Source organism: Rattus norvegicus, chromosome 20, assembly GCF_021556685.1.
Source record: "Rattus norvegicus strain SHRSP/BbbUtx chromosome 20, alternate assembly SHRSP_T2T, whole genome shotgun sequence".
Taxonomy (NCBI): Eukaryota; Metazoa; Chordata; class Mammalia; order Rodentia; family Muridae; genus Rattus; species Rattus norvegicus.
In genome coordinates, this window is record NC_141553.1 from 373016 (window position 1) to 445104 (window position 72089).

Consider the following 72089-nt stretch of genomic DNA (forward strand, 5'->3'; position numbering starts at 1 on the left):
AAACACAGTTTGAAAAATGTAAGGATTTATTCCACAAGTGAAAAATTTTTAGAAAATGGATGAATGTTTATTCTTCAGTTTTCATGACAATTAGCTTCAAACAACATAATTGTACTATAAACTAAACGATTGTTTTAGCACTTAATAAAGTAGCTATTTCTAATGTACCAAAACAATGCATTTTAACTTTTTTCTAAGCAGAGTATCCATATTGTTTAATAGTATCCAAGATTAACCAGTGTCTAGCATGATTAGAAGAAACACAAGGAAAGAGACATGACTTATAAGAACATGTAAAAATAAAAAGAAAGATGAGTTTTGTACAGGGAATGAGTTGTAGAAAAAGTCTCTAATTTGTATATTATTTTATAAAACGTCCAAAAGTATTCACTTTGACATAAAAATATTCCTGAATAGATTACCTAATGCTCCCTTTACATCCTTGTTCCTCAGAGTATAGATGAAGGGGTTCAGTGTAGGAGTTACTACTCCATACAAGAGAGCCATGAACTTGGGTTGGTCTTTTGTAATAGAGGAGGGAGGCTGAAGATACATGCTAATGGCTGGGCCATAGAACAAGAGAACTACAATGAGATGAGAGGAACATGTCCCAAAGGCCTTTTTCCTTCCCTCTGAAGATTTGATTTTAAAGACAGCATGCCCAATACTAGCATAGGAGGCAAGAATTAAACACAGAGGAACAGCTATAAGAAAAATGGATACCACAGACAGAGCAAGCTCATTTGTTTCTTTTTCACCACAAGCAATTTTTATGAGAACTGGAATCTCACACACCAAGTGATCCAGTTTATTGTGGCCACATAGAGGCAATTGCAGAGTCACAGTGGCCACTGTGATAGCAAAGGAAATTCCAGTCAGCCACACAATGGACACTAACAGGAGACAGGTACGCTGATTCATTATGAGGGTATAGTGTAGAGGTTTGCAGATGGCTACATATCGGTCAAAGGACATAAGAGCCAGGAGGACACACTCTGCAACCCCCATTGTGTGGTAGAAATAAAGCTGAATTGCACACCTCATGTAGCTGATGGTCTTTGTGGAGCTCCCAAGGTTAGTTAGCATCTGAGGCACAATGCTTGTGGTGTAGCACATGTCCAGAAAGGAGAGGTTGGTGAGGAAGAAATACATGGGGCTGTGGAGACAGGGGTCTAATGTGGACACCAGAATGATGGCAATGTTTCCAATCAAGGCTGTGGGGTATGTTACCAAAAGAATAATAAAGAGAGGAAGTTCCAGCCAAGGACGGTCTGCAAAACCAAGTAGAATAAACTCTTCTGGGTGACTTGTATTGATCAGTTTCATTCTCTGCAATCAATTCTCTCACTCTTCTGTAGGAACGAAGTATTAAGAGTTAGTTAGAAAAGCCTCCCAATTCATTGGTTAGGACTATGGAACACAGGATTGGCATTCCACATTCGAAATGTCATGGTGATGGTTAGGAAACAACTCAGTCCATATTGAAGACCTTCGTTTTACCTTCAGTAATCTGGTAAAAATGTGGCAAGGGATACACATTTGTAGAATCCAAACTCTAGTTAAAAAATAAAGTGTTATTTTTCTGGAGTTGGCTAAACAGCTTGCAAATCTGAACTGATAAACACCAAGTTTACTTATAGGCACATTCTCCAAACATAAAGTAGAAATAAAATATTGAAAAATTTGACATAGTGTCTGGATTTTAGAATACATACACAGAACAGAAACATGAATGCACAACCATTCACATGCAAATATATTCCTACATGCACACAAATTATTGTAACAGCTCAGGATTAACTACTATTTCTGATACAACATTTGAAAGGTTGTTTTGAATTATTTGAATATACATGTGACATAAAGGCGAGGAGCTAATTTTAAGAGCAGTGATAAACACATTACTGAAACATCATAGAAATATTTCCAGGAATCAGAGAAGTTAGATTAAGAGGTCTGAGATCTTAGTATGGAAAATTAGCTGGTCCATTTCAATATTCTGGTCCAAATTGTCAAAACTTCTGCATGTGAAATGAATATATTTGAGATATATACAAACCTCCTTTATATACTTAGATTGAGCAAGAACTTTTAACACTATTAACCTTTTTTCTTCATATTTTTATAGTTGTCAAAATTCCCCATTTATAATCCAAATGAGTTAAGCCACTGTTGCAGTGTTATTCTTTTGAGTCATATATGTGCTTTATTGTATAAATATTTAGTGGAAGTTTTGACATTAGATAATTTGTGATAAATTATTATTAACTCATTCTTCTTCTAGATGTATTTATTTACCAACTGAATTCAATGTTCTCTTTCATTGTAAAAATTGGAGCAACAATCTGGGACACTTGGACTTTTTTTTTATTCACATTGAAATTTTAAATATATTTTAACTCCAAGAGTCTTTTGTCAGTAGTTATCTTAATTCAGACAGAGTGACATTCAAATCCCAGCAATTTTGTATTTCCTGGATGTATCCCAGTACTTCCTAGCTATAGGAAAGGCTGATACAATAAAATCAAGGGAGAGAAAACAAACAATGTTTTGAAGACTATAACAGTTTATGTACACATTTTATTTATAAGTGTTTCATACATATATAGTTAAAAGCAGTTCTCAAGATTTTCTTCATTGAAACCTCAGGTCCATCCTGTGAGGGCCCAAAGAAAACACTCAGACCAAGATTTAAATCATGTTCTATGACTACACATTAGGTCAGATGCACAAATAAAAAAAAAAACCAGAGACCAAAAAACATTGAATGTTAGAAAATGTTAGAAAATTAATAATTCCTACAACTTAATTTCAACACAATTTTAAAAATTATCTACTGCTATGGGTGTTTTGCTTCTATATATACCTGTGCACCACATGTGTGTCTGTTGCCCACAAAGGCCAAAAATGCCAAAGGATACCTGGAACTAAAATTAATGATTGTGATCTCTCTGTGAATACTTGGGATAGAACCCAGTTCCCGTAGAAGAACAATCAATGTTATTACCTGCTTAGACATCTATCCAATCCCTCAAACAACTTCTTAATGAGTATTTTATTTTGTGATAAGCACTGGAACAAGCCTATCCCACTTGTAATATCCTTTAGCATTAATTCCCTCATAGGAGAACCTTATTTCTCTATTCTAAGATGTATAACCAACTTTTCCTCCCCTCCTCTGAATTACACACACATACACACACACACACACACACACACACACACACACACACACATTCTTCTCTTCCCCCATATCCTCTGCTCCTATTTCCTTTCAGAAAGGAGTAAGCCTCCAAGTGTTATCAATGAGCACTGAGAACAATATGCAGTAAGACTAGACACATTCCCTTACATCAGTCCTGGATGAGCCCACCCAGTAGGAGAAAAAGAGTCCCACAGGGAGCAAAATTGACTGAGACACCTCACTCTTATTAATCAGAGTCCATAAAAAGTGGATGGAGGTAGAAAAAAAATCACCCCAAGTAATGCAACCCAGACTCAAAAAGACAAGCATGATATGAACTCAGTTATAAGTGGATATTAACTATTAAGTAAAGGATAATAACACAGTACACAGGTCCAGAGAAGTTAGATAGAGAGGAGTAGTCTACAGGGAATGCATGAATCTCCCTCAGAAGGGAAATAGAATAGGTTTTGTGGGTGGTCTGGAATAGGAGAAAGGTCAGAGGCTTTAATTTTCTTATTCAGAAATGTGACACAATTTCAACTCACAGGGAACCAGTATTTAAATCACTGATCAAAGGCAGGCTATTGGTCTTGGCATGCTGCTTGCATTTTCTTACCAGCATATTATATTCACACTCAGTTCCATAAGACACGCCATTTTTTTATATTAAAGAAATTTGGCTTTGTAGATTGTAAAAAGCTGTCTTTATTTTTAAACACCCTTCATTAAATAGTATTTTTATCAGAGACTAAAGCTTTAGATGAAACTCATGAACAAGATTAATCTTATTTAAAACATGATTTTATGATATCAACTGATTAAACATCAATACTTCACTCACATAATCAACATCTGAGAAATATACGGCTTATAGGAACTTACCTAAGTTGTTCCTAAGGCCCCTGAAATAGATACAGACAAAGCTTGTGAGTAGTTTTTTGAAATGAAGCTGACTTTCTATGTAGTAATTAGATACTGCAGCCCCCACTTTCTACCTTTCCTAGGATTGCATCTCATTCAATACAGATGTCTCTTCACTTAATCTTATTTTGATAAATCCCCTTATTTGATTAAAAATAAATATAAGGGAAAGATATTTCAGTTTTTCATTTCCACAGGCAGAGAGATCCTAGTATGAAGAGGAGAGTTTAATATTTGCATTAGAACTCTCAGGTACTGAGTTCATACAAAGAAGTAAGGAGGAGGGAAAGCTCAAGTTAGGAAAATATTAATAGAGAATATCAAGAAGGCTTTTATGTTGTGTATCTTTGCTATTCCCAAGACTCCTGTGCATTGTGTTTACAGACATCTCATTTAACCTTTTCCTCTGTGAATAGACACAGTTCCCTGGGAAAGAGTTCTCTGAGGACATGCTTCTCCTGCACATTAGCTACTTGGTCTGCTGAGGATAGAAGACAATCTTTTTTGCAGTGGGAAGCATTTGAAATAAATTGATTGCATTTCCCCACACTCTGAACACCCACTAAAAAGCACACAGTTAAAGATGAGCTTCTTTGAATCAGTTATCTTGAGAAATTTAAATGAGAATGATATTGTACATTATATTAACTAACGGTATCATATAAGATTTTAAGATTTAATTTTCTCTATTATATAAAGAAGGGCAATTCAAACCATAAAAATAATAAAAATAATAGACACTGAATTTACCCACTGTAAATAATCTACCAATACCAAGAAAAATTCTATTTGGTATTTTATCACAATTTAAATCCAAATCTTGCTTTTCCAGTGCTTGGATCTCCTGTATATTTTTGGTGGGAGAACTGCGCTCTGATGGCACCCAGTAGTCTTGGTTTCTGTTGCTTAGGTTCCTGTGCTTGTCTCTCACCATCAGGTTCTCTCTGGTGTTAGCCGGTCTAGCTGTGTCTGACAGTGGCTTGACTCTGCTATAAGCCTGTGAGTCACAACTACTGGGAGAGTAGCCCTCTCCCAGTGGGGTCTGGGTACAGAGAGCTGTGGCACAGGGTCAGCTCAAGGCTTGGAGAGAAACCAGAAAGTTCCTGTCCCAGACTGCTCCTTGGTGCCTGTGTCCTGAGGAGACCAGGGGATTTCCTTTTGGGCCAGATATGTGAGCATAAGTGGTGGTCTCACCTGTGCTCTCAGGTGAGAGTGTCAGCTTGGGAGACCAGCTCTCTCTCAGCAGGATCTATGTACAGAGTGCTGTGACACAGGGTCAAGTCTGGGTACAGGCAGAAACAGGGAGGATCGGGTGCCAGATTGCTCCTCAATTCCTGTGTCCTGAGGGCTTTGTGGGGGTTCATCTTGGGCCAGCAATGTGAACAGACATGGTGGTTTCACTTGTGCTCTCAAGTGTTTCAGCATTTCTAGGAGACCAGCTCTCTCCACAGAGGATCTGGGTACAGGGAGCTGTGGCTTCTCACCCTTTTCTACAGTGTAATAACTCCAACTCACTCTCATTTATACACTAAAGAACAAAGAGAAAAAGGAGCAGTGAGAAGACTGTAGTAGAGGGCTAAGAGATCCCAGGGATAACTACAGATGCTGGCACATGGGTTTCCTTTTCCTGACTTGAAGAGACTGAACAATCTCAGCTCAAAATCTTCGAGGTAGGTCTCCCCAAAGTAAAGAATAGTTATTTTGTTTGAGGGAAGATGTTAGCTTCGTTTTTCAGTTATTGATTAGACCCCTGCTTTCTTCAATATGCTGATTGAGGAAAAATTTGGTAGTTAAATTGCCAGGAGTCATGTAGTTAAAGCTAAAGATTAGGTGACCTTCCTGAGATGCTTCTGCCATGGACTGTAAAGCTGACAGATTTGCTTCTTTAGGCATGGATGAGGAGATGACAATTGAGGAAAGATTACTAGAAAATATGCTTTTCCCATCATTATTAAATATGTAATAATCACTAGCTATTGACCCACACTTTTGAACAGAATTCTGCAGACGTGTGGAGATATTCTATCTTGGAGTGAGGCCATGTGGACAAATACATAATGATTCTATAGAATTCCTAATTCGATCTAATACTTTTATGACGAAACTTTTAGAGATGGTCTTAGTTGCTAGAAAGATGGCATAAAGTTAGAATCAAGAATAGAATGAGCCCACTCTCATAATAGTAAATAAAGGCTGCATAATAAAAAATACAATGTGTAGGATGATGTCCCAGGTGAGGCAGGTACAGGATAGAAGGAGGCCTGTCATTGGAGGAGAAGGAAGGATGAGCGGGAGATGTATGTGTATAGGTATACATATATTTGAAAGGATGCATAAATATTTGTGGAGTTAATTGTGACAGATAGTCTGGGTCTGGCCAGAGTGTGTGTATATGAATGTATTTGTGTCTGTGCATATTTGCCTGTATAAAGCATCTCAAATGTTTTTCTTCTCTTCTTCTCTGGTTCACAGAGAATTAACCACCGTAGGCAAAGAAACTTTTGGCTGACTCACAAGTAAAAGTAAAAGGAGCACTAGCAATTATCCTTTTATTTAATTCCTTGATGTTTAACAGCATATTTCAATTGCCAGATACTAGTGTTTATTAAAGTACAAGTAATAAAGAGTTGTATTTCTCTAGTTCTTAATGAAGCACAGAAAAGTATTAAAGTATTAAGTTTTCAGCATCTAATGAAACAAAGAACTTTAAGAAACAGATAAGAATTTTAACTCAGAACCTAAAGAAGAGTTGTTTCCCAAGCATGCATTAAAGCACAAAGAGTTAAATACAGAAAGTTAATGTTTAATAAAGCAAAGAGTTAAAAAGAAAGGAGCCAGTAGTTTTTTTTTTCTTTTTTTCGTAGCTGGGGACCGAACCCAGGGCCTTGCGCTCTACCACTAAGCTAAATCCCCAACCCAGGAGCCAGTAGTTTTAAAGAAGCAGAAAGAAGGTTTTTAGGATTTTTTAGAAGGTATCAGTAAGCATTTAGTATACAGAGCTCGATGTCCAAAAACCATCAGTCCTTAAAAGTATGTCTAGCCCAGGAGCGGCAGGACCCCTGCCTGAGACACCGCCGGAACCTGAAGGAAACAGACGGGATAAACAGTTCTCTGCACCCAAATCCCGTGGGAGGGAGAGCTAAACCTTCAGAGAGGCAGACAAGCCTGGGAAACCAGAAGAGACTGCTCTCTGCACACACATCTCCGATGCCAGAGGAAAACACCAAAGGCCATCTGGAACCCTGGTGCACTGAAGCTCCCGGAAGGGGCGGCGCTTATCTTCCTGGTTGCTGCCGCTGCAGAGAGCCCGTGGGCAGCACCCCACGAGCGAACTTGAGCCTCGGGACCACAGGTAAGACCAACTTTTCTGCTGCAAGAAAGCTGCCTGGTGAGCTCAGGACACAGGGAGGCAGAATTCCTCTAGGACTGGGCACGTCCTGTGTTTACCGGAAGTCCCACACCCGCGGATCCCGGCCTGCAGCAGCTCTCTGCTCCCAGACCCCATGAGAGAGAGACCCAACCGCCTGGTCCGGTGGGCACTCCTGAGGCTGCAGAGCGGAAGAGACCACCAACACTGCCCACCCCTGCCCACATCCCTGGCCCAAGAGGCAACTGTATAAGGCCTCTGGGCTCCCGTGGGGGAGGGCCCAGGAGCGGCAGGACCCCTGCCTGAGACACCGCCGGAACCTGAAGGAAACAGACCGGATAAACAGTTCTCTGCACCCAAATCCCGTGGGAGGGAGAGCTAAACCTTCAGAGAGGCAGACAAGCCTGGGAAACCAGAAGAGACTGCTCTCTGCACATACATCTCGGAAGCCAGAGGAAAACACCAAAGGCCATCTGGAACCCTGATGCACTGAAGCTCCCGGAAAGGGCGGCACAGATTTTCCTGGTTGCTGCCGCCACAGAGAGCCGGAGGGCAGCACCCCACGAGTGAACTTGAGCCTCAGAAACACAGGTAAGACCAACTTTTCTGCTGCAAGTGACCTGCCTGGTGAACTCAAGACACAGGCCCACAGGAACAGCTGAAGACCTGTAGAGAGGAAAAACTACACGCCTGAAAGCAGAACACTCTGTCCCCATAACTGACTGAAAGAGAGGAAAACAGGTCTACAGCACTCCTGACACACAGGCTTATAGGACAGTCTAGCCACTGTCAGAAATAGCAGAACAAAGTAACACTAGAGATAATCTGATGGCGAGAGGCAAGCACAGGAACTCAAGCAACAGAAACCAAGACTACATGGCACCATCGGAGCCCAATTCTCCCATCAAAACAAACATGGAATATCCAAACACACCAGAAAAGCAAGATCTAGTTTCAAAATAATTTTTGATCATGATGCTGGAGGACTTCAAGAAAGACGTGAAGAACTCCCTTAGAGAACAAGTAGAAGCCTACAGAGAGGAATCGAAAAAAATGCCTGAAAGAATTCCAGGAAATGCCCCACATGTGGCCCATACATATACAGCCACCCAATTAGACAAGATGGATGAAGCAAAGAAGTGCAGACCGACAGGAGCTGGATGTAGATCGCTCCTGAGAGACACAGCCAGAATACAGCAAATACAGAGGCGAATGCCAGCAGCAAACCACTGAACTGAGAATAGGTCCCCCGTTGAAGGAATCAGAGAAAGAACTGGAAGAGCTTGAAGGGGCTCGAGACCCCAAAAGTACAACAATGTCAAGCAACCAGAGCTTCCAGGGACTAAGCCACTACCTAAATACTATACATGGACTGACCCTGGACTCTGACCCCATAGGTAGCAATGAATATCCTAGTAAGAGCACCAGTGGAAGGGGAAGCCCTGGGTCCTGCTAAGACTGAACCCCCAGTGAACTAGACTATGGGGGGAGGGCGGCAATGGGGGGAGGGTTGGGAGGGGAACACCCATAAGGAAGGGGAGGGGGGAGGGGGTTGTTTGCTCGGAAACCGGGAAAGGGAATAACACTTGAAATGTATATAAGAAATACTCAAGTTAATAAAAAAAAAAGAAAAAAAAGAATTCCAGGAAAACATAAATAAACAAGTAGAAGCCCATAGAGAGGAGACACAAAAATCCCTGAAAGAATTCCAGGAAAACATAAATAAACAAGTAGAAGCCCATAGAGAGGAGACACAAAAATCCCTGAAAGAATTCCAGGAAAAGACAATCAAACAGTTGAAGGAATTAAAAATGGAAATAGAAGCAATCAAGAAAGAACACATGGAAACAACCCTGGATATAGAAAACCAAAAGAAGTGACAAGGAGCTGTAGATACAAGCTTCACCAACAGAATACAAGAGATGGAAGAGAGAATCTCAGGAGCAGAAGATTCCATAGAAATCATTGACTCAACTGTCAAAGATAATGTAAAGCGGAAAAAGCTACTGGTCCAAAACATACAGGAAATCCAGGACTCAATGAGAAGATCAAACCTAAGGATAATAGGTATAGAAGAGAGTGAAGACTCCCAGCTCAAAGGACCAGTAATATCTTCAACAAAATCATAGAAGAAAACTTCCCTAACCTAAAAAAAGAGATACCCATAAAAGTATGTCTAACGATGCGTCCCACTCCAACTCATTCCAGCCTGGATAGGCTGGTGGCATTAAATTCGTTTAATAGTCATTTTCTTGAGAAGTATAATACAATTTATTTGTGAGAAAGAACCACAATACTAACAAAATGAAATATCAAAACCTACTTTAATAATTTTATTTAAATGTTTCTAGACTCCCTTCTAGCCTACCACCCACAAGAGGTAGTGAAAAGGAAAGATTCATAGGGCAATGGAAGATATGCACCTGATAGGAAATAGTTCTTCAAGGCAAATCCAATACATGTAGTCAGGATCTCAGCAGTTTAGTTCACATGACTCATCAGCAGTAGCTCGATCCACTTACAAACACCATTCACAAATCGACATTAGCACTTTGATCCAGAAGATACCATGAACCTCTGCCAATTGTCCAGAGTCCACAGAAGAGTCAAGAAGCCACCAGAATACCACCATAAGTTTTCTGGTCCTTTTTTGTTAACAAAGTCATGACACACAATGATCAGAAAAGAGTTGGAAGGAAAACCAGTATCACACAGAATTCTCAGTAAAAGAAACACAGCATCAGCAAAGCCCACTGAAGACCTGCAAAGACTGGCAAGGAAAACCAATAGCACATAGTATTGTCCACTATAGGACAATAGTGGACAATAGGCTGTTAAATTTATACCATTTCCAAACATGACATGTTCTCTGAAGTATCCTCTCTAGCAAAAGATCACATGTCCCCTTTTCAGGCAGCTTCCAGAAAAATACCACATGTCTGTTCTCAGGAAACAATCCACCCATGTGTCTGCATCAGCAAAAGCATCCTCTAATAAGACAATTTCCAGAAAAACACATGGCACAACTGATTCTGCGAAGAAATCAAAAGTTTCCACTTCAGTAATTTTTCTTACATTTTCACTGTACTGATTTACTTAAGACTGTCATGAGAGTTGAAACATGAGCATCCTGCAAATTAAATGACTAAAAACTAAACTCAAATCCTTGGAAGTATAGGAAGCACTCTTAATCAGCAATACAACTCGTCAGTTTCTTATTTTTACTTGAAGACATCTCAAACTGAAAACGATCCTACCAAAGACTCATGCAGACCCATGCAGGCTCCATGATTGCCACTTCAGTCTTTGTGAGCCTATAAGAGCCCTGCTTTAGGTCATTCTGTGGGCTGTGGTGTTGTGGTGTTCTTGATCCCTCTGGAAGCTCCAATCCTTCCCGCCCCTCTTCTGAAGGGTTTAGTTTGTCTGTGGGTCTCTGCATCTGCTCCCATTAGGTGTCAGAAAGAAACCTGGCCTAGTTACTAATCTATGCATGTAGCAGAAATCAGAATATAATTAGAAATGATTTTTTTCTTGGTCACTTGTGTTGGGCTCAATGCTGGGTCTATGGGCCTTCTCACTTCTATCTCCTGGAAAAACAGACATTGTTAGGAATGGGCGACCTCAAATGACTGAGGCATCAATTTAGAACTGCAACTGATTGGCCATTCGCACAAGATCTGGACCACCTGGCATTCTGAGATCATCATCAGCTTTCCCAGCAATCACATCACATATGCCTCCTAATCGTGTGGAAAAAAGTAATACAAGATAAGGGGGTGTCCTATAGAATTGATAGCTCTAAGGCATTTTAAAAAAGTCATGATTTCATGTGGGCTGCACTAGCCTTCTCTAAAATAAATTCTAAGTAACTGGGCTACTCAAAATAGAATTATTCCCCATGGCTGGAAGGAATTGATACTATATGCTAGTTTACCTTTGCAATGGATAATATGTTGGAGGGAAGCAGGTACATATATTGAATAGTAAAGTATATTGAAGGGAATGAATATAAGAAAGACTAGTTGCTAAGTGAATGTTAGCACTATGATATATAAGAACTGATTCAATATGTAGATGCTAGTATAGAATAATATCACTTTGTGACTTAAGAGCTTTGGGAAAAGGTAAGGAACCCAGGAAAACAGTTCCTCTCATTTACAAAGATTATATAAGGCTCTAGAGTAAACTGCTTTACCAAAATTGTACAAAGATTAGTCTCAGCTGTGAACAAAGACAAATCAGATCTTCACACTAAGCAAGTGTTCATAGAGACCTTGGTGTTTGAAAATTCAAATACTGAATGTAAAAAGTTGTCAGATCATTAAAGCTGCAGGTATCACCAATAGATGAGTGAATAAGGGATATGACCAATACTGGTTCTAACAGGTACCATGCTAATATAATAGATTAAAATTTGTGGGATTCCCTACTCTTGGAGTTCGGTAGATAAACTCCATGAGGGCAGTGTTAGCAGAGATTGTCAAACAGGAGGTTCAGAAGCCCTGTAATATATACAGTTAATGACCACCCCAAGACAGCTTTGTCAGTACTCAGATCAATTTTACTTAGGCTCATTAAAGACTTATCAACTCTTAGGGAACTGAAGACAGGGATATCCAGGATGGGCAAAAGTCATTTTTGGGGGGTTTAGGTTTTGTGGCATACATCATTAGCATGGGGAAGCAAATTTCTGGAATCTCAGGTACTGGTTGAATAAGTTTTTACAGGAGGAAGAAAATTGATCCTATAAACTAGTTGAGGCTATGACATTCCTAAGGTAGAGGTGAGTGTGGGGAATTAGAAAATCCCAGATGAGTTGAGAGAAGGAGAAACTCTGTCAACAAAGAGAATACTCCATCATGTGCAGAGTCCCAGAATGCTATCCAGGCAATATTAGGCTTTGACGTACAGTAATTAGTAATTTTCCCACAAAGTCATGGTTAAAGGTATCTGATATCAAAATGTTCAGTGCTTTAATTGCAGGAAATACGGTTACTTTCAAAGGGACTGTGAACAAACCACCAAAGGTCTCAGACCTCAAAATGCCTGATTATTGGCAACAAAATCATGAACAAGGCATTTGTACAAACAATGTTTTTTTCTTAATAAATACCAGAACGAAGCGTAAGCATCCAGGGTTGTGCACATTATGTGGCAAGGTTGCCTGCCAGAGGGAAAATGACTATAGGTCCAAAAGAGACATGTAAAGTACACTCTTCTCATCAGGAAATGGCCTTGGGAGTCAGACTCAGGGCTCTGGAGCAAAAGTTATGAACTATTGCAGCCAAAAAGCCTTAACATGGCATTGGAGATTTAATGCACACTACTGCAATCAGCAGAGCCCTTGAATTGGCCACTGGTAAACACCTCATCAATTGTTAAAAATTCAAAGTAATAAAATAGCTCTCATTGTTTATGATCCTCTGTCCTCAGGTGAATGATCTTGGAGGGAGTGGATTGACCTTGCAAGGATGCACTGTGCACCCAGGAATTATACGTGAATATTTCAAGGGAGAATTAAAATTATAGCTTATGTACAAAGAGAACTGCAATTTAATGCAGATATGTTTTTTCAGTTTCTAGTGTTTCCTTACATCAATGATGAAACCACTCATGTAGAAAGAATAGGGGGCTTGGAAGTACTAGAAGTTGTGTGCTGACAAACTATTTTTAGTGTTCAGCAGCCAAAATTAAAAATTGCAATTATTGCAAAGGTATTGAAACAGAAAATGTGGTGGTTATGGGAGCTGGTGTAAGTATCATATCACAAAACATTTAGAATGACCAGTTTACAAGGTTTGTATACAGATTCTAGGTATTGAGAAGTTATCTTAGATAAATCATGAGATGAGTTATATATATGGGAATGGAAGGTCAAACAGAAATGTTAATGCTTTATGTGGTTGACATAATCATATATTTTTGAAGAAGTGAACTTTTAAAACAGTGGTTTACTCAGATTAATATTCCTACAATCTCAGATGCAGCCCATGATGAAATGAAGGGTAATATTGTAGATTTTCCTGAGAAGTTATTGACAGATGTCATCAAAACTGTGTGCAAATGGTCCAAAAAAGGATATAAAAGACATTGAGTTTCAATTTTTATAAGGAGGAGGGGCACTGGTTAAATATCAGTGGTTCTACCCTTAAAATGGTTTACTGACAAGTTTGTGTAGACAGATCAATGGCCCATAACAAAGAAAAAGTTACAGGAGGAAGGAGGTTGGGAGGACCTTCTAGAATGTACCAGAGACCTAGGAGGTGAACGACTCTTGGGACTCAAAGGCAGGAATCTTAAATGAAATGCCCTTCAGTGGCGAGAGGGAACTTGTGGAGCCCTCCCCTAGGAGAAAGACAGGGCATCAAGTGAGGGATGGGATTGCCATTCCACAGTCAAAAACCCTGACCCAGAATTGTTCCTGTCGGAAAGAACTGCAGGGACAAAAATGGAGAACAGTCTGAGGAAAAGGAGGTCTAGCAACAGGCCCGAATTCGGATCCAGCTTAAGGGAGGCCCCAAAGCCTGAGGTTATTACTGAGGCTATGGTGTGCTCACAAGAAGGGGCCCATCATGACTGCCCTTCGAATGAGGCAACAAGCAGCCAAAAGAGTTGGAAGCAGATATTTACACACAAGCAATGGACAGTGGCTGACCCCTGTGGTTGAATTAGGGAAAAGCTGGAAGAAGCTGAGGACGACTCCCCTGTAGAACGACCAGCAGTCTCAACTAATCTGGACCCTGAGATCTCTCAGACACTGGGCCATCAAGCAGGCAGCATACATCAGCTGATATAAGGCTCCCAACACTTATACAGCAGGGTCTGGTTTCAGTCAGAGAAGCTGCACCTAACCCTCAAGAGACTGGATGCCCCAGGGAGTGAGGAAATCTGCTGGGGTGCAGGGTCAGGCGGTTAGGGACATCCTTGTAAAGATGGGGGAGAAGGATATGGAATGTGGAACAGTCAAAGGGTGTACCAGGAAGGTTAGAATAACTGGTCTGTAAAAAAAGATAAAATATATCGATAAAGAGTTATTTATTTAAAAATGTTTTAACTCATCAGGGAATAAATGAAAAGCTGATATTTTCACACGATTGAGACAGGAGAATCTCTGAATAAGGACTACACCCAGATATATATGAGAATGAAATTAGCATTTTAATTGTTACACAGTGCACAATGACGTTATGCCTACACCTATGAACGTTACCACACATCTTCCATTTTTCACTCATATTTATCTCTTTATTATGAACGATATTTAATTATTCATAAACTAATCCAAAATTACAAAGTTTCATAAGCTATCAATTTATTATAGTGATTTAGTGATAAAGGTTAAATTCTCAATGTTGGTCCTGGAACTGTCCTAGATTTTTCAAATGATGTTGATGTATATTTTGAACATCATTATGTGAAATGTATATATTTATAACAACTCATATTGTAGAAATAAATAAGTTCTCTTTCAATCCAAATAGCAAATTACTAACTCTCATGGTTTAAAATGCATTCTATATAGCTACAAGTACATGCATACATATGTTTACAGGCTGTCATTATTTTTTTTTGCTATTTACTTGATCAAGATATTTAATATAAATATTTTAAAAAAATAATGTTTTCATCTTTTACCATACAATTGTTGGTATTTGATGATATGTTCCTCAATTCCTCATACAGATTACATGCATATTTATGTTTAAGAGAACTTTAGAGGGTATTTTTAAAAATATGCCCATAAATAAAGTCTATAAACTACCAAAATAGTTTATTAAAAGCAGTCCCTACTTAACAGTGAATTAGAAAACACAAGATTAGAAAAATGCAAGGATTTATTCCACAAGTGAAAAATTTTAAAAACGGATGAACGTTTATTCTTTAGTTTTCATGAGAATTAGCTTGAAACAACATAATTGCACTATAAACTAAGTGATTGTTTTAGCACTCAATGAAGAAACTATTTCTAAATATACCAAAACAATGAATTTTAACTTTTTTCTAAGCAGAGTATGCATATTGTTTAATGCTATTGAAGATTAACCATTGTCTAGCATGATTAGAAGAAACACAAGGAAAGAGACATGACTTACAAGAACATGTAAAAATAAAAAGAAAGATGAGTTTTGTACAGGGAATGAGTTGTAGAAAAAGTCTCTAATTTGTATATTATTTTATAAAACATCCAAAAGAATTCACTTTGACATAAAAATATTCCTGAATAGATTACCTAATGCCCCCTTTACATCCTTGTTCCTCAGAGTATAGATGAAGGGGTTCAGTGTAGGAGTTACTACTCCATAGAAGAGAGCCATGAACTTGGGTTGGTCTTTTGTTATAGAGGAGGGAGGCTGAAGATACATGCTAATGGCTGGCCCATAGAACAAGAGAACTACAATGAGGTGAGAGGAACATGTCCCAAAGGCCTTTTTCCTTCCCTCTGAAGATTTGATTTTAAAGACAGCATGTCCAATACTAGCATAGGAAGCAAGAATTAGACACAGAGGAACAGCTAAAAGAAAAATGCATACCACAGACAGAGCAAGCTCATTTGTGTCTTTTTCACCACAAGCAATTTTTATGAGAACTGGAATCTCACACACCAAGTGATCCATTTTGTTGTGGCCACATAGAGGCAATTGCAGAGTCATAGTGGCCTCTGTGACAGCATAGGAAATTCCAATCAGCCACACAATGGACACTAACAGGAAACAGTTACGCTGATTCATTATGAGGGTATAGTGTAGAGGTTTGCAGATGGCTACATATCGGTCAAAGGACATAAGAGCCAGGAGAACACACTCTGTAATTCCCATTGTGTGGTAGAAATAAAGCTGAACTGCACACCTCATGTAGCTGATGGTCTTTGTGGAGCTCCGAAGGTTAGTTAGCATCTGAGGCACAATGCTTGTGGTGTAGCATATGTCCAGAAAGGAGAGGTTGGTGAGGAAGAAATACATGGGGCTGTGGAGAGAGGGATCAATTGTGGACACCAGAATGATGGCAATGTTTCCAATCACGGCTGTGGGGTATGTTACCAGAAGAATAATAAAGAGAGAAAGTTCCAGCCAGGGACGGTCTGCAAAACCAAGTAGAATAAACTCTTCTGGGTGACTTGTATTGATCAGTGTCATTCTCTGCAATCTCACTCTTCTGTAGTAAAGAAGTATCAAGAAAGTTAGTATTGTAAGAGCAGAAAAGCCTCACAATTCATTGGTTATGACTATGGAACACAGGATTGGCATTCCACATTCAAAATGTCATGGTGATTGTTAGGAAACAAATCAGTCCACATTGAAGACCTTTGATTTATCTTCAGTAATTAGGTAAAAATGTGACAAGGGATACACATTTCTATAATCCTTCTCTAGTTAAAAAATAAAGTGTTATTTTTCTGGAGTTGGCTGAACAGCTTGCAAATCTGAACTGATGAACACCAAGTTTACTTATAGGCACATTCTCCAAACATAAAGTACAAATCAAATATAGAAAATTTTGACATAGTGTCTGGATTTTAGATGCACAACACTTAAACAGAAGAGAAACATGAATACACAACCATTCATATACAAATATATTCCTACATGCACACAAATTATTGTAACAGCTCAGGATTAACTTCTATTTCTGTTACAACATTTGAAAGGTTGTTTTGAATTATCTGACTATACATGTGACATAAAGGTGAGGAGCTAATTTTAAGAGCAGTGATAAATGCATTACTGAAACATCATAGAAATATTTCCAGGAATCAGTCAGGGAAGTTAGATTAAAAAAAAACTCTGAGATCTTAGTATGGAAAATTGGCTGGTCCATTTCTATCTTCTTGTCTAAATTGTCAAAACTTCCTCATGTGAAATGAATATATTTAAGATATATACAAACCTCCTTTATGTACTTGAGATTGAGCAAGGACTTTTAACACTATTCACATTTTTTCTCCATATTTGTACAATTGTCAAAATTCCCCATTTATAAACCAAATGAGTTAAGCCACTGTTGCAGTGTTATTCTTTTGTGCCATATATGTGCTTTATTGTATAAATATTTAGTGGAAGTTTTGACATTAGATAATTTGTGATAAATTATTATTAACTCATTCATCTTCTAGATGTATTTATTTACCAACTGAGTTCAATGTTTTCTTTTATTGTAAAAATTGTGCCAACAATCTGGGACACATTGATTTTTTTTCTTATTTACACTGATATTGTAAATATATTTTAACTCCAAGAGTCTTTTGTCAGTAGTTATCTTAATTCGGACAGAGTGACATTCAAATCCCAGTAATTTTGTATTTCCTGGATGTATCCCAGTACTTCCTAGCTACATTAAATGATGATACAATAAAATCACGGGTGAGAATTAAGCAATAATGGTTCATGTACACATTTTATTTATGAGTGTTTCATATAAACTCATATCTGACATAAAATGAATATTCAAATATTATGTTATGATAACATTCGATTGACCAAATCTGAGTTATTTCTCTACCAACTCACATCTTCAAGGTGAACCATTTTTTTATATTTAAAGGGAGTTCTCAATCTTTCCTTCATTGAAACCTCAGGGCCATCCTGTGAGGGCCCAAATAAAACACTGAGATCAAGATATAAATCATGTTCTATGACTACACATTAGGTAAGATGCACAAATTGAAAAAAAAACAGAAACCAAATAACCTTGTATGTTAGAAAATTAATAATTCCCACAACTTAATTTTAACACAATTTAAAAAATTATCTGCTCCTATAGGTGTTTTGCTTCCATATATACCTGTGCACCACATGTGTGTCTGTTGCCCACAAAGGTCAAAAAATGCCAAAGGATACCTGGAACTAAAATTAATGATTGTGATCTCTATACGAATACTTGGGATAGAACCCCGTTCCCGTAGAAGAGCAATCAATGTTATTACCTGCTTAGGCATCTATCCAATCCCTCAAACAACTTCTTAATGCGTTTTTCATTTTGTGATAAGTACTGGAACAAGCCTTTCCCACACTTAAAATCCTTTACCATTAATTCCCTCATAGGATAACCTTTTTCCTGTATTTTAAGATATATAACGATGTTTTCCTCCCCTCCTCTGAATTACAAACACACACACACACACACACACACACACACACACACACACACACACACACACTTCCTCTCTTCCCCCATATCCTTTGTTCCTATTTCATTTCAGAAAGGAGTAAACCTTCAAGTGATATCAATGAGCACTGAGGAGAAGATGCAGTAAGACTAGGCACAAGCCATTACATCAATGCTGCCTGAGCTCACCCAGTAGGAGAAAAAGAGTCCCACAGGCAGCAAAGTTGACAGAGACACCTCACTCTTATTAATCAGAGTCCATAAAAAGTGGATGGAGGTAGAAAAAAATCACCCCAAGTAATGCAACCCAGACTCAAAAAGACAAGCATGATATGAACTGAGTTATAAGTGGATATTAACTTTTAAGTAAAGGATTATTCAGAAATGTGACACAATTTCAACTCACAGGGAATCAGTGTTTAAAATCACTGATCAAAGGCAGGCTATTGGTCTTAGCATGCTGCTTGCATTTTCATACCAGCATATTATATTCACATTCATTTCGATAAGACATGCCATTTTTTTTTATGTTATAGTAATTTGGCTTTGTAGATTGTAATGATTTGTAGATTTGTAAAAAGCTGTCTTTATTTTTAAACACACTTCATTAAATAGTATTTTTATCAGAGACTAAAGCTTTAGATGAAACTCATGAACAAGATTAATCTCATTTTAAACATGATTTTATTATATAAACTGATTAAACATCAATACTTTGCTCACATAATCAACATCTGAAAAATATACGGCTTATAGAAACTTACCTAAGTTGTTCCTAAGGCCACTGAAATAGATACACACAAAGCTTATGAGTGGCTTTTTGAAATGAAGCTGTCTTTCTATGTAGTAATTAGATACTGCAGCCCACACTTTCCACCTTTCCTAGGATTGCACCTCATTTAATACAGATGTCTCTTCACTCATCTTATTTTGATAAATCCCCCTTTTTTGATTAAAGATAAATTTAATGGAAAGATATTTCAGTTTTTCCTTTTCACAGGCAGAGAGATTCTAGTATGAAGAGGAGAGTTTAAGATTTGCTTTAGAACTCTCAGGTACTGAGTTCATACAAAGAAGCAAGAAGGAGGGAAAGCTCAAGTTAGGAAAACATTAATAGAGAATATCAAGAAGGCTTTTATGTTATGTTTCTTTGCTATTCCCGAGAGTCCTGTGCATTGTGTTTACAGACATCTCATTTAATTTTTTCCTCTGTGAATAGACAAAGTTCCCTGGGAAAGAGTTCTCTGAGGACATGCTTCTCCTGCACAATTAGTTACCTGGTGTGCTGAAGATAGAAGACAATATTTTTTGCAGCGGGAAGCATTGAAATAAATTGATTTCACTTCTACACACTCTAAACACCCACTAAAAAGCATACAGTTAAAGATGAGCTTGTTTGAATCAGTTATTCTGAGAAATATAAATGAGAATGATATTGTACATTACATTAACTAATGGTATCATATAAGATTTTAAGATTTAATTTTCTCTATTATATAAAGAAGGGCAATTCAAACCATAAGAATAATAAAAATAATAGACACTGAATTTACCCACTGTAAATAATCTACCAATACCAAGAAAAATTCTATTTGGTATTTTATCGCAATTTAAATCCAAATCTTTTTTTTCCAGTGTTTGCATCTCCTGTATATTTTTGGTGGGAGAACTGCGCTCTGATGGCACCCAGTAGTCTTGGTTTCTGTTGCTTAGGTTCCTGTGCTTGTCTCTCACCATCAGGTTCTCTCTGGTGTTAGCCGGTCTAGCTGTGTCTGACAGTGGCTTGACCCTGCTATAAGCCTGTGAGTCACAACTACTGGGAGAACAGCTCTCCTCCAGTGGGGTCTGGGTACAGAGAGCTGTGGCACAGGGTCAGCTCAAGGCTTGGAGAGAAACCGGAAAGTTCCTGTCCCAGACTGCTCCTTGGTGCCTGTGTCCTGAGGAGACCAGGGGATTTCCTTTTGGGCCAGATATGTGAGCATAAGTGGTGGTCTCACCTGTGCTCTCAGGTGAGAGTGTCAGCACGCTTGGGAGACCAGCTCTCTCTCAGCAGGATCTATGTACAGAGTGCTGTGGCACAGGGTCAACTCTGCGTAGAGGCAGAAACGGGGAGGATCAGGTGCCAGATTGATCCTCGATTCCTGTGTCCTGAGGGCTTTGCGAGGGTTCATCTTGAGCCAGAAATGTGAGTAGACACGGTGGTCTCCCTTGTGCTCTCAGGTGTCATTATTTCTAGGAGACCAGCTCTCTCACCAGAGGATCTGGGTACAGGGAACTGTGGCTTCTCACCCTTTTCTACAGTGTAATAACTCCAACTCCCTCTCATTTATACACTAGAGAACAGAGAGATAAAGGAGTAATGAGAAGATTGGGGTAGAGGGCTCAGAGACCCCACGGATAACTACAAATGCTGGCACATGGGTTTCTCTTTCCTGACTTGAAGAATCTGAACAATCTTAACTCAAAAACCTTGAGGTAGGTCTCCCCAAAGTCAAGAATAGCTTCATTTTTGTTTGAGTCAAGATGTTAGCTCCTTTTTTAGTTATTGATTAGACCCCTGATTTCTTCAATGTTCTGATTGAGGAACAATCTGGTAGTTAAATTGCCAGGAGTCATGTAGTTAAAGCTAAAGATTAGCAGGTGACCTTCCTGAGATGCTTCTGCCATGGACTGTAAAGCTGACAGATTTGCTCCTTTAGGCATGGCTGAGGAGATGCAATTGAGGTAAGATTTGTGGAAAATATGCTTTTCCCATAATTATTAAATATATAATAATCACAATGTGTTGACCCATCCTTTCGCACAGAATTCTGCAGACGTGTGGAGATATTCTATCTTGGCATGTGGCCATATGCACAAACACATAATGATCCTATAGAATTCCTAATTCGATCTAATACTTTTATGACAAAAGCTTTTAGAGATGGTCTCAGTTGCTAGAAAGATGTCATAAAGTTAGAATCAAGAATCAAATGAGCCCACTCTCATAATAGTAAGTAAAGTCTGCATAATAAAAAAATAAAATGAGCTGTCATAATTACTCTAAAAAGTGAAATAGACTTGGGGCAAATTTGTGTTCAAGGTAAAATATTTAAGTCCAAGGATAAAATCATGTGTGTGCACTATTATAAGGCAAGGCTATGAAAGAACTATTACTTTGAGCTTATAACAAGTACATAAAGCAAAATGCTCCTTTGAATTTAATATCAACATCTTTCTATAACTCCCACTCTACATAACATTTGATCTCAGTGGTAATTTTCTGAAGAACTTTTGGTCAAAGAAGGTATAAAATGATCTGGGAATAGAAAAAAAAAGTTTTGGTTCAATAGTTTGCCTTGGGCAGCTCTGTCCCATCCATGCAGCCCTCCATTCCGCCTTTCTTCCATCCATCCATCCATCCATCCATCCATTCACACAAAGTTATGTTTCTTTGTCTATATGTATGTGTATAGGTATACATATATTTGTAAGGATGCATAAATATTTGTGGAGTTAATTGTGACAGTCTGGGTCTGGCCAGAGTGTGTGTATATGAATGTATTTGTGTCTGTGCATATTTGCCTGTATAAAGTATCTCAAATGTTTTTCTTCTCTTCTTCTCTGGTTCACAGAGAATTAACCACCGTAGCCAAAGAAACTTTTGGCTGACTCACAAGTAAAAGGAGCACTAGCAATTATCCTTTTATTTAATTCCTTGATGCTTAACAGCATATTTCAATTGCCAAATACTAGTGTTTATTAAAGTACAAGTAATAAAGAGTTGTATTTCTCTAGTTCTTAATGAAGCACAGAAAAGTATTAAAGTATTAAGTTTTCAGCATCTAATGAAACAAAGAACTTTAAGAATTAGTTAAGAATTTTAGCTCAGAACCTTAAGAAGTGTTGTTTCGCAAGCATGCATTAAAGCACAAAGAGTTAAATAAAGCACAGAAAGTTAATGTTTAATAAAGCAAAGAGTTAAAAAGAAAGGAGCCAGTAGTTTTAAAGAAGCAGAAAGAAGGTTTTTAGGATTTTTTAAGAAGGTATCAGTAAGCATTTAGTATACAGAGCTCGATGTCCAAAGACCATCAGTCTTTAAAAGTATGTCTAATGATGGGACCCACTCTAACTCATTCCAGCCTGGACAGGCTGGTGGCATTAAATTCATTTAATAGTCATTTTCTTGAGAAGTATAATACAATTTATTTGTGAGAAAGAACCACAATACTAACAAAATAAAACATCAAAACCTACTTTAATAATTTTATTTAAATGTTTCTAGACTCCCTTCTAGCCTACCACCCACAAGAGACAGTGAAAAGGAAAGATTAGTAGGCCAATGGAAGATATGCACCTGATAGGAACTAGTTCTTCAAGGCAAATCCAATACATGTAGTCAGGATCTCAGCAGTTTAGTTCACATGACTCATCAGCAGTAGCTCGATCCACTTACAAACACCATTCACAAATCGACAATAGCACTTTGATCCAGAAGATACCATGAACCTCTGCCAATTGTCCAGAGTTCACAGAAGTGTCAAGAAGCCACCAGAATACCACCATAAGTTTTTTGGTCCTTTTCTGTTAACAAAGTCATGACACACAATGATCAGAAAGGAGTCGCAAGGAAAACCAGTATCACACAGTATTCTCAGTAAAGAAACACAGCATCAGCAAAGCCCAATGAAGACTTGCAAAGACTGGCAAGGAAAACCAATACCACATAGCGTTGTCCACTATAGGACAATGGTGGACAATAGGCTGTTATATTTATACCCTTTCCAAACATGACATGTTCTCTCAAGTATCCTCTCTAGCAAAAGATCACCTGTCCCCTTTTCAGGCAGCTTCCAGAAAAATACCACATGTCTGTTGTCAGGAAACCATCCACCCATGTGTCTGCATCAGCAAAAACATCCTCTAATAAGACCATTTCCAGAAAAACACATGGCACAACTGATTTTCAAAGGAAACCAAAAGTTTTCACTTCAGCAATTTTTCTTACATTTTCACTGTACTGATTTACTTCAGATTGTACTGAGAGTTGAAACATGAACATCCTGCAAATTAAATGACTTTTGAACTTCACCACAGGCCTCTTTTATTTACTATGAAACTTTATTTATTTTTATTTGTGTGGATGCATCTGTTTGAGTGTGTTCCACATGTGCACAGGTGACTGCAGTTGCTCGAAGATAGTGTTGGATTCCCAGAGGCTGGAATTACAGAATAACGTGGTTGCTAAAAACTAAACTCAAATCCTTGGAAGAATAGGAAGCTCTCTTAATCAGCAATACAACTCATCAATTTCTTATTTTTACTTGAGACATCTCCAACTGAAAAAGATCCTAGCAAAGACTCATGCAGACCCATGCAGGCTCCATGATTGCTGCTTCAGTCTTTGTGAGCCTATACGAGCCCTGCTTTAGGTCATTCTGTGGGCTGTTATGTTGTGGTGTATTTGATGCCTCTGGAAGCTACAATCCTTCTCGCCCCTCTTCTGAAGGGTTTAGATTGTCTGTGGGTCTCTGCATCTGCTCCCATTAGTTGCTAGAGAAAACCCGGCCTAGTTACCTATGTATGCGTGTAGCAGAAATCGGAATATAATTAGAAATGATTTTTTTTTCTTGGTCAATTGTGTTTGGTTCTGTGCTGGGTCTATGGGCCATCACACTTCGGTCTCCTCGAAAAACAGGCATTGTTAAGAATGGGCTACCTCACATGATTGAGGCATCAAGTTAAAACAGTCATTGATTGGCCATTCCCACATGATCTTCACCACCTGGTGTTGTGAGATCATCATTAGCTTTTCCAGCAGTCACATCACATATGTCTCCTAATGGTGTGGAAAAAAGTTATGACAAGATAAGGGGGTATTCTATAGAATTGATAGCTCTAAGGCTGTTTAAAGAGGCTATGATTTCATGTGGGCTGCATTAGCCTTCTCTGAAATAAATTCAAAGTAACCGGGCTACTCAAAATAGAATTATACCCCATGACTGGAAGGCATTGATACTATATGATGGTTCCCCATTGCAATGGATAACATGTTGGAGGGAAGCAGGTACATATATTGAACAGTAAAGTAGATTGAAGGGAATGAATATAAGAAAGACCAGTTGCTAATTCAATGCTAGCACTATGATATATAAGAACAGATTCAATATGTAGATGCTAGTACGGAATAATATCACTTTGTGACTTAAGAGCTTGGGGAAAAGTTGAGGAACCCAGGAAAACAGTTCCTCTCATTTACAAAGATTATATAAGGCTCTAGAGTAAACTGCTTTACCAAAATTGTACAAAGATTAGTCTCAGCTGTGAACAAAGGCAAATCAGATCGTCACACTAAGCAAGTGTTCATAGAGACCTTGGTGTTTGAAAATTCAAATACTGAATGTAAGAAGTTATAAGATCATTAAAGCTGCAGGTATCGCCAATGGATGAGTGAAGAAGGGATACGACCAATAATGGTTCTAACAGGTACCATGCTATTATAATAGATTAAACTTTGTGGGTTTCCCTGCTCTTGGAGTTCGATAAATAAACTCCATGAGGGCAGTGGTAGCAGAGATTGTCAAACAGGAGGTTCAGAAACCCTTTAATATATACAGTGAATGACCACCCCAAGACAGCTTTGTCAGTACTCAGATCAATTTTACTTAGGCTCATTAAAGACTTATCAACTCTTAGGGAACTGAAGACAGGGACATCCAGGATGGGCAAAAGTCATTAGTTTGGAGTTTAGGTTTTGTGGCATATCTTCTTAGCCAGGGGAAGCAAATTTCTGGAATCTCAGGTACTGGTTGAATAAGTTTTTACAGGAGGAAGAAAATTGATCCTATAAACTAGTTGAGGCTATGACATTCCTAAGGTAGAGGTGAGTGTGGGCAATTAGAACATCCCAGAAGAGGGGAGAGAAGGAGAAACTCTGTCAACAAAGAGAATACTCCATCATGTGCAGAGTCCCAGAATGCTATCCAGGCAATATTAGGCTTTGACCTACAGTAATTAGTAATTTTCCCACAAAGCCATTGTTAAAGGTATCTGATATCAATATGTCCAGTGCTTTAATTGCAGGAAATACGGTTACTTGCAAAGGGACTGTGAACAAACCACCAAAGATCTCAGACCTCAAAATTCCTGGTGCATTATTTGTGGTAAATGTGATTATTGGCAACAAAATCATGAACAAGGCATTTGTAAGAACAATGTTTTTTCTTAATAAAAATCAGAAAGAAGCCTAAGCATCCAGGGTTGTGCACATTATGTGGCAACGTTGCCTTTCAGTGGGAAAATGACTATAGGTTCAAAAGAGGCATGGAAAGTACACTCTTTCCATCAGGAAATGTCCTTGGGATTTAGACTCAGGGCTCTGCAGCAAAATTATGAGGTATTGCAGCCAAGGAGAAACATGCACATCAAAAAGCCTTAACATGGCATTGGAGATTTAATTCACACTACTGCAATCAGCAAGCTCTTGACTTGGCCACTGGTAAATACCTCATCAATTGCTTAAAATCCAAAATTTAAAATAGCTCTTACTGTTTATGATCTTTTGTCCTCAGGTATTGTACCAATGTTCTTGGAAGGAATGGATTGGCCTGGCAAGGATACATTGCATACCCAAGAATTATATGTGAAGATTTCAAGGGAGAAATAAAATTACAGCTCATGTACAAAGAGAACAGCAATTTAATGGAGATGATATGGTTTTTCAGTTGTTACTGTTTTCTAATATCAATGATAAAACCATTCATGTAGAAAGAATTGGGGACTTGGAAGTACTAGAAACTGTGTGCTGACAAACTGTTGATAGTGTTCAAAAGTTAAAATTAAAAATTGCAATTATTGCAATGGTATTGAAATAGAAAATTTGGTGGATATGGGAGCTGATGTAATTATCATATCAGAAAACATATAGAATTTAGAATGGCCAGTTTACAAGGTTTGTATACAGATTCTAGATATTGAAAAATTATCTTAGATAAATCATGAGATGAGTTAAATGTATGGGAATGGAATGTCAAACAGGAACGTTAATGCCTTGTTTAGCTGACATACTCATACATTTTTGAAGAAGTGGTCTTAAAAGTGTAATTTACTTAGACTAATTCCTGCAATCTAAGAGGAATGACATGATGAAATGAAGGGTGAAATGGTTGATGTTTCTGGGGAAGGTATTGATAAATGTCATCATAACTATCCCAGGGTGTGCAAATGGTCCAAACATGGGATATAAAAGACATTGAGTTTCAATTTTTATAAGGAGGAGGGCACTGGTTAAATATCAGTGGTTCTACCCTTAAAATAGTTTACTGACAAGTTTGTCTAGACAGATCAATGGTCCATAACAAAGAAAAAAATTCAGGAGGAAGGAGGTTGGGAAGACCTTCTAGAATGTACCAGAGACCTAGGAGGTGAACGACTCTTGGGACTCAAAGGCAGGAATCTTAAATGAAATGCCCTTCAGTGGGGAGAGGGAACTTGTAGAGCCCACCCCTGGGAGAAAGACAGGTCATCAAGTGAGGGATGGGATTGACATTCCACAGTCAAAAACCCGGACCCAGAATTGTTCCTGTCGGAAAGAACTGCAGGGACAAAAATGGAGAAGAGTCTGAGGAAAAGGAGGTCTAGCAACAGGCCCGAATTCGGATCCAGATCAAGGGGAGGCCCAAAAACTGGGCTTATGACTGAGGCTATGGTGTGCTCACAAGAAGGGGCCCATCATGACTGCTCTTCGAATGAGGCAACAAGCAGCCATAAGAGTTGGAAGCAGATATTTACACACAAGCAATGGACAGAAGCTGCTGACCCCTGTGGTTGAAATAAGGAAAAGGTGGAAGAAGCTGAGGATGACTCCCCTGTAGGAGGACCAGCAGTATCAAATAATCTGGACCCTGAGATCTCTCAGACACTGGGCCAACAACCAGGCAGTGTACACCAGCTGATATAAAACCCCAACACTTATACAGCAGGGTTTGGTCTCAGTCAGAGAAGATGCACCTAACCCTCAAGAGAGTGGATGCCCCAGGGAGTGAGGAAGGCTGCTGGTGTGAGGGGTGAGGTGGGTAGAGACATCCTTGTGAAGATGGGGGAGAAGGATGTGGAATGTGGATAGTCAGAGGGTGGACCAGGAGGGGGAGAAAATCAGGTCTGTAAAAAAAGATTAAATATATAAATAAAGGGTTATTTATTTAAAAAAATTTAACTCATCAGGGAACAAATGAAAAGCTGATATTTACACAAGATTGAGACAGGAGAATCTCTGAATAAGGACTGCAACCTGATATATATGAGAATGAAATTAGCATTTTAATTGTCACACAGTGCAGAATTACCTCATGCCTACACCTATAAACGTTAGCAGATAAAGTGTAAACTTTAGTAGGAGGAGACTGCAAGATGTATTTGTGGAACACATACCTCCCAAACTTGGTTGTATTTTGGTTATTTTGCTTTAAACTCAGTCTCTTATTGGCAAGAAATATAATATTATGGAATTGATTTTCTTTGCCCAAAAATAAAAAATCAAAGAATTACATAGAAAATAGTTTCTGACTTCATCATAAAAGTTAGAATACAACTACACTAATTGTTAGAAACAGATCTAGCAGACAGATACTAATTATAGTAGCTTATCCTAACATGATGCCATTATTGGCAATCCATGAAGATTGGTAAAAAAAAACATTCATGTCAAGAAACCTGACTCATCTTACATTTTTTACTCATATTTATCTCTTTACTATGAACTTCATTTAATTATTCATAAATTAATGTAATATCACAAAGTTCCTAAGCCATCAATTTATTATAATGATTAAGTGATAAATAAAAGTAAAATTCTCAGTGTTGTTCCGGGAACTGTCCTAGATTTCTCAACTGATGTTGATGTACATTTGGAACATCCATATGTGAAATTCATATATTTATAAAAACTCATATTGTAGAAATAATTAATTTCTCTTTCAATCCAAATTACAAATTACTAACTCTCATGCTTTAAAATGCATTCTATATAGCTACAAGTATGTGCATACAAATGTTTCCATGCTGTCATTACATATTTTTTTTGCTATTTAACTGTTTAAGATATTTAAAATAAATATTTTAAGAAAATAATATATTCATCTTTTGCCATACACTTGTTGGTATTTAATGGTATGTTCCTCAAATCCTCATATAGATTACATGCATAATTATGTTTAAGAAAACATTACAGGGTATTTTTAAAAATATGCACATTAATAAAGTCTATAAACTACCAGAATAGTTTATTAAAAGCACTCCCTACTTAACAGTGAATTAGAAAATGCAACATTCCTCAATGTAAGGATTTATTCCACAAGTGAAAAATTTTTAAAAATGGATGAATGTTTATTCTTTAGTTTTCATGACAATTAGCTTCAAACAACATATTTGTACTATAAAGTAAATGACTGTTTTAGCACTCAATGAAGTAACTATTTCACAATGTACCAAAACAATGAATTTTACCTTTTTTCTAAGCAGAGTATCCATATTGTTTAATAGTATCCAAGATTAACCATTGTCTAGCATGATTACAAGAAACACAAGTAAAGAGACATCACTTATAAGAACATGTAAAAATAAAAAGAAAGATGAGTTTTGTACAGGGAATGAGTTGTAGAAAAAGCCTCTAATTTGTATATTACTTTATATAACGTCCACAAGTATTCACTTTGACATAAAAATATTCCTGAACAGATTAGCTAATGCCCTCTTTACATCCTTATTCCTCAGAGTATAGATGAAGGGGTTCAGTGTAGGAGTTACTACTCCATACAAGAGAGCCATGAACTTGGGTTGGTCTTTTGTAATAGAAGAGGGAGGCTGAAGATACATGCTAATGGCTGGGCCATAGAACAAGAGAACTACAATGAGATGAGAGGAACATGTCCCAAAGGCCTTTTTCCTTCCCTCTGAAGATTTGATTTTAAAGACAGCATGCCCAATACTAGCATAGGAGGCAAGAATTAAACACAGAGGAACAGCTGAAAGAAAAATGGATACCACAGTCAGAGCAAGCTCATTTGTTTCTTTTTCACCACAAGCAATTTTTATGAGAACTGGAATCTCACACACCAGGTGATCCATTTTATTGTGGCCACATAGAGGCAATTGCAGAGTCACAGTGGCCTCTGTGATAGCAAAGGAAATTCCAGTCAGCCACACAATGGAGACTAAGAGGAGACAGTTACATTGATTCATTATGAGGGTGTAGTGTAGAGGTTTGCAGATGGCTACATATCGGTCAAAGGACATAAGAGCCAGGAGAACACACTCTGCAACCTCCATAGTGTGGTAGAAATAAAGCTGAACTGCACACCTCATGTAGCTGATGGCCTTTGTGGAGCCTCCAAGGTTAGTTAGCATCTGAGGCACAAGGCTTGTGGTGTAGCATATGTCCAGAAAGGAGAGGTTGGTGAGGAAGAAATACATGGGGCTGTGGAGACAGGGGTCTAATATGGAAGCCAGAATGATGGCAATGTTTCCAATCACGGCTGTGGGGTATGTTACCAGAAGAAAAATAAAGAGAGGAAGTTCCAGCCAAGGACGGTCTGCAAAACTAAGTAGAATAAACTCTTCTGGGTGACTTGTATTGATCAGTGTCATTCTCTGCAATCTCACCTTCTGTAGTAAAGAAGTATCAAGAAAGTTAGCATTGTAGGAGTAGAAAAGCCTCACAATTTATTGGTTATGACTATGGAACACAGGATTGGCGTTCAACATTTGAAATGTCATGGTGATGGTTAGGAAACTACTCAGTCCATATTGAAGACCTTCGATTTATCTTCAGTAATTAGGTAAAAATGTGACATTTCTGGAATCCAAACTCTAGTTAAAAAATAAAGTGTTATTTTTCTGCGGTTGGCTGAGCAGCTTTCAAATCTGAAGTAATGAAGGCCAAGTTTGTTATAGACACAGTCTCCAAATATAAAGTAGAAATTAAATATAGAAAAATTTGACATAGTCTCTGGATTTTAGATGTACAACACATACACAGAACAGAAACATGAATGCACAACCATTCATACGCAAATACATTCCAACATGCACACAGATTATTGTAACAGCTCAGGATTATCTTCTATTTCTGATACAAAATTTGAAAGGTTGTTTTGAATTATTTGACTATACATGTGACATAAAGGTGAGGAGCTAATTTTAAGAGCAGTGATAAACGCATTACTGAAACATCATAGAAATATTTCCAGGAATCAGTCAGAGAAGTTAGATAAAGAGCTCTGAGATCTTAGTATTGAAAATTGGCTGGTCCATTTCAATATTCTTGTCCAAATTGTCAAAACTTCTGCATGTGAAATGAATATATTTGAGATATATACAAACCTGCTTTACGTACTTAGATTGAGCAAGAACTTTTTTTTTTTTTGGTTCTTTTTTTTTTGGAGCTGGGGACCGAACCCAGGGCCTTGCGCTTCCTAGGTAAGCGCTCTACCACTGAGCTAAATCCCCAGCCCCTGAGCAAGAACTTTTAACACTATTAACGTTTTTTCTTCATATTTGTATAGTTGTCAAAATTCCCCATTTATAAGTCAAATGAGTTAAGCCACTGTTGCAGTGTTATTTTTTTTGAGTCATATATGTGCTTTATTGTATAAATATTTAGTGGAAGTTTTGACATTAGATAATTTGTGATAAATTATTATTAACTCATTCTTCTTCTAGATGTATTTATTTACCAACTGAATTCAATGTTCTCTTTCATTGTAAAAATTGGAGCAACAATCTGGGACACATGGATTTTTTTCTTATTCACATTGATATTGTAAATATATTTTAACTCCAAGAGTCTTTTGTCAGTAGATATCTTAATTCAGACAGAGTGACATTCAAATCCCAGTAATTTTGTATTTCCTGGATGTATCCCAGTACTTCCTAGGTATAGTAAAGGCTGATACAATAAAATCAAGGGACAGAATAAAACAGTGTTTTGAAAGCTATGAATGTACACAATTTATTTATGAGTGTTTCATATAAACTCATAGCTGATATAAATATTCAAATATTATGTTATGATAACATTCTATTGACCAAATCTGAGTTATTTCTCTAGCCAAATAACATCCTCTAGGTGAATCATTTTTTTATATTTAAAAGGAGTTCTGAAGCTTTCCTTCATTGAAACCTCAGGGCCATCCTATGAGGGCCCAAAGAATACACTCAGACCAAGATATAAATCATGTTCTATGACTACACATTAGGTAAGATGCACAAATTAAAAAAAAACAAACCAGAAACCAAATAACCTTGTATGTTAGAAAATTAATAATTCCCACAACTTAATTTTAACACAATTTTAAAAATTATCTGCTCTTATACGTGTTTTGCCTCCATATATACCTGTGCACCACATGTGTGTCTGTTGCCTACAAATGCCAAAAATGCCAAAGGATACCTGGAACTAAAATTAATGATTGTGATCTCTATGTGAATACTTGGGATAGAACCCAGTTCCCGAGAAGAGCGATCAATGCTATTAACTGCTTAGGCATCTATCAAATCCCTCAAACAACTTTCTAATGAGTTTTGTACTTTGTGATAAGCACTGGAACAAGCCTGTCCCACACTTAAAATCCTTTACCATTAATTCCCTCATAGCATAACATTTTTCCTCTATTTTAAGATATATAACCACCTTTTCCTCCCCTCCTCTGAATTACACACACACACACACACACACACACACACACACACACACTTCCTCTTCCCTGCAACATCCTCTGCTCCTATTTCCTTTCAGAAAGGAGTAAGCCTCCGAGTGATATCAATGAGCACTAAGAACAATATGCAGTAAGACTAGGCACAAACCCTTACATCAGTCCTCGAGCAGCACACCCAGTAGGAGAAAAAGCGTCCCACAGGCAGCAAAATTGACAGAGACACCTCAAACTTATTAATCAGAGTCCATAAAACGTGGATGGAAATAGAAAAAAATATCATCCCAAGTAATGCAACCCAGACCCAAAAACACAAACATGATATGTACTCAGGTATAAGTGGATATTAACTATTAAGTAAAGGATAATAACACAGTACACAGGTTCCGAGAGGTTAGGTGAAGAGGAGTGGTCTACAGGGGGTGCATGAATCCCCCTGGGAAGGGGAAATAGTATCGGTTTCGTGGGTGGTCTGGAATATGAGAAATGTCAGAGGCTTTTAATTTTCTTATTCAGATATGTGACACAATTTCAACTCACAGATAATCAGTGTTTAAAATCACTGATCAAAGACAGGCTATTGGTCTTGGCATGCTGCTTGCATTTTTATACCAGCGTATTATATTCACATTCAGGTCAATAAGACATGCCATTTTGTTTATACTACAATAATTTGGCTTTGTAGATTGTCTTTATTTTAAACGCCCTTCATTAAATAGTATTTTTATCATAGACTAAAGCTTTAGATGAAACTCATGAACAATATTAATCTCATTTTAAACATGATTTTATTATATAAACTGATTAAACATCAATACTTCGCTCACATAATCAACATCTGAGAAATATACGGGTTATAGAAACTTACCTAAGTTGTTCCTAAGGCCACTGAAATAGATACACACAAAGCTTATGAGTGGCTTTTTGAAATGAAGCTGTCTTTCCTATGCAGTAATTAGATACTGCACTCCACACTTTCTACCTTTCCTAGGATTGCACCTCATTCAATACAGATGTCTCTTCACTTATCTTATATTGATAAACCCCCTTTATTTGATGAAAAATGAATTTAAGGGAACGATATTTCAATTTTCCTTTTCACAGGCAGAGAGATTCTAGTATGAGGAGGAGAGTTTAAGATTTGCTTTAGAACTCTCAGGTACTGAGTTCATACAAAGAAGCAAGAAGGAGGGAAAGCTCAAGTTAGGAAAACATTAATAGAGAATATCAAGAAGGTTTTTATGTTGTGTATCTTTGCTATTCCCAAGACTCCTGTGCATTGTTTTTACAGACATCTCATTTAACCTTTTCCTCTGTGAATAGACAAAGTTACCCGGGAAAGAGTTCTCTGAGGACATGCTTCTCCTGCACAGTTAGTTACCTGGTGTGCTGAGGATAGAAGACAATCTTCTTTGCAGTGGGAAGCATTTGAAATAAATTGATAGCATTTCCCCACACTCTGAACACCCACTAAAAAGCACACAGTTAAAGATGAGCTTCTTTGAATCAGTTATTCTGAGAAATATAAATGAGAATGATATTGTACATTACATTAACTAATGGTATCATATAAGATTTTAAGATTTAATTTTCTCTATTATATAAAGAAGGGCAATTCAAACCATAAGAATAATAAAAATAATAGACACTGAATTTACCCACTGTAAATAATCTATCAATACCAAGAAAAATTCTATTTGGTATTTTATTGCAATTTAAATCCAAACCTTGCTTTTCCAGTGTTTGCATCTCCTGTATATTTTTGGTGGGAGAATTGCACTCTGATGGCACCCAGTAGTGTTGGTTTCTGTTGCTTAGGTTCCTGTGCTTGTCTCTCACCATCAGGTTCTCTCTGGTGTTAGCCGGTCTAGCTGTGCCTGACAGTGGCTTGACCCTGCTATAAGCCTGTGAGTCACAACTACTGGGAGAGCAGCCCTCTCCCAGTGGGGTCTGGGTACAGAGAGCTGTGGCACAGGGTCAGCTCAAGGCTTGGAGAGAAACCAAAAAGTTCCTGTCCCAGACTGCTCCTTGGTGCCTGTGTCCTGAGGAGACCAGGGGATTTCCTTTTGGGCCAGATATGTGAGCATAAGTGGTGGTCTCACCTGTGCTCTCAGGTGAGAGTGTCAGCTTGGGAGACCAGCTCTCTCTCAGCAGGATCTATGTACAGAGTGCTGTGACACAGGGTCAAGTCTGGGTACAGGCAGAAACAGGGAGGATCGGGTGCCAGATTGCTCCTCGATTCCTGTGTCCTGAGGGCTTTGTGGGGGTTCATCTTGGGCCAGCAATATGAACAGACATGGTGGTTTCACTTGTGCTCTCAAGTGTTTCAGATTTCTAGGAGACCAGCTCTCTCCACAGAGGATCTGGGTACAGGGGGCTGTGGCTTCTCACCCTTTTCTACAGTGTAATAACTCCAACTCACTCTCATTTATACACTAAAGAACAAAGAGAAAAAGGAGCAGTGAGAAGACTGTAGTAGAGGGTTTCGAGATCCCAGGGATAACTACAGATGCTGGCACATGGGTTTCCTTTTCCTGACTTGAAGAGACTGAACAATCTTAGCTCAAAATCTTCGAGGTAGGTCTCCCCAAAGTAAAGAATAGTTATTTTGTTTGAGGGAAGATGTTAGCTTCGTTTTTCAGTTATTGATTAGACCCCTGCTTTCTTCAATATGCTGATTGAGGAAAAATTTGGTAGTTAAATTGCCAGGAGTCATATAGTTAAAGCTAAAGATTAGGTGACCTTCCTGAGATGCTTCTGCCATGGACTGTAAAGCTGACAGATTTGCTTCTTTAGGCATGGATGAGGAGATGACAATTGAGGAAAGATTACTAGAAAATATACTTTTCCCATCATTATTAAATATGTAATAATCACTAGCTATTGACCCACACTTTTGAACAGAATTCTGCAGACATGTGGAGATATTCTATCTTGGAGTGAGGCCATGTGGACAAATACATAATGATTCTATAGAATTCCTAATTCGATCTAATACTTTTATGACAAAAGCTTTTAGAGATGGTCTCAGTTGCTAGAAAGATGTCATAAAGTTAGAATCAAGAATCAAATGAGCCCACTCTCATAATAGTAAGTAAAGGCTGCATGATAAAAAAAAATACAATGAGTTGTCATAATTACTCTAAAAAGTGAAATAGACTTGAGGCAAATTTGTGTTCAAGGTAAAATATTTAAGTCCAAGGATAAAATCATGTGTGTGCACTATTATAAGGCAAGGCTATGAAAGAACTATTACTTTGAGCTTATAACAAGTACATAAAGCAAAATGCTCCTTTGAATTTAATATCAACATCTTTCTATAACTCCCACTCTACATAACATTTGATCTCAGTGGTAATTTTCTGAAGAACTTTTGGTCAAAGAAGGTATAAAATGATCTGGGAATAGAAAAAAAAGTTTTGGTTCAATAGTTTGCCTTGGGCAGCTCTGTCCCATCCATGCAGCCCTCCATTCCTCCTTTCTTCCCTCCCTCCATCCATCCATCCATCCATCCATCCATCCATCCATCCATTCACACAAAGTTTTGTTTCTTTGTCTATATGTATGTGTATAGGTATACATATATTTGTAAGGATGCATAAATATTTGTGGAGTTAATTGTGACAGATAGTCTGGGTCTGGCCAGAGTGTGTGTATATGAATGTATTTGTGTCTGTGCATATTTGCCTGTATAAAGCATCTCAAATGTTTTTCTTCTTCTTCTCTGGTTCACAGAGAATTAACCACCGTAGGCAAAGAAACTTTTGGCTGACTCACAAGTAAAAGGAGCACTAGCAATTATCCTTTTATTTAATTCCTTGATGCTTAACAGCATATTTCAATTGCCAAATACTAGTGTTTATTAAAGTACAAGTAATAAAGAGTTGTATTTCTCTAGTTCTTAATGAAGCACAGAAAAGTATTAAAGTATTAAGTTTTCAGCATCTAATGAAACAAAGAACTTTAAGAATTAGTTAAGAATTTTAGCTCAGAACCTTAAGAAGTGTTGTTTCGCAAGCATGCATTAAAGCACAAAGAGTTAAATAAAGCACAGAAAGTTAATGTTTAATAAAGCAAAGAGTTAAAAAGAAAGGAGCCAGTAGTTGTAAAGAAGCAGAAAGAAGGTTTTTAGGATTTTTTAGAAGGTATCAGTAAGCATTTAGTATACAGAGCTCGATGTCCAAAGACCATCAGTCTTTAAAAGTATGTCTAATGATGGGACCCACTCCAGCTCATTCCAGCCTGGACAGGCTGGTGGCATTAAATTCATTTAATAGTCATTTTCTTGAGAAGTATAATACAATTTATTTGTGAGAAAGAACCACAATACTAACAAAATAAAACATCAAAACCTACTTTAAAAATTTTATTTAAATGTTTCTAGACTCCCTTCTAGCCTACCACCCAAAGAGACAGTGAAAAGGAAAGATTAGTAGGCCAATGGAAGATATGCACCTGATAGGAAATAGTCCTTCAAGGCAAATCCAATACATGTAGTCAGGATCTCAGCAGTTTAGTTCACATGACTCATCAGCAGTAGCTCGATCCACTTACAAACACCATTCACAAATCGACATTAGCACTTTGATCGAGAAGATACCATGAACCTCTGCCAATTGTCCAGAGTTCACAGAAGTGTCAAGAAGCCACCAGAATACCACCATAAGTTTTTTGGTCCTTTTCTGTTAACAAAGTCATGACACACAATGATCAGAAAGGAGTCGCAAGGAAAACCAGTATCACACAGAATTCTCAGTAAAGAAACACATGTCTGTTGTCAGGAAACCATCCACCCATGTGTCTGCATCAGCAAAAACATCCTCTCATAAGACCATTTCCAGAAAAACACATGGCACAACTGATTTTCAAAGGAAACCAAAAGTTTTCACTTCAGCAATTTTTCTTACATTTTCACTGTACTGATTTACTTAAGATTGTACTGAGAGTTGAAACATGAACATCCTGCAAATTAAATGACTTTTGAACTTCACCACAGGCCTCTTTTATTTACTATGAAACTTTATTTATTTTTATTTGTGTGGATGCATCTGTTTGAGTGTGTTCCACATGTGCACAGGTGACTGCAGTTGCTCGAAGATAGTGTTGGATTCCCAGAGGCTGGAATTACAGAATAACATGGTTGCTAAAAACTAAACTCAAATCCTTGGAAGAATAGGAAGCTCTCTTAATCAGCAATACAAATCATCAATTTCTTATTTTTACTTGAAGACATCTCCAACTGAAAAAGATCCTAGCAAAGACTCATGCAGACCCATACAGGCTCCATGACTGCCGCTTCAGTCTTTCTGAGCCTATACGAGCCCTGCTTTAGGTCATTCTGTGGGCTGTTATGTTGTGGTGTATTTGATGCCTCTGGAAGCTACAATCCTTCCCGCCCCTCTTCTGAAGGGTTTAGATTGTCTGTGGGTCTCTGCATCTGCTCCCATTAGTTGCTAGAGAAAACCCGGCCTAGTTACCTATGTATGCGTGTAGCAGAAATCGGAATATAATTAGAAATGATTTTTTTTCTTGGTCAATTGTGTTTGGCTCTGTGCTGGGTCTATGGGCCATCACACTTCGGTTTCCTCGAAAAACAGGCATTGTTAGGAATGGGCTACCTCACATGATTGAGGCATCAAGTTAAAACAGTCATTGATTGGCCATTCCCACATGATCTTCACCACCTGGTGTTGTGAGATCATCATTAGCTTTTCCAGCAGTCACATCACATATGTCTCCTAATGGTGTGGAAAAAAGTTATGACAAGATAAGGGGGTGTTCTATAGAATTGATAGCTCTAAGGCTGTTTAAAGAGGCTATGATTTCATGTGGGCTGCACTAGCCTTCTCTGAAATAAATTCAAAGTAACCGGGCTACTCAAAATAGAATTATACCCCATGACTGGAAGGAATTGATACTATATGATGGTTCCCCATTGCAATGGATAACATGTTGGAGGGAAGCAGGTACATATATTGAACAGTAAAGTAGATTGAAGGGAATGAATATAAGAAAGACCAGTTGCTAATTCAATGCTAGCACTATGATATATAAGAACAGATTCAATATGTAGATGCTAGTACGGAATAATATCACTTTGTGACTTAAGAGCTCGGGGAAAAGTTGAGGAACCCAGGAAAACAGTTCCTCTCATTTACAAAGATTATATAAGGCTCTAGAGTAAACTGCTTTACCAAAATTGTACAAAGATTAGTCTCAGCTGTTAACAAAGGCAAATCAGATCGTCACACTAAGCAAGTGTTCATAGAGACCTTGGTGTTTGAAAATTCAAATACTGAATGTAAGAAGTTATAAGATCATTAAAGCTGCAGGTATCGCCAATGGATGAGTGAAGAAGGGATACGACCAATAATGCTTCTAACACGTACCATGCTATTATAATAGATTAAACTTTGTGGGTTTCCCTGCTCTTGGAGTTCGATAAATAAACTCCATGAAGGCAGTGGTAGCAGAGATTGTCAAACAGGAGTTTCAGAAACCCTTTAATATATACAGTGAATGACCACCCCATGACAGCTTTGTCAGTACTCAGATCAATTTTACTTAGGCTCATTAAAGACTTATCAACTTTTGGGGGACTGAAGACAGGGATATCCAGGATGGGCAAAAGTCATTAGTTTGGAGTTTAGGTTTTGTGGCATATCTTCTTAGCCTGGGGAAGCAAATTTCTGGAATCTCAGGTACTGGTTGAATAAGTATTTACAGGAGGAAGAAAATTGATCCTATAAACTAGTTGAGGATATGACATTCCTAAGGTAGAGGTGAGTGTGGGGAATTAGAACATCCCAGAAGAGGGGAGAGAAGGAGCAACTCTGTCAACAAAGAGAATACTCCATTATGTGCAGAGTCCCAGAATGCTATCCAGGCAATATTAGGCTTTGACCTACAATAATTAGTAATTTTCCCACAAAGCCATTGTTAAAGGTATCTGATATCAATATGTCCAGTGCTTTAATTGCAGGAAATATGGTTACTTGCAAAGGGACTGTGAACAAACCACCAAAGATCTCAGACCTCAAAATTCCTGGTGCATTATTTGTGGTAAATGTGATTATTGGCAACAAAATCATGAGCAAGGCATTTGTAAGAACAATGTTTTTCTTAATAAAAATCAGAAAGAAGCCTAAGCATCCAGGGTTGTGCACGTTATGTGGCAACGTTGCCTTTCACTGGGAAAATGACTATAGGTTCAAAAGAGGCATGGAAAGTACACTCTTTCCATCAGGAAATGTCCTTGGGATTTAGACTCAGGGCTCTGCAGCAAAATTATGAGGTATTGCAGCCAAGGAGAAACATGCACATCAAAAAGCCTTAACATGGCATTGGAGATTTAATTCATACTACTGCAATCAGCAAGCTCTTGACTTGGCCACTGGTAAATACCTCATCAATTGCTTAAAATCCAAAATTTAAAATAGCTCTTACTGTTTATGATCTTTTGTCCTCAGGTATTGTACCAATGTTCTTGGAATGAATGGATTGGCCTGGCAAGGATACATTGCATACCCAAGAATTATATGTGAAGATTTCAAGGGAGAAATAAAATTACAGCTCATGTACAAAGAGAACAGCAATTTAATGGAGATGATACGGTTTTTCAGTTGTTACTGTTTTCTAATATCAATGATAAAACCATTCATGTAGAAAGAATTGGGGACTTGGAAGTACTAGAAACTGTGTGCTGACAAACTGTTGATAGTGTTCAAAAGTTAAAATTAAAAATTGCAATTATTGCAATGGTATTGAAATAGAAAATTTGGTGGATATGGGAGCTGATGTAATTATCATATCAGAAAACATATAGAATTTAGAATGGCCAGTTTACAAGGTTTGTATACAGATTCTAGATATTGAAAAGTTATCTTAGATAAATCATGAGATGAGTTAAATGTATGGGAATGGAATGTCAAACAGGAACGTTAATGCCTTGTTTAGCTGACATACTCATACATTTTTGAAGAAGTGGTCTTAAAAGTGTAATTTACTTAGACTAATTCCTGCAATCTAAGAGGAATGACATGATGAAATGAAGGGTGAAATGGTTGATGTTTCTGGGGAAGGTATTGATAAATGTCATCATAACTATCCCAGGGTGTGCAAATTGTCCAAACATGGGATATAAAAGACATTGTGTTTCAATTTTTATAAGGAGGAGGGGCACTGGTTAAATATCAGTGGTTCTACCCTTAAAATAGTTTACTGACAAGTTTGTGTAGAGAGATCAATGGCCCATAACAAAGAAAAAAAATCAGGAGGAAGGAGGTTGGGAAGACCTTCTAGAATGTACCAGAGACCTAGGAGGTGAACGACTCTTGGGACTCAAAGGCAGGAATCTTAAATGAAATGCCCTTCAGTGGGCAGAGGGAACTTGTAGAGCCCACCCCTAGGAGAAAGACAGGTCATCAAGTGAGGGATGGGATTGACATTCCACAGTCAAAAACCCGGACCCAGAATTGTTCCTGTCTGAAAGATCTACAGGGACAGAATTGGAGAAGAGTCTGAGGAAAAGGAGGTCTAGCAACAGGCCCGAATTCGGATCCAGATCAAGGGGAGGCCCAAAAACTGGGCTTATGACTGAGGCTATGGTGTGCTCACAGGAAGGGGCCCATCATGACTGCTCTTCGAATGAGGCAACAAGCAGCCATAAGAGTTGGAAGCAGATATTTACACACAAGCAATGGACAGAAGCTGCTGACCCCTGTGGTTGAATTAAGGAAAAGGTGGAAGAAGCTGAGGATGACTCCCCTGTAGGAGGACCAGCAGTATCAAATAATCTGGACCCTGAGATCTCTCAGACACTGGGCCAACAACCAGGCAGTGTACACCAGCTGATATAAAACCCCAACACTTATACAGCAAGGTTTGGTCTCAGTCAGAGAAGATGCACCTAACCCTCAAGAGAGTGGATGCCCCAGGGAGTGAGGAAGGCTGCTGGTGTGAGGGGTGAGGTGGGTAGAGACATCCTTGTGAAGATGGGGGAGAAGGATGTGGAATGTGGACAGTCAGAGGGTGGACCAGGAGGGGGAGAAAATCAGGTCTGTAAAAAAAGATTAAATATATAAATAAAGAGTTATTTATTTAAAAAATTTAACTCATCAGGGAACAAATGAAAAGCTGATATTTACACAAGATTGAGACAGGAGAATCTCTGAATAAGGACTGCAACCTGATATATATGAGAATGAAACTAGCATTTTAATTGTCACACAGTGCAGAATTACCTCATGCCTACACCTATAAACGTTAGCAGATAAAGTGTAAACTTTAGTAGGAGGAGACTGCAAGATGTATTTGTGGAACACATACCTCCCAAACTTGGTTGTATTTTGGTTATTTTGCTTTAAACTCAGTCTCTTATTGGCAAGAAATATAATATTATGGAATTGATTTTCTTTGCCCAAAAATAAAAAATCAAAGAATTACATAGAAAATAGTTTCTGACTTCATCATAAAAGTTAGAATACAACTACACTAATTGTTAGAAACAGATCTAGCAGACAGGTACTAATTATAGTAGCTTATCCTAACATGATGCCATTATTGGCAATCCATGAAGATTGGTAAAAAAAATTTAAACATCCATGTCAAGAAACCTGACTCATCTTACATTTTTTACTCATATTTATCTCTTTACTATGAACTTCATTTAATTATTCATAAATTAATGTAATATCACAAAGTTCCTAAGCCATCAATTTATTATAATGATTAAGTGATAAAAGTAAAATTCTCAGTGTTGTTCCGGGAACTGTCCTAGATTTGTCAACTGATGTTGATGTACATTTGGAACATCCATAAGTGAAATTCATATATTTATAACAACTCATATTGTAGAAATAATTAATTTCTCTTTCAATCCAAATTACAAATTACTAACTCTCATGCTTTAAAATGCATTCTATATAGCTACAAGTATGTGCATACAAATGTTTCCATGCTGTCATTACATATTTTTTTTTGCTATTTAACTGTTCAAGATATTTAAAATAAATATTTTAAGAAAATAATATATTCATCTTTTGCCATACACTTTTTGCTATTTAATGGTATGTTCCTCAATTCCTCATATAGATTACATGCATAATTATGTTTAAGAAAACATTACAGGGTATTTTTAAAAATATGCACATTAATAAAGTCTATAAACTACCAGAATAGTTTATTAAAAGCACTCCCTACTTAACAGTGAATTAGAAAATGCAACATTCCTCAATGTAAGGATTTATTCCACAAGTGAAAAATTTTTAAAAATGGATGAATGTTTATTCTTTAGTTTTCATGACAATTAGCTTCAAACAACATATTTGTACTATAAAGTAAATGACTGTTTTAGCACTCAATGAAGTAACTATTTCACAATGTACCAAAACAATGAATTTTACCTTTTTTCTAAGCAGAGTATCCATATTGTTTAATAGTATCCAAGATTAACCATTGTCTAGCATGATTACAAGAAACACAAGTAAAGAGACATCACTTATAAGAACATGTAAAAATAAAAAGAAAGATGAGTTTTGTACAGGGAATGAGTTGTAGAAAAAGCCTCTAATTTGTATATTACTTTATATAACGTCCACAAGTATTCACTTTGACATAAAAATATTCCTGAACAGATTAGCTAATGCCCTCTTTACATCCTTATTCCTCAGAGTATAGATGAAGGGGTTCAGTGTAGGAGTTACTACTCCATACAAGAGAGCCATGAACTTGGGTTGGTCTTTTGTAATAGAAGAGGGAGGCTGAAGATACATGCTAATGGCTGGGCCATAGAACAAGAGAACTACAATGAGATGAGAGGAACATGTCCCAAAGGCCTTTTTCCTTCCCTCTGAAGATTTGATTTTAAAGACAGCATGCCCAATACTAGCATAGGAGGCAAGAATTAAACACAGAGGAACAGCTGAAAGAAAAATGGATACCACAGTCAGAGCAAGCTCATTTGTTTCTTTTTCACCACAAGCAATTTTTATGAGAACTGGAATCTCACACACCAGGTGATCCATTTTATTGTGGCCACATAGAGGCAATTGCAGAGTCACAGTGGCCTCTGTGATAGCAAAGGAAATTCCAGTCAGCCACACAATGGAGACTAAGAGGAGACAGTTACATTGATTCATTATGAGGGTGTAGTGTAGAGGTTTGCAGATGGCTACATATCGGTCAAAGGACATAAGAGCCAGGAGAACACACTCTGCAACCTCCATAGTGTGGTAGAAATAAAGCTGAACTGCACACCTCATGTAGCTGATGGCCTTTGTGGAGCCTCCAAGGTTAGTTAGCATCTGAGGCACAAGGCTTGTGGTGTAGCATATGTCCAGAAAGGAGAGGTTGGTGAGGAAGAAATACATGGGGCTGTGGAGACAGGGGTCTAATATGGAAGCCAGAATGATGGCAATGTTTCCAATCACGGCTGTGGGGTATGTTACCAGAAGAAAAATAAAGAGAGGAAGTTCCAGCCAAGGACGGTCTGCAAAACTAAGTAGAATAAACTCTTCTGGGTGACTTGTATTGATCAGTGTCATTCTCTGCAATCTCACCTTCTGTAGTAAAGAAGTATCAAGAAAGTTAGCATTGTAGGAGTAGAAAAGCCTCACAATTTATTGGTTATGACTATGGAACACAGGATTGGCGTTCAACATTTGAAATGTCATGGTGATGGTTAGGAAACTACTCAGTCCATATTGAAGACCTTCGATTTATCTTCAGTAATTAGGTAAAAATGTGACATTTCTGGAATCCAAACTCTAGTTAAAAAATAAAGTGTTATTTTTCTGCGGTTGGCTGAGCAGCTTTCAAATCTGAAGTAATGAAGGCCAAGTTTGTTATAGACACAGTCTCCAAATATAAAGTAGAAATTAAATATAGAAAAATTTGACATAGTCTCTGGATTTTAGATGTACAACACATACACAGAACAGAAACATGAATGCACAACCATTCATACGCAAATACATTCCAACATGCACACAGATTATTGTAACAGCTCAGGATTATCTTCTATTTCTGATACAAAATTTGAAAGGTTGTTTTGAATTATTTGACTATACATGTGACATAAAGGTGAGGAGCTAATTTTAAGAGCAGTGATAAACGCATTACTGAAACATCATAGAAATATTTCCAGGAATCAGTCAGAGAAGTTAGATAAAGAGCTCTGAGATCTTAGTATTGAAAATTGGCTGGTCCATTTCAATATTCTTGTCCAAATTGTCAAAACTTCTGCATGTGAAATGAATATATTTGAGATATATACAAACCTGCTTTACGTACTTAGATTGAGCAAGAACTTTTTTTTTTTTTGGTTCTTTTTTTTTTGGAGCTGGGGACCGAACCCAGGGCCTTGCGCTTCCTAGGTAAGCGCTCTACCACTGAGCTAAATCCCCAGCCCCTGAGCAAGAACTTTTAACACTATTAACGTTTTTTCTTCATATTTGTATAGTTGTCAAAATTCCCCATTTATAAGTCAAATGAGTTAAGCCACTGTTGCAGTGTTATTTTTTTTGAGTCATATATGTGCTTTATTGTATAAATATTTAGTGGAAGTTTTGACATTAGATAATTTGTGATAAATTATTATTAACTCATTCTTCTTCTAGATGTATTTATTTACCAACTGAATTCAATGTTCTCTTTCATTGTAAAAATTGGAGCAACAATCTGGGACACATGGATTTTTTTCTTATTCACATTGATATTGTAAATATATTTTAACTCCAAGAGTCTTTTGTCAGTAGATATCTTAATTCAGACAGAGTGACATTCAAATCCCAGTAATTTTGTATTTCCTGGATGTATCCCAGTACTTCCTAGGTATAGTAAAGGCTGATACAATAAAATCAAGGGACAGAATAAAACAGTGTTTTGAAAGCTATGAATGTACACAATTTATTTATGAGTGTTTCATATAAACTCATAGCTGATATAAATATTCAAATATTATGTTATGATAACATTCTATTGACCAAATCTGAGTTATTTCTCTAGCCAAATAACATCCTCTAGGTGAATCATTTTTTTATATTTAAAAGGAGTTCTGAAGCTTTCCTTCATTGAAACCTCAGGGCCATCCTATGAGGGCCCAAAGAATACACTCAGACCAAGATATAAATCATGTTCTATGACTACACATTAGGTAAGATGCACAAATTAAAAAAAAACAAACCAGAAACCAAATAACCTTGTATGTTAGAAAATTAATAATTCCCACAACTTAATTTTAACACAATTTTAAAAATTATCTGCTCCTATACGTGTTTTGCTTCCATATATACCTGTGTACCACATGTGTGTCTATTGCCTACAAAGGCCAAAAATGCCAAAGGATACCTGGAACCAAAATTAATGATTGTGATCTCTATGTGAATACTTGGGATAGAACCCAGTTCCTGAGAAGAGCGATCAATGCTATTAACTGCTTAGGCATCTATCAAATCCCTCAAACAACTTTCTAATGAGTTTTGTACTTTGTGATAAGCACTGGAACAAGCCTGTCCCACACTTAAAATCCTTTACCATTAATTCCCTCATAGCATAACATTTTTCCTCTATTTTAAGATATATAACCACCTTTTCCTCCCCTCCTCTGAATTACACACACACACACACACACACACACACACACACACACACTCTCTTCCTCTTCCCCGCAACATCCTCTGCTCCTATTTCCTTTCAGAAAGGAGTAAGCCTCCGAGTGATATCAATGAGCACTAAGAACAATATGCAGTAAGACTAGGCACAAACCCTTTCATCAATCCTGGACGAGCCCACCCAATAGGAGAAAAAGCGTCCCACAGGCAGCAAAATTGACAGAGACACCTCACACTTATTAATCAGAGTCCATAAAACGTGGATGGAAATAGAAAAAAATATCATCCCAAATAATGCAACCCAGACCCAAAAACACAAACATGATATGTACTCAGGTATAAGTGAATATTAACTATTAAGTAAAGGATAATAACACAGTACACAGGTCCAGAGAAGTTAGATAGAAAGGAGTGGTCTACAGGGGGTGCATGAATCCCCCTGGGAAGGGGAAATAGAATCGGTTTTGTGGGTGGTCTGGAATATGAGAAAGGTCAGAGGCTTTTAATTTTCTTATTCAGAAATGTGACACAATTTCAACTCACAGATAATCAGTGTTTAAAATCACTGATCAAAGACAGGCTATTGGTCTTGGCATGCTGCTTGCATTTTCATACCAGCATATTATATTCACATTCAGTTCAATAAGACATGCCATTTTGTTTATATTACAATAATTTGGCTTTGTAGATTGTCTTTATTTTTAAACGCCCTTCATTAAATAGTATTTTTATCATAGACTAAAGCTTTAGATGAAACTCATGAACAATATTAATCTCATTTTAAACATGATTTTATTATATAAACTGATTAAACATCAATACTTCGCTCACATAATCAACATCTGAGAAATATACGGGTTATAGAAACTTACCTAAGTTGTTCCTAAGGCCACTGAAATAGATACACACAAAGCTTATGAGTGGTTTTTAGAAATGAAGCTGTCTTTCCTATGCAGTAATTAGATACTGCACTCCACACTTGCTACCTTTCCTAGAATTGCACCTCATTCAATACAGATGTCTCTTCACTTATCTTATATTGATAAACCCCCTTTATTTGATGAAAAATGAATTTAAGGGAACGATATTTCAATTTTCCTTTTCACAAGCAGAGAGATTCTAGTATGAAGAGGAGAGTTTAAGATTTGCTTTAGAACTCTCAGGTACTGAGTTCATACAAAGAAGCAAGAAGGAGGGAAAGCTCAAGTTAGGAAAACATTAATAGAGAATATCAAGAAGGTTTTTATGTTGTGTTTCTTTGCTATTCCCAAGACTCCTGTGCATTGTTTTTACAGACATCTCATTTAACCTTTTCCTCTGTGAATAGACAAAGTTCCCCGGGAAAGAATTCTCTGAGGACATGCTTCTCCTGCACAGTTAGTTACCTGGTGTGCTGAGGATAGTAGACAATCTTTTTTTGCAGTGGAAGCATTTGAAATAAATTGATTGTATTTCCCCACACTCTGAACACCCACTATAAAGCACACAGTTAAAGATGAGCTTCTTTGAATCAGTTATTCAGAGAAATATAAATGAGAATGATATTGTACATTACATTAACTAATGGTATCATATAAGATTTTAAGATTTAATTTTCTCTATTATATAAAAAAGGGCAATTCAAACCATAAGAATAATAAAAATAATAGACACTGAATTTACCCACTGTAAATAATCTACCAATACCAAGAAAAATTCTATTTGGTATTTTATCACAATTTAAATCCAAATCTTGCTTTTCCAGTGTTTGCATCTCCTGTATATTTTTGGTGGGAGAACTGCACTCTGATGGCACCCAGTAGTGTTGGTTTCTGTTGCTTAGGTTCCTGTGCTTGTCTCTCACCATCAGGTTCTCTCTGGTGTTAGCCGGTCTAGCTGTGCCTGACAGTGGCTTGACCCTGCTATAAGCCTGTGAGTCACAACTACTGGGAGAGCAGCCCTCTCCCAGTGGGGTCTGGGTACAGAGAGCTGTGGCACAGGGTCAGCTCAAGGCTTGGAGAGAAACCAGAAAGTTCCTGTCCCAGACTGTTCCTTGGTGCCTGTGTCCTGAGGAGACCAGGGGATTTCCTTTTGGGCCAGATATGTGAGCATAAGTGGTGGTCTCACCTGTGCTCTCAGGTGAGAGTGTCAGCTTGGGAGACCAGCTCTCTCTCAGCAGGATCTATGTACAGAGTGCTGTGACACAGGATCAAGTCTGGGTACAGGCAGAAACAGGGAGGATTGGGTGGCAGATTGCTCCTCGATTCCTGTGTCCTGAGGGCTTTGTGGGGGTTCATCTTGGGCCAGCAATGTGAACAGACATGGTGGTTTCACTTGTGCTCTCAAGTGTGTCAGCATTTCTAGGATACCAGCTCTCTCCACAGAGGATCTGGGTACAGGGAGCTGTGGCTTCTCACCTTTTCTACAGTGTAATAACTCCAACTCACTCTCATTTATACACTAAAGAACAAAGAGAAAAAGGAGCAGTGAGAAGACTGTAGTAGAGGGCTTAGAGATCCCAGGGATAACTACAGATGCTATTACATGGGTTTCCTTTTCCTGACTTGAAGAGACTGAACAATCTTAGCTCAAAATCTTTGAGGTAGGTCTCCCCAAAGTAAAGAATAGTTATTTTGTTTGAGGGAAGATGTTAGCTTCGTTTTTCAGTTATTGATTAGACCACTGCTTTCTTCAATATGCTGATTGAGGAAAAATTTGGTAGTTAAATTGCCAGGGTTAGGGTTAGGGTTAGGGTTAGGGTTAGGGTTAGGGTTAGGGTTAGGGTTAGTTAAAGCTAAAGATTAGGTGATCTTCCTGAGATGCTTCTGCCATGGACTGTAAAGCTGACAGATTTGCTTCTTTAGGCATGGCTGAGGAGATGACAATTGAGGAAAGATTACTGGAAAATATGCTTTTCCCATCATTATTAAATATGTAATAATCACTAGCTATTGACCCACACTTTTGAACAGAATTCTGCAGACGTGTGGAGATATTCTATCTTGGAGTGAGGCCACGTGGACAAATACATAATAATTCTATAGAATTCCTAATTCGATCTAATACTTTTATTAGGAAAGCTTTTAAAGATGGTCTCAGTTGCTAGAAAGATGGCATAAAGTTAGAATCAAGAATAGAATGAGCCCACTCTCATAATAGTAAGTAAAGGCTGCATAATAAAAAATACAATGTGTAGGATGATGTCACAGGTGAGGCAGGTACAGGATAGAAGGAGGCCTGTCATTGGAGGAGAAGGAAGGATGGGCAGGAGAGAAGTTTGAAGGAAGAGGAGGAGACTAGGGGAGAGAGGAGGAGAAGAGGAGAAGGAGAGAGGGGAGAAGCCATGGCTGGTGATGTTAAGATTCTTCTCTGTGTATTTAAAGATTGTTATTAATGTTCTCAAGGGATGGATAGTACCGGGCTTTGCATGTTTAAGTGGGCAATTATATCTTACCAATTGGATCAAAGATTATTGTGTTGTGTGTTCTTTTATGTGTGGGTTTGAGTTTAGGAAAGTGTGGCTGGGATGTGTTTACGCCAAGATATCTATCAGATATCTTGGGACACCGCGGCGCGGACCTAGCAGGTTAAAAGACACTGATACTTTTATTATTTATATATTTATACAACAACAACAATGACCTTTAGTAATCACACTAAAAAGAGAAATAGACGTGGGGCAAATTTATGTTCAAGGTAAAATATTTAGGTCCAATGATAAAATCACGTGTGTGCACTATGATAAGGCAGGGCTATGAAAGAAGTATTACTTTGAGCTTATAACAAATCATAAAGCAAAATGCTGCGTTGAATTTAATAGCAACATCCTTCTCTAATTCCCACTTTATGTAACATTTGATCTCAGAGGTAAGTTTCTGAAGAACATTTTTGTCAAAGTAAGTATAAAAGGATCTGGGAAAAGACAAAAAGGTTTTGGTTGAATAGTTTGCCTTGGGAAGCTCTGTCCCATCCATCCATCCCTCCATTCCTCCTTTCCTCCCTTCATCCATCCATGCATCCATCTGTAGGGAGCGGCACATATAGATAAAAAGATGGCGCCGACATCCGGTACTCGATTGTGGTAAACACCCACACAGTGCATGTGTTGGCTTGCCTCCGGCAGCTATCAGGCTGGAGTGATATTCATGCTAATGAGGTATTTCATGCTCCACCAATCCCTAGAGGACAAATATACAGCCATAGCCTGTTTTGTACATAAGGCAAGTGCCTTTGTTGCTCATCGTCCCTGTATCAACAATGAGGTGTTCCTGCAAAAAAGGCTGTTGAGAAGAATCCAACGGTGTTGTGTCTTCCTTGCTGGACGAGGTGGGCGTTACAAATTGTGGCCTGTACGGGGACCCGAGTACATCCTCGTGGATTCAGAACTCTTCAGTTTGAGGACGGCGACATCGGTAAGTTCCCGGATGGGACAATAAAGCTCCCGGATAAGGGGCAATACAGCTCCCGGATAAAGGACAATTAAGCTCCTGGATAAAGGACAATAAAGCTCCTGGATAAGGGATGATAAAGCTCCTGGATAAGGGACAATAAAGCTACCGGATAAAGGGACAATACAGTTCCCAAGCACGGACAATAAAGTTCCCAAGTAGGGACAATAAAGTTCCCAAGTAGGGACAATAAGGTTCTCTGGAGTAAGCAGAGATGATGAAAGCCTTGGTTTAGAGGAAAAAAGGTTTGTGGAACACAGCAATGTTGTTTTCCCCAATTAAGCCCCTGTGGGTCAGACTACCACTTTTTCCTTTTACCCTTTTTGTGTGGTGGTGGTGTTCCACCATCCCGGGCATGAGTGCATTTGCTGGGAAGAGCCCACTAATGATGAGCTACAACATCATGTGTAAATAAACACGTTAGCCCACCCTGCTCATAAATCGATCGTAAATAAGCTCATAGAGCATGGGAAACTCACACTCCACCCCGCTCCTGTCAGCTCTTCAGGAGCTTCTTGGTCGTGTAAGCATAAAATCAAAAGGAAATTTAATTTTATGGACCCCGCTCTAATGGCGGTGTGTTGGTTGATAGCCAACATTATTTTTTGAATCTGTGCTTGTGCTCGCAGCCCACACAGTAGTGGGGAGCGAAACTAGCTGCAGAGCCCCTGTAGTTAGCATGGGGACTTCTCAATCTCACCCAATTTTTCTGGCTCTTCAAGAGCTGTTTTAAAGAAAAAGGCTTAGGATGAAAAGAAGCACTATAGAGGGATTTCTTAGTGAGTGCGATGCCATTGCACCTTGATTCACTGTCTCTGGGAATCTCATGGTGGACAGCTGGAATAAGCTGGGGAAGGATTTAGATTTTGCTTGGGAGCAAAGAACCTTGAAGGTGGGGGTTCAGCCTGTATGGCACTTAGTGCGTAGCTGCCTAGAAGATCAGAAATGCTGTCAACAGGCTATAAAAAAGAGACAGGCTGCGTTAGAAATGCTACAGGAGGAACGATCTGAAAAGGCTGAGAGTGAGGCGGGGGAGGACTCTAAGGAAAACAAGAACAAGAAAGGAATTTATCCATCCCTCAAAGAACAGGGTCAGAGAAAAAAAATATTCCAGTTGCTGCCTTTAGTGGCTTGACCTTCAACATTTGCTCACAGAAGGAGGGCGTTCATTAAGAGAAGTTCTTTAAGGGAGTCTACCTTATCTGCTGGCCATATTCCAAGAGAGGAGTTGATCGCCAACATTAAGTTACCTTTCCCATTGGTCATCATTGACATGGAGAGTGCCTTTGATACTATCCCCTCAGTAGCCAGTTCCTGCCCCTATGTTCAAAATGCCCCAGGTTTGGGGACAGGGGAGCCCCTAAACTAGTTTCAGAAAAAGTCTACAGTAGACTGTGAGTAACTTTGTTTTGCCAGATAGAACAGGCTTTACTCTAGGATGATAAGAGGAAAAAGTCTTGGCACCGGCTCTTCAGCTTACTCCGACTAAAGGCTGTGGCCAAGGTAAAGATTAATGTTTTCTTTTCCATGGGCCTTTAGCCCACTGAGACAGTTTGATAAAGGGCTGCTACTGAGATCCTGAAAGGGGATTCTCAGCTTAAGTTTTTAAAAGATTTCATGATTCTTTTAATTTAATTTCTGATTCTGCTTATGTAGTTAACGCTGTGCGCTCACTTGAAATGGCAGGGGCAATTAGGTCGACTAGTACTGTATGTCAAATTCTTTTAGAATTACAAAAATTGATTCGGGCCAGGAAAAATAAATTTTTCATACAACATATTCGAGCCCATACTAATTTGCCTGGTCCCATGGCCAGCAATAACGCCCTGGTGGATGCTAGTACTCGTAGAGAGTTTCTTTTTCATGCAGCTCCAGTTGATCTCGCTAGAGAATTTCATCAAAAGTTTCATGTTCCTGTCTTCACTCTTCAACAAAAATTTAAAATCTCTAGAGCTACAGCTCGTGATGTGGTACTACGTTGCCAGAATTGTGTTCAATTTCACCACCCTCCTCAGGTGAGAATTAACCCTCCTGGTCTGATTCCACTAAAAATTTGGCAGATGGATGTCACACACATATCTCAATTTGGAAAGTTAAAATATGCTCATGTTTCTGTTGATACCTGTTCCGGTATTATATACGCTATTCTGATGACTGGTGAAAAGGCTCGTAATGCCATTAGTCATTGCTTAGAGGCATGGGCAGCCTGGGGAAAGACTGATAGTCTCAAGACAGACAACGGGCCTGCCTACACAACAAAGTTCTTTCAGACATTTTGCCAGACAATGCAGGTCAAGCATACTACTGGATTACCGTACAATCCCCAGGGTCAAGGAATTGTGGAAAGAGCACATTGTACCTTTTTTTTTTTTTATTTACCCTTTGTCTAGCCACTGTAGAATTAAAAAATAAAATAAGTGGCATGTAGAAGAGAAACTCTCTGGGGAAAAGAATGAAGAGCAGTGGTCTAAAAGAGAGGGAATAGGACCAAAGTACATTTATAAGCATTGTGAAAATATTGAAATGAAGGCTATTCTTTTGTGCAATTAATGTATATTAATAAAACTAGGTTTTGCCTTGGGTGAAGAGATAGATACCTGTAATCCGAACACCTGGGACATGGAGGCAAGAGAATTAAAATTCAAGGTCAGTCGAAGCTACACAGGAGAGACTATCTAAAGAAGCAAATGCAAGAATAAACCAACTAAACAAAACAGCTTTATTATCTGAGAACTAAAAGCTACATATAATCCTAGGAGTTAGAAGGCTTATCATGAGCACATTGTACCTTAAAAGAGCTTATACAAAAACAAAAAGAGGGAATTGCCAGTGGCTGAACGCCAAAAGAACAACTTTCTTTAGCTTTGTTTACTCTAAATTTCTTAATTTTGGATGCACATGGCCGCTCTGCTGCGGATCACCATGCTGCTACTAAACCTATGACTAATGCTGAAGTAAAGTGGAAGGATGTCTTAAGGTGAATGGTGTGGCCCAGATCCCGTGATTTTGAGATCTAGGGGAGCTGTTTGTATTCTTCCGCAGGATCAAGAAAATCCAATTTGGGTTCCTGAGTACTTGACTCGAAAAGTGCCTTCTGGTCTTCCTGAAGATGAGAGTACGAACCGTACTATTAATACTGGGAATGGTAATACAGGTTGATTCGCTCACCCTGTGGGCTATTGCCAGATCCTGACCAGTACTTATGCCAGTTCATAACAATTACTGGCAAGCATAATTTTTGGCCTTGGTATCAGTGGGTATTATCAAATGAGCAGGGAACATACACATCTCTAATTCCTTTTGCCCAATTATTGGGTGAAGACTTTACATTGTATAATATTTCTGCCACTAGAACAAATAACAAAACCAGTTTAGTAAATATAAAGATTAATGGCCTTTTAGCAAATGATACTGCCGTTGGTGCTTCAGTATGTGTTAGACCACCTTTCTTCTTTCTGATAAGCACTAATGCAAGCGATGATGCTTTAAATTGTAATAACTCTGATGTAGTCTGCTATTTAGCTGAACGCTGGAATGGCACCACTGATACCGCAGTGATGGTCAAGATTCCCTTCTTTGTGCCAATCCCAGTAGAGGCCAATCCAGATAATTTTCCCATACTTCATTTACTAAGAACCAAAAGGGATTTTGATATTACGGCAGCTATAATTTCAGCCATTGTACTATCAGCCACTGCAGCAACGACAGCCGCGATTGCTATGACTAATCAAGTACAGACGGCTGAGACTATCAATCAGATTGTGGAAAAAAACCGCAGTGGCACTAGAGATACAAGAAGAATTTAATACCCACTTGGCATCTGGCTTTCTATTAGCTAATCAACAGATAGATTTAATCCAAGAACAAATTGAAGCATTATATCATATGACACAGCTGTCCAGCATTTCCTCCATTAGAGGTTTATGCATTACTCCTTTGCAAGCTAATTTTTCTCAGCATTCTCAACAGAGCAAAGAAATCTCGAATTATCTGAAAGGAAACTGGTCGATGAAAGCGGAGCAACTATCGAGACAATTGCTGATGCAGATTACTGTCCTTAACAACACTAGATTGGAACCTATCACATTTGGAGATTTCACCTCATGGATTACTAATGCTTTTTCCTTTTTTAAAGAATGGGCTGGCATGTTTGCCTGGGGGGGCCATTGTCCTTTTGGGATGCGGAGTATATCTTTGGCTCTTCTTCCGTTTACAATGAGAACATGCCAGAAACAAAGTGATTGTTTACCAAGCTATGGTCGCCATTGAAAATGGTGCTTCTCCCAACATATGGCTGGCCTCTTTGAAAAATTAAGAGTTCGCCCTAGATCGTATTTTGTCACTGTCATGTGAAGTCATGTATCCAGAGACGAGCAAGTTTCCTCGGGTTCGGACCAACCTAAGACACGGGGCCCGGTGGCGATAGGGTAACCCTATGACGGGAAAGGCTGAGTCTCCAAGAGAAACGACCTAAGACAGGAGCAATGACAATATTGACGTGACACCCTGATCTAGACCAGTCATAGACAGAGGTTGCTACACCCCGTTTGAACATATGGGCTGGTAAAATGCTCCTCTGCCCAGTTTCTCCCCCAATAAAAACACACGTACAGCCCAGAATTGTGTGTCACAGCATAAGTTCATTTCTCGCCATTGGGGTGCAGTCCTAACTGCAAGAGCAGCTCGCCATGACTGAGCTGGGCACTCTGTGAGACATGTCTGATCTCTCTCAGACCACTACCTCCACCTAATGGGTTTTTTTTAATAAAACAAAAAAGGAGTTGTAGGGAGCGGCACATATAGATAAAAAGATGGCGCTGACATTCGGTACTTGATTGTGGTAAACACCCACACAGTGCATGTGTTGGCTTGCCTCCAGCAGCTATCAGGCTGGAGTGATATTCATGCTAATGAGGTATTTCATGCTCCACCAATCCCTAGAGGACAAATATACAGCCATAGCCTGTTTTGTACATAAGGCTAGTGCCTTTGTTGCTCGTGGTCCCCGTATCAACAATGAGGTGTTCCTGCAATAAAGGCTGTTGAGAAGAATCCGACGGTGTTGCGTCTTCCTTGCTGGACGAGGAGGGCGTTACATCCGTCCATCCATCCATCCATCCATCCATCCATCCATCCATCCATCCATCCACGCAGAGTTATGTTTCTTTGTCTATATGTATGTGTAAATGTATACGTATATTTGGAAGCATGTATAAATATTTGTGGAGTTAATTGTGACAGATACTCTGAGTCTGGCCAGAGTGTGAGTGAATGAATGTATTTGTGTCTGTGCATATTTGTCTGTATAAAGCTTCTTAAATATTTTTGTTCTCTTCTTCTCTGGTTCAGTGAGAGTTAACCAGCATAGCCAGAGATACTTTTGGCTGACTCAGCAGTGAAAGAAGCACTAGCAATCATCCTTTTACTTAATTCCTTGATGCTTAACAGCATGTTTCAATTGCCAGATATTAGTGCTTATTAAAGCATAAGTAAGAAAGAGTTGTGTTCCTCCAGTGCTTAATGAAGCACAGAAAAGTATTAAAGTATTAAGTTTTCAGCATTTAATGAAACAAAGAAGTATAAAAAATAGTTAAGAATTTTAACTCAGAAATTTAAGAAAAGTTGTTTCCCAACATGCATTAAAGCACAAAGAGTTAAATAAAGGACAGAAAGTTCATATTTAATAATGCAAAGAATTAAAAAGAAAGAAGCCAGCAGTATTAAAGAAGTAGAAAGAAGGGTTTTAGGATTTTTTTAAGAAGGTATCTGTAAGGAACCAGATGTAGATACAGCTAGAATACGGCAAATACATAGACGAATGCCATCATTAAACCACTGAACTGAGAATGGTTCTCCCATTGAAGGAATCTTAGAAAGGACTGAAAGAGCTTGAAGGGGCTTGAGATGCCATATGAACAAAAATGCCAACCAACCAGAGCTTCCTGGGACTAAGCCACTACCCAAAGTCTATATATACATGGACTGACCCTGGGCTCTAACCTCATAGGTAGCAATGAGTAGCCTAGTAAGAGCACTAGTGGAAGCCCTTGGTCCTGCCAAGACTGAATCCCCAGTGAGCATGATTGTTGGGGGGAGGGTGGTAATGGGAGGAGGATGGGGAGGGGAACACCCGTAGAGAAGGGGAGAGGGAGTAGCTAAGGGGATGTTGGCCCGGAAACTGGGAAGGGGAATAACAAAATGTAAATAAGGAATACTCACGTTTATAAAAATTAAAAAAAAAAGTATCAGTAAGCATTTACTATAGAGAACTAACTTGACACTTCCACAGAAGTGTCAAGAAGCCCCCAGAACACCACCATACGTTTTTTTTTTTTACTTTTCTGTTAACAAAGTCATGACACACAATGATCAGAAAGGAGTTGCAAGGAAAACCAGTATCACACAGAATTCTCAGTAAAAAACACAGCATCAGCAAAGCGCAATGAAGACCTGTAAAGACTGGCAAGGAAAACCAATACCACATAGCATTGTCCACTGCCTGCTAGGTTATAATTATACCCTTTCCAAACATGACATGTTCTCTCAAGTATCCACTCTAGAAAAAGATCACCTGTTCCCTTTTCAGGCAGCTTCCAGAAAAACACCACATGTCTGTTTTCAGAAAACCATCCACCCATGTGTCTACTTCAGCAAAAACATCCTCTAATAAGGCCATTTCCAGAAAAACATCACATGGCACAATTGATTCTCCAAAGAAACCAAAAGTTTCCACTTCAGTAATTTTTCTTACCTTTTCACTGTACTTATTTACTTCAGACTGTACTGAGAGTTGAAACACAAGATTAGAAAAATGTAAGGATTTAGTCCACAAGTGAAACATTTTTAGAAAATGGATGAATGTTTATTCTTTAGTTTTCATGACAATTACCTTGAAACAACATAATCGTACTATAAACTAAATGATTGTTTTAGCACTTAATAAAGTAACTATTTCTAATATACCAAAACAATGAATTTTAACTTTTTTCTAAGCAGAGTATCCATATTGTTCAATACTATCCAAGAGTAACAATTGCCTACCATGATTAGAAGAAACACAAGCAGTGAGACATGACTTATAAGAACATGTAAAAATAAAAAAAAAGATGAGTTTTACAGAAGGAATGAGTTGTAGAAGTCCCTAATTTGTTAATTATTTTATATAACATGTACAAGTATTCACTTTGACATAAAAATATTCCTGAATAGATTACCTAATGCCCCCTTTACATCCTTATTCCTCAGAGTATAGATGAAGGGGTTCAGTGTAGGAGTTACTACTCCATACAAGAGAGCCATGAACTTGGGTTGGTCTTTTGTAATAGAGGAGGGAGGCTGAAGATACATGCTAATGGCTGGGCCATAGAACAAGAGAACTACAATGAGGTGAGAGGAACATGTCCCAAAGGCCTTTTTCCTTCCCTCTGAAGATTTGATTTTAAAGACAGCATGTCCAATACTAGCATAGGAGGCAAGAATTAAACACAGAGGAACAGCTGAAAGAAAAACGCATACCACAGACAGAGCAAGCTCATTCATTTCTTTTTCACCACAAGCAATTTTTATCAGAACTGGAAGCTCACACACCAGGTGATCCATCTTATTGTGGCCACATAGAGGCAATTGCAGAGTTATAGTGGACTCTGAGACAGCATAGGAAATGCCAATCAGCCACATAATGGACACTAACAGGAGACAGTTACGCTGATTCATTATGAGGGTATAGTGTAGAGGTCTGCAGATGGCTACATATCTGTCAAAGGATATAAGAGTTAGGAGGACACACTCTGTACCCCCCATTATGTGGTAGAAATAAAGCTGAACTGCACACCTCAAGTAGCTGATGGTCTTTGTGGAACCCCCAAGGTTTGTTAGCATCTGAGGCACAATGCTTGTGGTGTAGCAAATGTCCAGAAAGGAGAGGTTGGTGAGGAAGAAATACATGGGGCTGTGGAGAGAGGGGTCAACTGTGGACACCAGAATGATGGCAATGTTTCCAATCATGGCTGTGGGGTATGTTACCAGAAGAATAATAAAGAGAGGAAGTTCTAACCAAGGACGGTCTGCAAAACCAAGTAGAATAAACTCTTCTGGGTGACTTGTATTGATCAGTGTCATTCTCTGCAATCTGATTCACCTATAGTAAAGAGTTATTGCAAAAGTCAGTTATAGGTATAGCAAAGTCTCATTGTTCATTGGTTATAACTGTAGAAACCAGGGTTGCCTTCCATATTTGAGATGTCATGGGTGAAATTACAGTTTACAAAGCACATGAAAATCAAGAAGTAAGAGCAAAGCATGGTTAGTTCAGTCCTTTTAAGAAGGGTGAACAAATTACTCACAGCAAGAAATACTAAGACAAAATGTAGAGCTGAGACTGAAAAAAAGGCCATCCAGAGACTGTCCCACATGGGGATCTATCCCATATACAGTCTCCAAACTCAGATACTACTGAGGATGCCAAGAAGTGCATGCTGACATGAGCCTGATATCTCTGTCTCCTTAGAAGCTCTGCCAGACCCTGACAAATACAGAGGTGGATGCTCGCTGCCAACCCTTGGTCTGAGAATGGGGTCCCCAGTGGACAAGTTAAAGGAATGAAAGAGCTGAAGGGTTTGGAACCCCATAAGAAGAACAGCAATATCAACCAACCAGACCTCCCAGAGCTCTCATGTACTAAACTACCAACCCAAGAGTACACATGGAGTGACCCATGGCTTCAGCTGCATATGTAGCAGAGGATGGCCTTATTGGCCTTCAATGGGAGGCCTTTGGTCCTGTGAAGGCTCAATGTCCTAGAGTAGGGAAGTGCCAGGGTGGAGAATCTGAAGGAAGCCATTGGGTGGGTGGAGGAGAATCCTCATAGAAGCAGGGGGAGGGAGCATAGGATAGGGGGGTTCCGGAGGGGAAACCGTCAAAGTGAATAAAGAAATGTAAATAAATAAATGTAAATAAAGAAAATATTCAATAAAAGTAAAAAAAAAGAAATTTGTTGGGTGAAATTTAGGAGACAGCTGAACCTATATAGAGGTCTGTGCCAAAGCAAGAGGACCTGGGTTTAATCTTCAATAATTAGGGAAAAATGTTGGCAATGAAAACACATTTCTATGATCTCAGCTCAAGGTAAGAGAAAACTTGTTCTTTCCTGGAGCCTACTGACTACTTAGTGTAGCTGAATTGATGAGCTCCAGGTTTACTTGTAAGCACAGTCTCCAAACATAAAGAAGAAATAAAATATAGAAAAATTTGACATAGTCAATGGATTTTTTATGCACAACACATACACAGAACAGAATCATGGATGCACAACTGTTCATATGCAAATATATTCCTACATGCACACAAAATATTGTAACAACTCTGCATTAACTTCTATTTCAGATACAAAATTTGAATTATCTGACTATACATGTGACATAAAGTTGAGGAGCTAATTTTAAGAGCAGTGATAAAGGCATTGCTGAAATGTCATAGAAATAGTTCCAGGAATCAGTCAGAGAAGTTGGAAAAGAGAGCTCTGAGATCTTAGTATGAAAAACTGGCTGGTCCATTTCTATTTTCTGGAATAAATTATTAAAACGTCTGCATGTGCAGAGGAATGGATACAGAAAATGTGGTACATCTACACAATGGAATATTACTCAGCTATCAAAAACAACGAGTCTATGAAATTCGTAGGCAAATGGTTGGAACTGGAAAATATCATCCTGAGTGAGCCAACCCAATCACAGAAAGACATACATGGTATGCACTCATTGATAAGTGGCTATTAGCCCAAATGCTTGAATTACCCTAGATGCCTAGAACAAATGAAACTCAAGACGGATGATCAAAATGTGAATGCTTCACTCCTTCTCTAAAAGGGGAACAAGAATACCCTTGGCAGGGAAGAGAGAGGCAAAGATTAAAACAGAGACTGAAGGAACTCCCATTCAGAGCCTGCCCCACATGTGGCCCATACATATACAGCCACCCAATTAGACAAGACGGATGAAGCAAAGAAGTGCAGACCGATAGGAGCCGGATGTAGATCGCTCCTGAGAGACACAGCCAGAATACAGCAAATACATAGGCGAATGCCAGCAGCAAACCACTGAACTGAGAATAGGACCCCCGTTGAAGGAATCAGAGAAAGAACTGGAAGAGCTTGAAGGGGCTCGAGACCCCATATGTACAACAACGCCAAGCAACCAGAGCTTCCAGGGACTAAGCCACTACCTAAAGACCATATACATGGACTGACCCTGGACTGTGACCTCATAGGTAGCAATGAATATCCTAGTAAGAGCACCAGTGGAAGGGGAAGCCCTGGGTCCTGCTAAGACTGAACCCCCAGTGAACTAGATTGTTGGGGGGAGGGCGGCAATGGGGGGAGAGTTGGAAGGGGAACACCCATAAGGAAGGGGAGGAGGGAGGGGGATGTTTGCCCGGAAACCAAAGAATTATTATTAAGTATTAAATAAATTAAAAAAAAAAAGAACTGGGATTACAGGCAGATGCCACCATAACCGTGTTGTGTAAATTTCATTCAGACTGAAACATTCTAGATCATAGGGGATCTTTAAACAAAAAGGTAAACAACTCAAAGTAGCTTCAGGAAGTCCCTGAAACTGATCAGATTTACTAGTACTCTCTATCCCCTGCCAGAATAAGAATAAAACTAAGAATCTCTCCGAGAGGAAGGAAAACTGCCTGGGAGAAGCAGAAACCATCGCAGCTCCTGGAAGAGGTTTAGAGCAACAGAGGCACCTAGGAAAGATACTCCCCAACATGTTGAGCTGTCTGTAAGCTGTGCAGTGTGATCTAGTTCCCCTGCTTTGTGAGCTGTCACCCATGCTAGGTGGGCTTTGATGATATATCTGCCTTGGAGTCGTTTCTGCTCCTCTAAGGATCCTCAATAAAACTCACTGTTTCACAAATAATAAAAAAAAAAAAACTTCTGCATGTGAAACGAATATACTTGAGATATATACAAACCTCCTTATATACTTGAGATTGAGCAAGTTGTTTAAACACTATTCACATTTTTTTCTTCACATTTGTGCAATGGTCAAAAATCCCCATTTATAAGCCAAATGTTACAGTGTTGTTCTTTTGTGCCATGTATGTGCTTTATTGTATAACTATTTAGGGGAAGTTTTGACATTAGATAATTTGTGATAAATTATTATTAACTCATTCATCTTCTAGATGTATTTTTTACCAACTGAGTTCAATGTTCTCTCTTATTATAAAAATCTGCCAACAGTCTGGACCACATTGATTTTTATGTTATTCACATTGATATTTTAAATATATTTTAACTCCAAGAGTCTTTTGTCAGTTGATATCTCTATTCAGAGTGACATTCAAATCCCAGTAATTTTGTATTTCCTGGATGTATCCCAGTGCTTTCTAGGTACAGTGAATGCTGATACAATAAAATCAAGAAACAGAGTAAAACAATGCTTTGAAAGCTATAATGGTTTATGTACACATTTTATTTATGAGAGTTTCTTATAAACTCATCTCTGACATAAAATGAATATTCAAATATTATGTTATGATAACATCCATTGATAAATCTGAGTTACTTCTCTAGGCATTTAGCAACCCCATAGGAGATCATTTCCTTATAGTTAAAAGCAGTTCTCAATCTTTGATTCATTGAAACCTCAACGCCAACTTGGGAGGGCCAAAGAAGTCACTCAGACCAAGATATAAATCATGTTCTATGACCACACATTAGGTAAGATGCATAAATTAAAAAAACAGAAAACAAATAATCCTGTGTGTTGGAAAAGTAATAATTCCTACAACTTAATATTAATGCAATTTAAAAAAATCATCAACTGCTCTGGGTGTTTTTCTTCCATATATGCCTGTGTACCACATGTGTGTCTGGCGCACACAGAGGCCAAAAATGCCAAAGGATACTTGTAATAAAAATTAATGATGATTGTGAGCCTCCACATGAATACTGGGGATAAAAGCCAGTCGCTGTAGACAAGCAATCAATATTATTAACCGCCGAGGCACCTATCCAATCCCTCAAACAACTTCTTAACGAGTTTTTTATTTTGTGATAAGCACTGGAACAAGCCTTTCCCACACTTAAGATCCTTTGGAACATGTTCCCACATAAGAGAACCTTATTTCTGTACTTTAAGATATATAACCTCCTTTTCCTCCACTCCTCCCATTTATACACACACACACACACACACACACACACACACACACACACACAAACACTCACTTCCTCTTCCCACCAACATCCTCTGCTCCTATTTCCTTTCAGAAAGGAGTAAGCCTCCAAGTGATATCAATGAGCACTGAGAACAAGATGCGGTAAGACTAGACACAAACCCTTACATCAAGGCTGGATGAGGCCACTCAGTAGGAGAAAATGGGTCCCACAGGCAGCAAAATTGACAGAGGCACCTCACTCTTATTAATCAGAGTCCAAAAAAGTGGATGGAGGTAGAAAAAAATCAACCCAAGTAAGGCAACTGGAACCAAAGAGACAAACTTGATATGTACCCACTTAGAAGTGGATATTAACTATTAAGTAAAGGATAATAACACAGTACACAGGTCCAGAGAAGTTAGGTAAAGAGGAGTGGTCTACAGGGAATGCATGAATCTCCCTGGGAAGGGGAAATAGAATAGGTTTCATGGGTGGTCTGGAACAGGAGAAAGGAGAGAGGCTTTAATTTTCTTATTCAGCAATGTGACACAATTTCAACTCACAGGGAATCAGTGTTTAAAATCCCTGATCAAAGGCAGGCTGTTGGTCTTGGCATGTTGCATTTTCATACCAGCATATTATATTCACATTTGATTAGACATGTCATTTTGTTTATATTACAGTAATTTGGCTTTATACATTGTAAAAAGCTGTCTTTATTTTTAAACGCCCTTCATTAAATAGTATTTTTTTAATCATAGACTAAAGCTTTAGATGAAACTCATGAACAAGATTAATCTGATTTTAAACATGATTTTATGATATCAACTAATTAAACATCAATACTTCACTCACATAATCAACAACTGAGAAATATACGGGTTATAGAAACTTACCTAAGTTGTTCCTAGGGCCACTGAAATAGACACAGACAAAGCTTATGAGTGGTTTCTTTGAAATGAAGCTGTCTTTCTATGTAGTAATTAGATACTGCAACCTTTCCTAGGATTGCATCTCATTCAATACAGATGTCTCTTCACTTAATCTTATTTTGATAAATCCCCTTTATTTGATTAAAAATAAATATAAGGGAAAGATATTTCAGTTTTTCCTTTTTACAGGCAGAGAGATTCTAGTATGAAGATGAGAGTTTAAGATTTGCTTCAGAACTCTCAGGTACTTAGTTCATAGAAAGAATCAAGAAGGAAGGAAAGCTCAAGTTAGGAAAACATTAATAGAGAATATCAAGAAGGCTTTTATGTTGTGTTTCTTTGCTATCCCCAAGAGTCCTGTGCATTGTTTTTACAGACATCTCATTTAACATTTTCCTCTGTGACTACACAAAGTTCCCTGGGAAAGAGTTCTCTGAGGACATGCTTCTCCTGCAGTTCGTTACCTGGTGTGCTGAGGGGAGAAGACAATATTTTGTGCAGTGGGAAGCATTTGAAATAAATTGATTGTGTTTCTCCACACACTGAACATCCACTAAAAAGCACACAGTTAAAGATGAGCTTCTTTGAATCAGTTATCCTGAGAAATTTAAAGGAGAACGATATTGTACATTACATTAAGGATATCATATAAGATTTTAAGTTTTAATTTTCTCTATTATAAGAAAGAAGGAAAATTCAAACCATAAGAATAATAAAAATAATAGCCACTGAATTTACCCACAGCAAATAATCTACCAATACCAAGAAAAATTCTATTTGGTATTTTATCACAATTTAAATCCAAATCTTGCTTTTTCAATGTGTTTGAATATCCTGTATTCTTTTGATGGAAGAACTGGGCTCTGATGGCACCCAGTAGTCTTGGTTTCTGTTGCTTAGGTTCCTGTGCTTCCCTCTCATCATCAGGTTGTCTCTGGTGTTAGCTGGTCTAGCTGTGTCTGACAGTGGCTTGACCCTGCTATAAGCCTGTGAGTCACAACTACTGGGAGAGTAGCCCTCTCCCCATGGGGTCTGGGTACAGAGAGCTGTGGCACTGGGTCAGCTCAAGGCTTAGAGAGAAACCTGAAAGTTCGTGTCCCAGACTGCTCCTTAGTGCCTGTGTCCTGAGGAGTCCAGGGGATTTCCTTTTGGGCCAGATATGTGAGCATAAGAGGTGGTCTCACCTGTGCTCTCAGGTGAGAGTGTCAGCACGCTTGGGAGACCAGCTCTCTCTCTGCAGGATCTATGTACAGAGTGCTGTGAAACAGGGTCAACTCTGGGTACAGGCAGAAATGGGGAGGATCAGGTGCCAGATTGATCCTCGATTTCTGTGCCCTGAGGGCTTTGTGAGGGTTCATCTTGGGCCAGCAATGTGAGCAGACATGGTGGTCTCACTTGTGCTCTCAGGTGTCATTATTTCTAGGAGACCAGCTCTCTCCACAAAGGATCTGGGTACAGGGGGCTGTGGCTTCTCACCCTTTTCTACAGTGTAATAACTCCAACTCCCTCTCATTTATACACTAAAGAACAAAGAGAAAAAGGAGCAGTGAGAAGATTAGGGAAGAAGGTTGAGAGATCTCACGGATAACTACAGATGCTGGCACATGGGTTTCCTATTCCTGACTTGAAGAGGCTGAGAATTCTTAGCTCAAAAACCTTGAGGTAGGTCTCCCCAAAGTGAAGAATAGTTCATTTTCTTTGAGTGAAGATGTTAGCTTCCTTTTTCAGTTATTGATTAGACCCCTGATTTCTTCAATATGCTGATTGAGAAACAATTTGGTAGTTAAAATGCCAGGAGCCATCTTGTTAAACCTAAAGATTAGCAGGTGATCTTCCTGAGATGCTTCTGCCATGGACTGTAAAGCTGACAGATTTACTCCTTTAGGCATGGCCGAGGAGATGGCAATTGAAGAAAGATTACTTGAAAATATGCTTTTCCCATAATTATTAAATATATAATAATCACTATGTGTTGACCCATCCTTTCGCACAGAATTCTGCAGACGTGTGGAGATATTCTATCTTGGCATGTGGCCATGTGCTCAAATACATAATGATCCTATAGAATTCCTAATTCGATCTAATACTTTTATGACGAAAGCTTTTAGAGATGGTCTCAGTTGCTAGAAAGATGGCATAAAGTTAGAATCAAGAATAGAACGAGCCCATCCTCATAATAGTAAGTAAAGGCTGCATAATAAAAAAATGCAACGGGTTGTCATAATTACTCTAAAAAGTGAAATAGACTTGGGGCAAATTTGTGTTCAAGGTAAAATATATAAGTCCAAGGATAAAATCATGCATGTGCACTATTATAAGGCAAGGCTATGAAAGAACTATTACTTTGAGCTTGTAACAAGTACATAAAGCAAAATGCTCCTTTGAATTTAATATCAACATCCTTCTATAACTCCCAATCTACATAACATTTGATCTCAGTGGTAATTTTCTGAAGAACTTTTGGTCAAAGAAGGTATAAAATGTTCTGGGAATAGAAAAAAAAGTTTTGGTTGAATAGTTTGCCTTGGGCAGCTCTGTCCCATCCATCCAGCCCTCCATCCCTCCTTTCTTCCCTCCATCCATCCATCCATCCATCCATCCATCCATCCATCCATCCATCCACCCACACAAAGTTATGTTTCTTTGTCTGTATGTATGTGTATAGGTATACATATATTTGTAAGGATGCATAAATATTTGTGGAGTTAATTGTGACAGATAGTCTGGGTCTGGCCAGAGTGTGTGTATATGAATGTATTTGTGTCTGTGCATATTTGCCTGTATAAAGCATCTCAAATGTTTTTCTTCTCTTCTTCTCTGGTTCACAGAGAATTAACCACCGTAGGCAAAGAAACTTTTGGCTGACTCACAAGTAAAAGGAGCACTAGCAATTATCCTTTTATTTAATTCCTTGATGCTTAACAGCATGATTCTATTGCCAGATATTAGTGCTTATTAAAGTACAAGTAATAAAGAGTTGTATTTCTCTAGTTCTTAATGAAGCACAGAAAAGTATTAAAGTATTTTTTCAGCATCTAATGAAACAAAGAACTTTAAGAAACAGATAAGAATTTTAACTCAGAACCTTAAGAAGAGTTGTTTCCCAAGCATGCATTAAAGCACAAAGAGTTAAATAAAGCACAGAAAGTTAATGTTTAATAAAGCAAAGAGTTAAAAAGAAAGAAGCCAGTAGTTTTTTTTTTGTTTGTTTGTTTCTTTTTTTTTTTTTTTTTTTGGAGCTGTGGACCGAACCCTGGGCCTTGCACTTGATAGGCAAACGCTCTACCACTGAGCTAAATCCCCAACCCAGGAGCCAGTAGTTTTAAAGAAGCAGAAAGAAGGTTTTTAGGATTTTTTTTAGAAGGTATCAGTGAGCATTTAGTATACAGAGCTCGATGTCCAAAGACCATCAGTCTTTAAAAGTATGTCTAATGATGCGTCCCACTCCAACTCATTCCAGCCTGGACAGGCTGGTGGCATTAAATTCGTTTAATAGTCATTTTCTTGAGAAGTATAATACAATTTATTTGTGAGAAAGAACCACAATACTAACAAAATAAAACATCAAAACCTACTTTAATAATTTTATCTAAATGTTTCTAGACTCCCTTCTAGCCTACCACCCACAAGAGATAGTGAAAAGGAAAGATTCATAGGCCAATGGAAGATATGCACCTGATAGGAAATAGTCCTTCAAGGCAAATCCAATACATGTAGTCAGGATCTCAGCAGTTTAGTTCACATGACTCATCAGCAGTAGCTCGATCCACTTACAAACACCATTCACAAATCTACATTAGCACTTTCATCCAGAAGATACCATGAACCTCTGCCAATTGTCCAGAGTCCACAGAAGTGTCAAGAAGCCACCAGAATTCCACCATAAGTTTTTTGGTCCTTTTCTGTTAACAAAGTCATGACACACAATGATCAGAAAAGAGTTGCAAGGAAAACCAGTATCACACAGAATTCTCAGTAAAAAAACCCAGCATCAGCAAAGCCCATTGGAGACCTGCAAAGACTGGCAAGGAAAACCAATACCACATAACATTGTCCACTATAGGACAATAGTGGACAATAGGCTGTTATATTTATACCATTTCCAAACATGACATGTTCTCTCAAGTATCCTCTCTAGCAAAAGATCACATGTCCCATTTTCAGGCAGCTTCCAGAAAAATACCACATGTCTGTTGTCAGGAAACCATCCACCCATGTGTCTGCATCAGCAAAAACATCCTCTAATAAGACAATTTCCAGAAAAACACATGGCACAACTGATTCTGCGAAGAAATCAAAAGTTTCCACTTCAGTAATTTTTCTTACATTTTCACTGTACTGATTTACTTAAGACTGTCATGAGAGTTGAAACATGAGCATCCTGCAAATTAAATGACTAAAAACTAAACTCAAATCCTTGGAAGTATAGGAAGCACTCTTAATCAGCAATACAACTCGTTAGTTTCTTATTTTTCCTTAAGACATCTCAAACTGAAAAAGATCCTACCAAAGACTCATGCAGACCCATGCAGGCTCCATGATTGCCACTTCAGTCTTTGTGAGCCTATAAGAGCCCTGCTTTAGGTCATTCTGTGGGCTGTGGTGTTGTGGTGTTCTTGATCCCTCTGGAAGTTCCAATCCTTCCCGCCCCTCTTCTGAAGGGTTTAGTTTGTCTGTGGGTCTCTGCATCTGCTCCCATTAGGTGTCAGAAAGAAACCTGGCCTAGTTACTAATCTATGCATGTAGCAGAAATCAGAGTATACTTAGAAATGATTCTTTTTCTTGGTCACTTGTGTTGGGCTCAATGCTGGGTCTATGGGCCTTCTCACTTCCATCTCCTGGAAAAACAGGCATTGTTAGGAATGGGTGACCTCAAATGACTGAGGCATCAATTTAGAACTGCCACTGATTGGCCATTCGCACAAGATCTGGACCACTTGGCATTCTCAGGTCATCATCAGCTTTCCCAGCAATCACATCACATGTGCCTCCTAATGGTGTGGAAAAAAGTAATACAAGATAAGGGGGTGTCCTATAGAATTGATTGCTCTAAGGCATTTTAAAAAATCATGATTTCATGTGGGCTGCACTAGCCTTCTCTGAAATAAATTCTAAGTAAATGGGCTACTCAAAATAGAATTATTCCCCATGGCTGGAAGGAATTGATACTATATGCTAGTTAACCTTTGCAATGGATAATATGTTGGAGCGAAGGAGGTACATGTATTGAACAGTAAAGTATATTGAAGGGAATGAATATAAGAAAGACCAGTTGCTAAGTGAATGTTAGCAGTATGATATATAAGAACTGATTCAATATGTAGATGCTAGTATAGAATAATATCACTTTGTGACTTAAGAGTTTTGGGAAAAGGTAAGGAAAACAGTTCCTCTCATTTACAAAGATTATATAAGGCTCTAGAGTAAACAGATTTACCAAAATTGTAAAAAGATTAGTCTCAGCTGTGAACAAAGCCAAATCAGATCTTCACACTAAGCAAGTGTTCATAGAGACCTTGGTGTTTGAAAATTCAAATACTGAATGTAAAAATTTATAAGAAAATTAAAGTTGCAGGCATCACCAATGGATGAGTGAATAAGGGATATGACCAATACTGGTTCTAACATGTACCATGCTAATATAATAGATTAAAATTTGTGGGATTCCCTACTCTTCGAGTTCAGTAGATAAACTCCATGAGGGCAGTGTTAGCAGAGATTGTCAAACAGGAGGTTCAGAAGCCCTGTAATATATACAGTGAATGGCCACCCCAAGACAGCTTTGTCAGTACTCAGATCAATTTTACTTAGGCTCATTAAAGACTTATCAACTCTTGGGGAACTGAAGACAGGGATATCCAGGATGGGCAAAAGTCATTTTTGGGGAGTTTAGGTTTTGTGACATACATCATTAGCATGGGGAAGCAAATTTCTGGAATCTCAGGTACTGGTTGAATAAGTTTTTACAGGAGGAAGAAAGTTGATCCTATAAACTAGTTGAGGATATGACATTCCTAAGGTAGAGGTGAGTGTGGGGAATTAGAACATCCCAGAAGAGGGAGAGAAGGAGAAACTCTGTCAACAAAGAGAATACTCCATTATGTGCAGAGTCCTAGAATGCTATCCAGGCAATATTAGGCTTTGACGTACAGTAATTAGTAATTTTCCTACAAAGCCATGGTTAAAGGTATCTGATATCAAAATGTCCAGTGCTTTAATTGCAGGAAATACGGTTACTTGCAAAGGGACTGTGAACAAACCACCAAAGGTCTCAGACCTCAAAATGCCTGGTGCATTATGTGTGGGAAATGTGATTATTGGCAACAAAATCATGAACAAGGCATTTGTACGAACAATGTTTTTTCTTAATAAAAACCAGAAAGAAGCCTAAGCATCCAGGGTTGTGCAGTTTATGTGGAAAGGTTGCCAGCCACTGGGAAAATGACTACAGGTCCAAAAGGGAAATGTAAAGTACACTCTTCCCATCAGGAAATGGCCTTTGAAGTCAGACTCAGGGTTCTTCAGCAAAAGTTATGAGCTATTGCAGCTAAGGAGAAACATGCACACCAAAAAGTCTTAACATGACATTGGAGATTTAATGCACACTACTGCAATCAGCAGAGCTCTTGACTTGGCCACTGGTAAGCACCTCAACAATTGCTTAAAATTCAAAATTATAAAATAACTCTTATTGTTTATGATCCTCTGTCCTCAGGTACTGCACCAATGATCTTGGAGGGAGTGGACTGACCTTGCAAGGATGCATTGTGTACCCAGGAATTATACGTGAAGATTTCAAGGGAGAATTAAAATTATAGCTTATGTACAAAGAGAACAGCAATTTAATGCAGATGATATGTTTTTTTCAGTTGTTACTGTTTGCTTACATCAATGATAAAACCATTCATGTAGGAAGAATTGGGGACTTGAAAGTACTAGAAACTGTGCACTTGCAAAGTGTTGTTAGTGTTCAGAAGCCAAAATTAAAAATTGCAATTATTGCAATGGTATTGAAATAGAAAATTTGGTGGAGATGGGAGCTGATGTAATTATTAAATCACAAAACATATAGAATTTAGCATGGCCAGTTTACAAGGTTTGTATACAGATTCTAGGTATTGAAAAGTTATCTTAGTTAAATCATGAGATGAGTTAAATGTATGGGAATGGAAGGTCAAACAGGAACATTAATGCCTTATGTGGCTGACTTACACATACATTTTTGAAGAAGTGATCTTTTAAAACAGCAATTTACTTAGATCAATTTCCTGCAATCTAAGAGGCAGCCCAAGATGAAATGAAGGGTGAAATGGTAGATGTTTCTGGGGAAGGTATTGATAGATGTCATCAAAACTATCCCAGGGTGTACAAATGGTCCAAACACGGGATATAAAAGACATTGAGTTTCAATTTTTATAAGGAGGAGGGCACTGGTTAAATATCAGTGGTTCTACCCTTAAAATGGTTTACTGACAAGTTTGTGTAGACAGATCAATGGCCCATAACAAAGAAAAAGTTACAGGAGGAAGGAGGTTGGGAGGACCTTCTAGAATGTACCAGAGACCTAGGAGGTGAACGACTCTCAGGACTCAAAGACAGGAATCTGAAATGAAGTGACATTCAGTGGAGAGAGGGAACTTGTAGAGCCCACCCCTAGGAGAAAGACAGGGCATCAAGTGAGGGATGGGATTGCCATTCCACAGTCAAAAACCCTGACGCAGAATCGTTCCTGTCTGAAAGAACTGCAGGGAAAAAATTGAGAAGAGCCCGAGGAAAAGGAGGTCTAGCAACAGGCCCGAATTCAGATCCAGATCAAGGGGAGGCCCCAAAGCCTGAGGTTATTACTGAGGCTATGGTGTGCTCACAAGAAGGGGCCCATCATGACTGCCCTTCGAAAGAGGCAACAAGCAGCCAAAAGAGTTGGAAGCAGATATTTACACACAAGCAATGGACAGAAGCTGCTGACCCCTGTGGTTGAATTAGGGAAAAGCTGGAAGAAGCTGAGGATGACTCCCCTGTAGGAGGATCAGCAGTCTCAACTAATCTGGACCCTGAGATCTCTCAGACACAGGGCCACCAAGCAGGCAGCATACATCAGCTGATATAAGGCTCCCAACACTTATACAGCAGGGTCTGGTCTCAGTCAGAGAAGATGCACCTAACCCTCAAGAGAGTGGATGCCCCAGAGATGGGGAAATCTGCTGGGGTGCAGGATCAGGCGGTTAGAGATATCCTTGAAAAGATGGGGGAGAAGGATATGGAATGTGGAAAAGTTAGAGGGTGTACCGGGAGGGTAGAAAAACTGGTGTGTAAAAAAACATTAAATATATAAAGAGTTATTTATTTAAAAAATTTTTAACTCATGAGGGAATAAATGAGAATCTGATATTTTTACAAGATTGAGACAGGAGAATCTCTGAATAAGGACTGCAACCAGATATACATGAGAATGAAGTTAGCATTTTAATTGTCACACAGTGCACAATGACATTATGCCTACACCTATAAATGTTAGCAGATAAAGTGTAAACTTTATTAGGAAAGAGATTGCAAGATGCATCTGTGGAACACATAGTTCCCCAACTTGATTGTATTTTGGTTATTTTTGATTTAAACTCATTCTCTTTTTGGAAAGAAATATGATATTATGGAATTGATTTTCTTTGCACAAAAATTAAAAAAATT

General features: G+C 38.4%; 5 protein-coding genes across 6 annotated transcripts; all 5 read right to left on the reverse strand.

Annotated features, from left to right (window-relative positions):
- Positions 1 to 387: 387 nt before the first annotated feature.
- LOC120098956 (olfactory receptor 2B11-like) lies at positions 388 to 1326 on the reverse strand. The gene is given in 1 exon segment (NM_001402100.1): positions 388 to 1326. A coding segment is annotated over 1 exon segment (939 nt).
- Positions 1327 to 15670: 14344 nt separating this feature from the next.
- On the reverse strand, positions 15671 to 18448 carry Or2n1n (olfactory receptor family 2 subfamily N member 1N). Of its 2 annotated transcripts, XM_087597924.1 has the most exons (2): positions 18413 to 18448; positions 15671 to 16585 (listed from the first exon to the last, which is right to left on the reverse strand). In XM_087597924.1, the coding sequence occupies exons 1-2, from the start codon at positions 18446 to 18448 to the stop codon at positions 15671 to 15673; spliced, it is 951 nt and encodes a 316-aa protein (XP_087454050.1).
- Positions 18449 to 29261: 10813 nt separating this feature from the next.
- Or2n1l (olfactory receptor family 2 subfamily N member 1L) lies at positions 29262 to 30200 on the reverse strand. Its single transcript, NM_001000892.1, is given in 1 exon segment — positions 29262 to 30200. A coding segment is annotated over 1 exon segment (939 nt).
- Positions 30201 to 42764: 12564 nt separating this feature from the next.
- Or2n1k (olfactory receptor family 2 subfamily N member 1K) lies at positions 42765 to 43809 on the reverse strand. The gene is given in 2 exon segments (NM_001000891.1): positions 42765 to 42878; positions 42880 to 43809. Coding segments are annotated over 2 exon segments (1044 nt in total).
- Positions 43810 to 57482: 13673 nt separating this feature from the next.
- Positions 57483 to 58421, reverse strand: Or2n1j (olfactory receptor family 2 subfamily N member 1J). The gene has a single exon (NM_001001006.1). It carries the CDS (start codon positions 58419 to 58421, stop codon positions 57483 to 57485), a length of 939 nt encoding a protein of 312 aa, NP_001001006.1.
- Positions 58422 to 72089: the final 13668 nt, after the last annotated feature.

Coding starts and splice junctions, on each gene's coding strand:
- Or2n1n (XM_087597924.1), bottom strand. CDS start 18,448: ATGAAAAACGCATTAAGAAGTTGTTTGAGGGATTGG. Junction 16,586..18,412: donor GAAGTTGTTTGAGGGATTGG/ATAGATGCCTAA, acceptor AATACAAGTCAC/CCAGAAGAGTTTATTCTACT.
- Or2n1j (NM_001001006.1), bottom strand. CDS start 58,421: ATGACACTGATCAATACAAGTCACCCAGAAGAGTTTATTCTACTTGGT.